The sequence below is a fragment of the Carcharodon carcharias genome, chromosome 19 (genome assembly GCF_017639515.1).
Source record: "Carcharodon carcharias isolate sCarCar2 chromosome 19, sCarCar2.pri, whole genome shotgun sequence".
In the NCBI taxonomy this organism is placed as follows: Eukaryota; Metazoa; Chordata; class Chondrichthyes; order Lamniformes; family Lamnidae; genus Carcharodon; species Carcharodon carcharias.
This window is the reverse complement of record NC_054485.1, coordinates 81780321-81852409: the sequence shown is the minus strand read 5'-3', so window position 1 is coordinate 81852409 and position 72089 is coordinate 81780321. Positions and strand designations below refer to the sequence as shown.

The window sequence follows — 72089 nt, the reverse complement described above, 5'->3', positions numbered from 1 at the left end:
AAAAATTGGGACCGTCCTTCCGTCATTCCATATCTTAAATTGTCAGCGGCTGTATGCTTCTTTTCCCTCAGAAGATTGAGACAAAAAGCTTCATGTACAGCAATCAATCACCAAAGCTTAAAGTTCATCCTCTACTACCATGTTATTTATAATTAGTGCTTGTAATGGAAGAATGAGCCCAAAAATAGTCTTTTAACTCAAGCTGGTTTATTCTCAAGACAGCTCTTTAGTGCTACAAACATACTGCAGTCCCTTTCACACCAGACTGTTTCAGCTGTCCCTATTTACACAATTTTGATGGGAGAACCAATGTCCATCACCTGTTTTAACAAGCATTGTCTTAACAATGTAATTGCTGTACAACATAATTACTCTTATATTGACATAAATGAGCTCCGAGATTGCATGAGGGGAGATAGGATCTGTAAATACCTGAGTATTACACTGTACAGACATAGGCTAGTAGAAACATCCAATACTATATTGCAAAGACACAGACTTACAGAACCCCTAGCATGCAAAAATAGTCCTGTAAACCCTCAGCAAGGCACAGTAAGTACATAGTCCTGTACAACCCAAACACTGTATTGCAATATAATTTAGATACAGAGAAAGTATTTCCTCCTGTGGGGGATTCCAAAAGAATGGGGTCATAACCTTAATAACTAAACCCTGGCCATTCAGAGTGATGTTAGTAAACAACCCTTTCTTCAAAGGGGAGTGAAAATCTGCAACACTCTCCTCCAAAATCCTGGTGGCACTGAAGGTGAATAGAAAATGTTGAAACTGAAATTGATTCATTTTTACACTACAAGTATATTAAGTTAGATGGAGCCAATGCCAGTAAATGGAGTGAAGATACAGATCAGCCAGGGTTTAATTTTATAAAAAATATTTTGCAGGTGTGGGTATCGCTGGCTAGGCCAGCATTTATTGCCCCATCTCTAATTGCTCTTGAGATGGTGGTGCTGAGCTGCCTTCTTGAAGCACTGCAGTGGGTACACCCATTGTGCCATTGGGAAGGGAGTTCCAGTATTTTGACCCAACGACAGTGAAGGAACAGAAACATGGTTCCAAGTCAGAATGGTGCGCATCTTGGAGGGGAACCTCCAGGAATTGGAAGTTTATAATGGTCTGTGTCCTTACAGTCCTCGGCTGGCCGGTCTCCCAAATTCAGCCCTCTATAAATCTGAAATCAGGCTGAGTTCAGTGAGGATAGGGCACGTTCTGGCCCGCGGGCAATACTGGCTAACAGTTCCACGATTGGTCAGCCAAATTGATGCATAGGAATTATGTTACGTGATCCAGTTGAGATTGGATCCAGCAGGCCAAGATGTAAAATTAATAATCAATACAGAAACACAAGTGCACTGGCAGTCCACCATAGTTCTACTCTGGATGTGATTAACAGCTGCAATAACAGCAGAATGAACTGCTAGAGTCAAGTGTGATTCAAAAATCCCAGGAGAGAAATGGAAAGAAAGCAATCAAGTGTGAACTCATTGGTGTGTCAACAGTGAGGTGGTGAACAAGTGAATCACTTCTCATACTCAGAGCATTTAAATAGCCTCTCCCCAGTAAGAATGTGCCAATCGTGCATCAAATCATTTCAATATTTAATGTTGAATTTTTAACTGGTAGGAACACTGAGTAAATCTCTTTGCACATGTACAGCATCTGAAAAGAAATCACTCTCCGATGTGACTGTGCTGCTCTGCCTGTAAATGGGATGACCTCTTGAATTCCTTTCCACATTCAGCTGATGAGCCACATTTCTGCAGCATCAGTGTATCATGAGTTTACAGCTCAGACAGGGAACCCAAACACCATCAGAAACAGAAACTTGCACTTGTACAGCATCTTAACTCATCTTAACAAAAGTTAAAAAAAAATGTCCCAATGCCCTTCACAAGAGCATTAATACTCTCCATGTAAGATGGTTGCTTCCTGAAACAACTGTTTGTGTCTGCAATTTAGTCCCCAAAACATTGTTATAATTTCCAAAGCATAAAAATGGGAATGCACATCTTTTGCATAAGTCAGTAGCTCTGATAAATAGTCTGTTACATTGTGCCAAAACCTAATTGTTGTAAAACAACAGATTCTCTGCATCAGTCAAAGCTGTGCTTTGTCAGATTTGCTAGGAATATAATGGTAACAGGAATTGTCTGTGCACCCTCGTGTTTGCTACATCACGCGTTTATTTTCAGTAAACCTCTTGTGGCTAATTGTCTCCCAGGCAGATGAATTCCAATGATCTTATTCACTCGTATTTCCTCTCTCAGTTTTGTTTCTCCTGCTTCTTTGTTCAGCTGGTCATATTGTTATTTCTCTGTACATTTCTCACTTGTATTTTTCCTTTCCTATTTTCTTCAGTATAAGTTGTCAAATCTGTTTCCTGCCCTACTTTCAGTCTCTCCATCCCGAGCATTCTGACTTTGTTCCCAAAGTTAGTAAAGAATAAAGATGTGCCATGTAGCATTTATCTAACACTATTTCAGGTGGTGTGGGAAATTCGTAAGTAAAATACAATGTGTACAATGTTTAGCATCAGAAAATGAGGGGCTCGAGCTCCTATGTTTCAGGAGGTATTCCTTCATCTGGAGCCCCACTTGATACATCTAACCATTAAAATGGGTTCCAAGGGGGAAAAGTTTGTCTCCGAGACTAGGGATGGCCAAACAATGTACCAAAGGTAAGATTTAACTCATGGGTCATGGGCTCTAAATATATGAAGCACTATTTTGGCTGCTTCTCACCCCCTCAGCACAGCTCCTGGCCCCTCTTTGCCTTAGTAGTCCCCACACAATTGCTGCTTCCTGCATGCTGTTGCTGCTGTGTCAAGTGATTAAAGACAGCTCCTTACTGTGTGCAGGAATTCTTTCTCAGAGTTTGTAGTGATATTGTCACTTAAAGCACGTCGGCAAGAAGACAAAAAATGGTGGTGAAATTGAAGGGTCGAGCTATCGAGGCAATAATGATACAAGAGAGAAGAGAAGGAGGGAGAGAATGACGGTCTGACATTGGAGGGAGGTGGACTGAGTGTCAGTGTAAATTGCAGGGAGTGGGAGACTCACCAAATACTTACTTGTGCACTTAATTAATGCCTCTGGTCTTCAGCTCTTGGGTCTCGCTGTCTCCAGCTCCCTCTCTTAGACTACTCTTTTTTGTAAAAGGCCAGGATAGTACCTCCTCCTTCACAGCACTAAATTCCCTCACTTACCAAATTCCAGGATTTAAGCACTTGGTCTCGCTGCACTCAGTCTCCAGCAGCCTACTTTGTGCAACTTTCTTAAGGAAGTGGAGACACCCCACACATGCACTTTCCAGCAGGTTCATTGGATCTCTTCCCAATGGCAGCCTGAGTGAGGTGGAGGAACAGGAGGGGCCCAAATTTATCCCTGTCTGCAAATTCTCCCCTTCAAATACCCTGCAAAAAGAGATCACAAAAATCAACTCTGTAAATGGAGTAGGCCATTTAACCCCTCCAAACTATTCTACTATTGAATTATATCATGGCTCATTTGGATCTTAGTTTAAATGGCAGTTATACCAACAATTGCCATTAATATTGCACCTCAAAATATGAAAATGTTCTAAGGCAGTACGCAAGACTAAATCAGGACAAATACTGACACCAAGTAGTCCTTCAACATTCAAAATTGGATTTTATGAAGTTGAAAGATTATCAATAAAAGATGATTATGGAGAAGGAGCTTAGACTAATTGGAGAGCTGAACAAAAGCCGAATGGTCAGCTTCAGAGCAGTTTCATTATCGGATAGTTGTGAATGATGATACCCAGAGTGTGCTGCATGGTAGGCTATGACCTGTCTCCTTCAGAAGAGCCGCAGTCCCGTATAACCACCTGTTTGTGAGGAGCGTGCACAGTCCTGCTCCAGGAAAACGAGTGAGGGCTACATCGAGTGCTGGTCTCAGGCCCCGAATCAAGCTGCCAGGCCCAGGGGATGTACAACTAGGGCTCTAAGGAGGTCACCATTAAACCCATGAAGCCAAGCCTTCCCCACCCTCGTTTCCGCTTCCCGGCTTAGTCTCCGACTTGTCTGACTTGCAACAAAGGACCCACCCAGATTGCCCCGCATTTGGCCCTGGGCAGGATGCGTACTCTCAATGCATGGAGAAATTAGTACGTTGGATAGAGCAGATTCTGGAACACAAAGAATTGTGGGAACCACAACTGCTACTTCTGAGTGGCTGGCAGTAAGTGTTTTGCCATAGGCTTAACGGAGGGTCAGGGACCTAAAATGTTTGCTCTGTATTTCCACTGTATTTTTGTATTTGTTTCAGGTTTTCATCATATGCAACATCTTGTTTTTGTTTTATTGCATGTGTTTCTCAGAGAACTGAGTCGAGAAGCAGAAACGGAACATTTAAGTTTGCATCAGGGTGGGCGTTGTTTGAACAAGAACTGGTTTTCTGGCTATGTCTTTTTAGTTAGCTCCATTTGGGCATGACAAGTTATCAGATTTTTATCTGGTGACACTGAAGGAATGGTGATGCATTTTCAAGTCAGGATAGTGTGTGACTTGGAGGGAACTTGAAGGTGTTGGTGTTTCTACGCACCTTTTTCCCCTTGCTGTTTAGGAAGGTGGAGGTCATGGGTTTGGGAGGCTCTATCAAAATTCTGGTTGAGTTGCATTGTGCAGAATTACTCTGCCCCTTCCATCCCTGTGGGAGACAATATTTGTCAAAAACTGCACCTTGGACATTCTCACCATCAATACTAATGGAAACTGAACCAATCTCACAGCTGAGTGTCATCTTTGAATTATTGTTCTCTTCATCCTGTATTCAATGAAACTTGTAATACTGAACCTGAAATGCTCCTTCTGTTGCCAGGAATGTAGGTAGTGCTGGGCACAGAGAAAGTGGCAAACTCATCTCAGAGTGTGCATGCTGGGTTTTCCCTTCTGGGTTTTCTGATGCTCTGAGGCATATCTGAGAGTGTCACAGGAAACTTAGGAACAGGATGAGGCTACACAGCCCCTCAAGTCTGCTTCACCATTCAATTAGATCAGTGCTGATCTGGATCTTAAGTCAATTTCCCCACTTTTAATCCACATTCCTTGAAATACTTAACCTAACAAAAACCTATACATCTCAGCCATGAAAATTGCACTTGACCTCAACATCTGCAGTCTTTTGAGGGAGAGAGTTCCACATTTCTGCTATCCTTTGTGTGAAGAATTTCTTCCTGATTTCACTCGGAAATGTCCGAGCTCTAATTTTGAAATTATGCCCCCTTGTTCTTAATTCATCGACTAGTGAAACTAGTTTCTCTGTATCTACCCAATTGACAAATCAAACAGATTTTTGTAATTTCCCTTTAAATACTAGTACCAGCAGAACTCCTGTACTTGTTTATCACAAGGATTTCACAATTCACCTTTCATTTTCCATCATCAAATGATTGTGGCTATAATTCAGTTTAACTGGCTTTAGTGCTTAATTGAATTGTGGATGCTGATTTCTTGTTGCTGACTCTAGACTGGAAAGCTTTTTGAGATTGCTGAAGGAACTGCTGCAACTATCAACCAAGGGTTGAAGGTTAATCCACAGAAGACAGACCTGTAGGATAACACAACTTATCTGGGAGTAAGCATTAGCCAGGCTGGTATGGGAGCATTGTTAAAAATAAAAACTGGACAAGAGTTGACCCCTATCTGTAACATTAGTTCAAGCAGAATGATCACTTTTGGCTTCAGTTGTTTGTTACTGGAATTTTACCAAGGATGTTGCCATATTAAGTGTGCCCTTCTTTCCTTTGAAAGAATGCTGAGTGGAAATAGACATCAGTCTGGGACAGTTACGGTCAAACTGCTAAAGGACACTTCAAAGAAAGTTCCTGTCTGAGCACAAAAAGCTGATCGGTATCAATGCAAAATAACTATTGGGCCTAAGCGGTTTATGAAACCAGGACATAGCAGTTTCCAATGGCCAACAGACAGAAAAGGAGAGAAATGAAAAAAGAAACAACTCAGAGTGTTCTCGACAGGAAATAGATCCCAGGAGCAGTTTGGTCATCTCCCATTCTCACAAAACCATATATATATATTGATGTAAGATTTGAAAGACCTGCTATAACATTTGTCCTGAGTACCAGGCACCTGCCCCCAGGTTCTGTCATCCCATGTATGAGGGCCCCAAGTTAGGATAAGAGGGAATTATCTGTAAATTAGAGAAAGAGCGAGATGGACAATGACCAACATACCCCAAGACCCCAGCGTTGGGATGTATTTGGAAATCACAGCGAGCAACTCCTGCCCGCACATGCGCGGTTCTCCCCAGCAGAGATGTCATCGGAACGCCCCTGTTAACCCGGTCTAGCTGTCCAACCAGTTTGCGCAGGTGTGGAGTGACTTCAGGCGTGCGGACGCTTGTGGCAACCACGCACTTGTATTTGCGTGGTGACGTCACCCCATTCAGAACATTGTTCCCGTGTGTTGCTTTTTGAATTCTCTCTGACGAGTGCTTCTGATATCTTTACAGCTGTAGGAGCTTCCAAAATTTGATAGTGAAATAGATTCAGAGGTCAGTATTTTTGAGCGTTCGTCTACAATTTAGAACTTTTAGTACTGTGCTACATTATCTGAGAAGTTTCATGGCTGGGGGCTGCTATGCTCCTTTGTTATTATGAATCCATGTCCATCCGTTGTTATGTTTCATCTCTGTCCTCCCTGATCGCCCCTCCAGCATTGTCTAAACTCCTCCGCTCCTAATGATGGGTGTATTTTAGCTATATTTCATATTTTATTGTTACTTTTGCCAACCATGACTAAATCAGGTTTCTACTGCTGCCCATCTCTAACCATGCGCTGCTGGCTTACCAGATTCATCTCCATACAGTATCTTTCATAGTCAGGGACAGTTTTTCCGGCGTAAGTCCACTTCTCTCCGGTTCTGTGCTTACATGCACCATTTTATTACAACGTAATTCATTCTGCATATCGTGAATCATTCTGTGTGGCCCATCGAGTCTGCATCGACACGTGAGAAACACTTGACCTACATACCTAATCCCATTTACCTGCACTTGGCCCATAGCCTTCAATGTTATGATGTGCCAAGTGCTCATCCAGGTACTTTTTAAAGGATGTGAGGCATCCTGCCTTCACCACCCTCCCAGGCAGCACATCCTAGACCGTCACCACCCTCTGGGTAAAGATGTTTTTCTTCACATACCCCCCCCCAACAAACCTGCCCCTGACCTTGAACTTCTGTCCCCTCGTGACTGATCCTTCAACTAAGGGGAACAGCTGCTCCCTATCTACATTGTCCATGCCCCTCATAATCTTGTACATCTCGATCAGGTCACCACTCAGTCTTCTCTGCTCCAATGAAAACAACCCAAGTCTATCCGACCTCTCTCCATAACATAAATGTTTCACAAAAGCAAAAAACTGCGGATGCTGGAAATCCAAAACAAAAATACCTGGAAAAACTCAGCAGGTCTGACAGCATCTGTGGAGAGGAGCACAGTTAACATTTTGAGTCCGAATGACCCTTCAACAGAGCTAAGTAAAAATAGAATAGAGGGGAAATACAAGCTAGTTTAAGGGGGGGAGGGACAAGCAGAGCTGGATAGAGGGCCAGTGATAGGTGGAGATAACCAAAAGATGTTACAGGAAAAAGGACAAAAAGGTGTTGAAGGTGGTGATTTCTGAGGAATGTGCTAATTAAGGGTAGAAAGCAAAACAAGCAAAGTACAGATAGCCCGAGTGGGGGTGGGGTGGGCTGAAGGAATCATAAAAGGCTAAAAGGTAGAGATAAAACTATGGATGGAAGTACATTTAAAAATACTGGAAGTAGGTGGGAAAAGAAAAATCTATATAAATTATTGGGAAAAAGGTTGGGGGTGGCGGTGGAATCGGAAAGGGGGTGGGAATGGAGGAGAGAGTTCATGATCTAAAATTGTTGAACTCAATGTTCAGTCCGGAAGGCTGTAAAGTGCCTAGTCGGAAGATGAGGTGCTGTTCCTCCAGTTTGCATTGAGCTTCACTGGAACAATGCAGCAAGCCAAGAACGGACCTGTGGGCATGAGAGCAGGTTGGAGTGTTGAAATAGCAAGTGACGGGGAGGTCTGGATAATGCTCGCGGACGGACCGAAGGTGTTCTGCAAAGCGGTCACCCAGTCTGCGTTTGGTCTCTCCAATATAGAGGAAACCGCGTTGGGAGCAACGAATGCAGTAGACTAAATTGAGGGAAGTGCAAGTGAAATGCTGCTTCACTTTTTCCGATTTCCCCCCCTTTTTTTCCCAATAACTTATATAGATTTTTCTTTTCCTACCTACTTCCATTATTTTTAAATGTATTTCCATCCATTGTTTTGTCTCTACCTTTTAGCCTTTTATGATTCCTTCAGCCCACCCCACCCCCACTAGGGCTATCTGTACCTTGCTTGTCTTGCTTTCTACCCTTAATTAGCACATTCCTCAGATAATATCACCACCTTCAACACCTCTTTGTCCTTTTGTCTGTGAGATCTTTTGGCTATCTCCACCTATCACTGGCCCTCTATCCAGCTCTGCTTGTCCCACCCCCCCTTAAATTAGCTTGTATTTCACCTCTATTCTACTTTTACTTAGTTCTGTTGAAGGGTCATTCGGACTCGAAACGTTAACTGTGCTCCTCTCCACAGATGCTGCCAGACCTGCTGACTTTTTCCAGGTATAAATGTTTCATCCCAGGCAACATCCTGGTGAATCTCCTCTGCACCCCCTCAAGTGCAATCACATCCTTCCTATAATGTGGCAACTAGAACTGCACACAGTACTCCAGCTGTGGTCTCACCAAGGTTCCATACAACAACATGACCTCCCTATTTTGTCACCTATGCCTCAATTGAGAAAGGCAAGTGTCCCATATGCCTTTTTCACCACCTCACTAACATGCCCCTCCACCTTCAGATACCTATGGGTACACACGCCAAGGTCCCTTTGTTCGTCAGAACTTCCTAGTGTCATGCCGTTCATTGAATACTTCCTTGCCAAAGTACTCCTTCCAAAGTGTATCACCTCACACTTTTTAGGGTTAAATTCTATCTGCCACTTATCTGTCCATTTGACCATCACATCTATATCTTCCTGTAGGCCAGGACATTCAACCTCACTGTTAACCACCCGGCCAATCTTTGTGTCATCCGCAAACTTACTAATCCTATCCCCTACATAGTCATATATGTTGTTTCTATTAATGACGAGTAACAGAGGATCCAGCACAGATCTCTATGGTACGCCACTGGATACAGGATTCCAGTCGCTAAAGCAGCCTTCTGTCATCAGCCTCTGTCTCCTACAACTAAGGCAATTTTGAATCCGCCTTATCGAATTACCATGTATCCCATGTGCATTTGCCTTCTTTATAAGTCTCCCATGTGGGACCTTGTCAAAGGTTTTGCTGAAATCCATATAAACTACATCAACTGCACTACCCTCTTCTACAATTCAATCAAATTTGTTGGGCATGACCTCCCTCTGACAAAGTCATGTTGACTATTCCTGATCAAACCTTGCCTCTCCAAGTGGAGGTAGATTCGCTCCTTCAGAATTTTCTCCAATAGTTTCCCTACCACTGACGTGAGACTCACTGGTCTGTAGTTCCCTGGCTTACCACTCCAACACTTCTTAAATAGCGGAACCACATTAGCTGCTCTCCAGTCCTCTGGCACCTCCCCCATGGCCAGAGAGGAATTAAAAATTTGGGTCAGAGCCCCTGCGATCCCCTCCCTTCCCTCCCTCAGCAGTCTGGGACAGAAATCATCTGGACCTGGAGATTTGTCCACTTTTAAGCCTGCCAGCACCTCCAATACCTTGTCACTCCCTATATGAATTTTCTCAAGAACTTTGCATCCCCTCTCCCCGAGTTCCATGCCATCGTCCTCATTCTCTTGGGTGAAGACGGACGTGAAGTATTTGTTCAACACTCTATTGATGTCCTCTGGCTCCACCCATAGATTGCCCCCTTGGTCCCTAATAGGCCCTTACTCTTTCCCTGGTTATCCTCTTCCCATTGAAATACTTGTAGAATATCTTGGGATTTTCCCTACCTTTACCACCCAGAGCTTTCTCATATCCCCTATTTGCTCTCCTAATTGCTCTCTTAAGCTCCACCCTGCACTTTCCAGTAATGCCTCCGCTGATTTGCTCCCCTTGTACCTGCTAAAAGCCTCTCTTTTCCTTCTCATCGTATCTTGAATATCTCTGGTCATCCATGGTTCCCTGGGCTCGTTACTCCTTCCTATCACCCTAAAGGGAACATGTTGAGCCTGTACACTCCCCATTTCCTTTTTGAACACCCCCTACTGCTCTTCTGTAGATTTCCCCACAGGTAGCTGTTCCCAGTCTATCTTGGCCAGATCCTGCCTTATTTTACTAAAATCCACTCTTCCCCCAGTCCAAAACATTTTTTGCAACTTGTCTATTTATTTGTCTATGACAAGCTTAAATTGTACCATGTTGTGGTCGCTTTCACTAAAATGCTCCCCCACTACCACCTCAGCCACTTGTCTGACTTCATTTGCCAGAGTTAGGTCCAGCACTGCACTGTCCCTTGTTGGACCCTCTACATATTGACCTAAAAAGTTCTCCTGTACAGATTTCAAGAAATCCACTCCATCCAAGCCCTTAACACTATGTCTATGCCAATTAATGTTGGGAAAGTTGAAATCACCTAGTATAATTACCCTATTATTGTTTTTACACACCTCCGCAAATTGTGCACTTATTTGCTCCTCAATTTCCCGCTGACTATTTGGGGGTCAATAATAAACACCTAACAATGTGGCTGCTCCTTTTTTATTCCTAATATCTACCCACAAAGCTTCATTCATGTCCCTCCAAAATATCATTGCTCTTTCCTGCAGTAACTGACCCCATAACTAATAATACAATGCAATAATCCTCCTCTTTTACCCCCTCCCCTGTCTCGCCTGAAGATTCTGTATCCCAGAATGTTGAAACGTTAACGCTGGTTTCCTTTCCAGATACTGCCTCACCTGCTGAGTATTAATAAAATTTTCTCTTTTCTTTCAGACTTCCAGCATCCACAGTATGTTTCTTTTGTTGCAGTTATTGCTCAAATAACCAAGTCTAGAAATACTGATGAACCAATTAAGAGCTGGTTTGATTCAGGATGGCCGTTGAATGCAGAAGTCGATTCATGGCTTTCTGTGTAGCTCTTCATTGTTTTATCAGTTTGAACTAGAAGAGAAGCTGTTGGGCCTAGCAATTTTTCAATATCAGGTTGTTAAGAAAGGTAGATTCTAGGCGAGATTAGGTTTCTGAACAGACTGTGCATTAAAAGACAAAAGCAGTGATCCTCGTACTGAGTCCTGGGGAACCCCACTGTATACCATCATCCAGTCTGATAAAACAACCACTCACCAATCCTCTGATTTCTGTAACTCCATTAATTGCATTTCCACCTTCTACTGTCCCTTCTATGGGCTTCAACTTTTCTGACAAGCCTTTTATATGGCACTTTATCAATCGCCTTACTCTCAACAACCCTCTCTGCTACCTCATCAAAAAACTCAATCAAATTATTTAAACATGATTTTCCCTAATAAATTCCTGTTTGCTTCCTTAATTAATCCACATTTGTCCATGTGACGGTTACATTTTGTTCCAGATTATCATTTCTAAGATTTCCACAGAGGTTAACTTGACTGGCCTGCGGTTTTCTGAGCTTGTCCTTACATACTTACAAGAGTTTAACATGTGCAATTCTCTAATCCTTCAGCACCACCCCTGTATCTGAGAAGGATTGAAAGATTATGCAACTGTAATTTGCACCCTTACTTCCCTCGGTATCCTCGGATGCGTCTGATTTGGTACTGGTAACTTATCAACTTTAAGGTATTGCCAGCTATTCTGATATCTCTTCCATGTCAATTTTTAACCCATTCAGTGTGTCAACTCTTTTGCTATGATTTTGGCAGCATCTTCATCCATAGTAAGGCCAGACACAAAGTACTGAATTAGTACTTTAGCCATGCCCTCTACCTCCATGCATAAACTCCTAAACACCCCTCCTTATCTCACCCTTTTACTATTCATATGCCTATATAAGACTTTTGGATTTCATTTCATGTTGGCCCTCCAATCTCTTGTCATACTCTCTCTTTGTGGCTCTTATTACATTTTTCACTTGCCCTATGAACTTTCAGCCTGATTCTCAGGTATATTATCCATCTGACATCTGTCAGATCCACTCTTTTTCTGCTTCATCTTATTCCCTATCTTTTTTGTCAACATTGGAGCTCAGAATTTGTTTGTCCAGCCTTTATCACTCATGGAAATGTACTTTAACTGTACCTGAATCTCCTCTTTAAAGGCTGCCCATTGTTCACCTACAGCTTTGTCTAACACTCTTTCATTCCAATTTAGTTGACCAAGCATGTTTTCACCCCATTGAAATTGCCCCTCTCTTGATTAATTAATTTTTGCTTTGGATTGCCCCATTTTGTTTTCTATAGTCAACCCAAACCTACCTATACAATGATAACTGGCACTTAAATGCTCCCCTACTGACTCTTGAACCACATGTCCCACTTGATTTCCCAGAGCCAGATCCAGCAATGGCGCCCGCCTTCCTAATTGGACTAGAGTTACACTGTTCCAGAAAATGTTCTTGAACACACTTCAGAAACTCTTTCCTTCCACTCTGCCCTATGCACGATCACTATCTTGGTCAATATCGCAATAATTAAAGTTCACAATATAACTGTGCCTTGCAAATTTGTTCCTCTATATCTTTCTGCTAGTTGGTGGCTTATAGAATAAACCCAGTAGTGTAATGGCACCACTTTAATTTCTTAGTTGTAAATAGATTCTGACCTTGATCCCCCTGGGACAACCTCTCTCCAGCAACTTACCACTTGCTGCACGTGAAAAGGATAGTACTAATTACCTGGAACTTGCTGCTATGAGGGTGGTGGAAATGAAGACATTTAGTGATTTCAAAAGGAAATTGGATAAGCACTTGAGGGAAATACATTTCCAGGGTCCTGGGGATAGAATGTGGCAATGATACCGACTACATTGCTCTACAGAGAACTGGCTTGGACTTGATGGACCGAAAGGCTGCCTTCTGTTCCGTTATTATTCTATGATTTCATGTATGCAAAGTGATTTATTTGATGTTCCCAGCAGTTAACACACCATCTTTGAAAGCTGAAAGAATTTGATGAATGATCACTCATTCTTACTGGAGAGAGATTGTTTAAATGTTCTGTGGATGAACATGGTATATTCGTCCAACCCACTTGCTGACACTACAAGTTGTTCACTTCTAACTTAGGAAGAAATAGGAGCAGAGACATTTTTACACATATTTAATAATTTGTTAGAAAAGGTTGTAGTGTCAGAGGACTAGCAGAAAGCTCGCATAATTTCTATATTTAAGACAGAGGACAGAATATGTAACAGGGAATTATAGTTCAGTCAGTTTAATATTGGTGGTGGGAAAATAATGGAATCCCTACTGAAAGAATACAAGAAATCTTGAAATAAAAAATATAATGAATACTCAGCATGGATTTCAAAACCTTGCTTGACCAACCCTATTGAATTATTTGAGGAAGTAACATAGAGTAGACAATGCAGTAGTTGTAATTTATCTGGAGTTTCAAAAGGCTTTCGTTAAGGTCCTCATAATAGACTAATCAATAAGGTCAGAGAATGTGCAGTCAGGGGACTTAACAGAAAGGCTTACTAGTTGGCTTCAAGACTGAGGACAGAAACTTGGAATAAAAGGTGGCAGATGATGGGATGTGATGTTCCAGGAGGATCAATACTGGGACCACTGCTGTTCACAATTTAGATTAACAATTTGGACTTTGGAATCAAAAGCGCAATTTCTAAATTTGAGGGTTATACCAGATTTGGGATCGGGTGTAGCGAAGATTGTCAGTCCTGTGTAGGATTGCAACAACTTAAGAGGAGGATATTAATAAGCTTGCAGAATGGGGAAATAATTCACAAATGAAGTTCAACATGGAGAAATATGAGGTAGTATATTTTGGTAGGAAGAATATGGATATCATTTATTACTTGGAAAGTGCATTAGGGTTAGGTGAGGTAAAGGAACATAAGGATCTTGGAATGCTTGTACATCAGTCACTAAAGGTTGCACCAGAGGTCAGCAGGGCCATAAGGTAAAAAAACAAACCAAGCACTAAGCTTTACTTCCAGGCAGACAGAATTGAACAGTAGGGAAGTTATACTAAACCTGGTGCAGAGAATATTTACATGCGTGATATTAGAAATGTACAATTACACATATTAGGAAAGGATGAGCAGGCTGAGAAGAAGAGGGACCATCTAGAGGGATTTAAAATTGTTAAATTTTTTGATAGAGTAGATACAGAGAGAATGTTTTCTCTTCTGATGTAGAGCTTAACCAGAGGCCATCAATATAAGAAATCCAATGGGGAAATCAGAAGAAACTTCTTCACTCAAGGTGTGCTAGGAATGTGGAACTCGCCACCAAAGGGAATGGTTAATTAATTCGGCCAGATGATATTTAGTGGAATCTGGACAAGCATTTGAGGGAGAAGGGAATAGAGGGTTGCAATGAAAGATTTCAATGAGGAAAGATGGGAAGAGGTTTAAACATAGAAAATAGGAGCAAGAGTAGGTCATTCGGCCCTCTAACCCGCTCTGCCGTTGCAAACATATGAAATAGGAGCAGAAGTAGACCATTCAGCCCATCGAGCTCTGCCATTCAATAAGATCATGACTAATCTGTTTGAATTACTAATTTAATTCCACACTCCCAACTGCCCCAGATAACCTTAGATTCTTGTTCGGCAAGGGAATCAATCTACCTGTCTTAAAAATATTAAATGACCCTGCTTCTACTGCCTTCTTAGGCAGACAGTTCCAAAGTCATATAACCCTCTGAGAGAAAAAAAAGTCTCACTTCAGTCCGAAAAGGATGGCCCCTAATTGTAAACCAGTGCCCCCTAGTTCTGGACTCACCCACAAGAGGAAGCATCATTTCTGCATCCACCTTGTCAAGACTGTCCAGGATCATATATATTTAAATCAAGCCACCTCTCACTCTTCTAAACTCCAGTGGGAACAAGTCCAGTCTATCTAACCTTACCTCGTAAGATAGCCCCTCATCCCAGGTATCGATCTAGTAAAACTTCTCTGAACCGCCTCTAATGCATTAGCATCCTTCGTTAAATAAGGAGACCAAAACTGCACACAGTATTTGAAATGTGGTCTCACCAATGCCCTGTATAACTGAAGCATAACATCCATTAATGTTAAATTCCGTTAGCCACCTTAATTACTTGTATGTGCATACTAACTTTTCTGACTCATGCACAAGAACACCTAGATCCCTCTGCACCTTGAAATTCTGCAGTCATTTTCCATTTAAGTAATACTCTGCTTTTTTATTGTTCTTGCCAAAGTGAACAACTTCACATTTTTCCACATTGTACTCCATCTGCCAGATTTTTGCCACTCACTCAACCTGTCTATTTCTGTCTGCAATCTCCTTATGTCCTCTTCACAACATACTTTCCTACCTATCTTTGTGTCAGCTGAAAATTTAGCTACCATGGCTTCACTGCTGTCATCTAAGTTATTGATATAAAATATAAGAAGTTAAGGCCTCAGTTGAAATCAAAAAATGACCCGTTTATGCATAGTCTCTGTTTTCTCCCAGCCAGCCAATCTTCCATGCATGCTAAATGTTATCCCCTACACCATGATTGGCAGGATGTAACAAGCGGAGTCCTACAGGGGTCTGTGCTAGAGCCTCACCTTCTTACAATTGATATCAATGATTTAGTTTCAGCAATAACATTTGATGTGGCACTTTATCGAATGCCTCTGGAAATCCAAGTACAGTACATCTACAAGCTCCCCTTTATCCACGTTGCAAGTTACTCCTCAAAGAACTCCAGTAAATTGTTTAAAACATGATTTCCCTTTCACAAAACCACACTGACTCTTCCCAATTACCTTGAATTTTTCAAGGCTATAATCTCCTTAATGATCGATTCCAGCACTTACCCCACACTTCATTGCAATATTTAAACCAGTTGGATTATGATAAACCTGTCCACACAGCAGCAAAGTCCTGATGGCAGCAACAGCCTGGAGTAACAGGTTGTTCACATCAGAACTGAGGGGCTACCGTACAGGTACATTACTTTAACATGCCAATGACTCAAGTACCTTTGACTGTACAACCACAAGTTGATGAATGATTTTATTTAATCCGCCATTTCCTTATTATCTACTATTAACTCCCCATTCTCACTCTCTGGAGGACCAACACTCACCTTTCCTACTCTTTTCCTTTTTAAATCCCTGAAGAAGCACTTGCTATCTAATTTTACATTTCTAGCTAGCTTCCTCTCATACTATCATTTATTTCTCCTGATTAACCTTTTAGTCATTCTCTACTGTTCTCTATATTCTGACCAATCGTCTGACCTGTCAATTATCTTTGCTGTTATGTGCTTTTTCCTTAAGTTTGATGCTTTCCTTAACATCTTTAGTTAACCAAGGCTGGTGGCTTCTCTCCTTATAACTTTTCTTTATAGAAGGAATATACTTATTCTGAGAATTCTGAAATATCTTCTGAAATGTCTCCCACTGCTCCTCTATTGATTAATTAATATTGATTATCCTCTAGCCTAGTTTCCCAGTTCACTTCAGATGGCTCTCATGTCCACATTGCCGCCCTTATTTAAGTTTAAAATACTGGTCTTGGACCCACACTTTTCTCTTTAAAACTAAATGTAAAATTCAATCATATTGCGTTTGCTACTACCTAGGGGTGCCTTTACTCTGATCCTGTCACAGCATCAAGTCTAATATAAGCTGCTCTCTCTCAAAGCCATACTCCCGCTCTCTCCCCGTACTCCTTGATGCCTTTAGAGCCTCGGAACCTATCTATTACCTTCTTAAGTATATTCACTGATGTGGCCTCCACAGCCTTCTATGGTAGAGAATTTCACAGGTTAACCACCCTCTAGTGAAGAAGTTTCTCCACATCTCAAAGTCCTAAATGGCCTACCCTGTACCCTGAGACTGTGACCCGTTGTTCCAGACCTCCCAGCCTGAGGAAACATGATCCTTGCACCCAGTCTGTCCAGCCATGTGAGAATGTCATATGTTTCAATGAGACCTCCTCTCATTCTGGTCTTGGGCTTAATTGTGTGGGCTATCATCTGCAGGGCTTCTCCCTGTGACAGACCCTGGTTAATGTCTGCCATCTGTAATAGGAGCAATGTGCAGCAGACCAGGAAACAAGAAGAGAGAATGCTGTGACGTTCTAACATGGCCTGACAGAGATGGCTTTTGTAACCTCCTTTTACAGTGTTCAACATTTCTGGTCAATATATGAAGTTCCCCCTTCCTCGTTCCCTGCTCCCTCTTTTCACCTCTTTATCTCTCTCCTTGCATTGAGTCCAGATTCTTGTGTAGGCTCAGAGGAGGTGGTGGATTCCCTCCTCTGAAGGACATTAATGAACAACTTGGATTTTTATGACATTCGGGCAGTTTTCATGCTCATTTTTTCCGGTTTCAGTCCCACACGTTACAGGAATCATTCAGCTCAATTTGACAACCAGTCTTTGTCTTTCTGCATTCTCCCTCACCTTCCCCTTTCCCTGTTTTGGATTAATTTTACAGGATATTTGAAGGAGATTTGCAGACATGGAGCTCCACCCAAACATTACTTTGGGATCTGATAGTCAACCCAGCAGGACCTGAATGTCATCAGTTTTTGAACATGGAAGCATAAAGCACCATTCACAGTGGAGAGAAATGGTACACATGTTCTGTGACTGAATGAGGCTTCAGCTGATCATCTGGCCTGTCGAGACACAAGTACAGTAACACTAGAGTTGGGGGGGGGAACTGTATAAATGTTGGGACTGTGGGAAGGGATTCAAGTACCTGTTTGAGTTGGGACTTAATGGTGCATGCACAGCAGAGAGAAGCCATTTGCCTGCTCTGAGTGCGAGGTGATTCATTCCTTCATCTATCCTGCTAACACAAGTTCAGGTAAAGAGAATTTAAATACTCAGACTGTGAATAAAGCTTTAAATATCTGAAGAGGCAGTCTCACTACTTTTACAGCAATCAGCTACTGTCACTGGAAAAAGTGGGTCAGCATTATCACCCCACCAGTGGGTTCATATTGGGGAGATGCTATTCATCTGCTCTAAGTGTGGGAAGGGATTCACAGATTCATCCCACCTTCTGATACATGAACAAGATCACACTGAGGAGGGACCCTTCATTTGCCCTGTATGTGCAAAGTGCTTTAAGAGTTCTGAGGAACTGGTGGTCCATCAACATGTTCACACGGGGGAGAGACCGCTCACCTGTTGTGTGTGTGGGAAGGGATTCTCTTGCGCATCCCACCTCACAAGGCACCAACTTATTCATACCAATGAGACACCTTTTTCATGCTCTGACTGTGATAAGAGCTTTAAAAGCAGAAATGAGCTTCTAACACACCAGCATAATCACACTGAGGAGAGACCGTTCACCTGCTCTGTGTGTGGGAGGGGATTCTATCGTTCATCCCACTTGCTAACGCACCAGCTAGTTCACACTGGCGAGAAGCCATTCACCTGCCCCGCGTGTGGGAAGGGATTCACTCAGTCATGCAACCTGCAGAGACACCAGCTTGTTCACAATGACAAGAGACCTTTTAAATGTCCAGACTGTGAGAAGAGATTTAAATGCAAAAGGGATCTGCTGACATGCCAGCGAGGTCACACTGGGGAGAGGCCGTTCACCTGCTGTGTGTGTGGTAAAGGATTCACTCAATCATCCCACCTGCTGAGGCACCAGCGAGTTCACACTGGGGAGAGACGATTCACCTGCTCTGACTGTGGGAAGGGATTTACTCAGTCATCCCACCTACTGACACACCAGCGAGTTCACACTGGGGAGAGGCCGTTTACTTGCTCTGAATGTGGGAAGAGATTCACTCAGTCATCCCACCTACTGACACACCAGCGAGTTCATATGCGACAGCAGGATGTGCAGTCTGCTGTTTTTGCTGGTGTTAATCATACCCAGGATTGAATTGCTTTCATTCTGACAGTTGGAGTTTGTTCCTGCTGATATTAATAACCCCAATAACTGCAATGTCATTCAGTATTCTGGATAAGTGTGAAATAAATTTTGTTTTAAACACATTCTTGTAGATTTTTTCTTGTCTGGAGCTCAGAAAGGGGGAACATCATATGGCACGAACAGAACTTCAACCAGGGTACTGTCTAGGAGCATGACCATCCACATCTTGTCCCTGTTGAATAAAATCAAACACAGCGTTTACTCTCCATCTAGTTACCTGGCCTTTTCATTTTGTACAATTTACACTGATACACAGCCAATTTCAGATGTATTCCTCTCAATTTATCCAGAAAATCATATGCGCTTTTCTCATTGGCCTCCCAGCTGATCCTTTCCATTTTTTTTAACATTAACTGCTCAACGGGAAATGAAATAATGTAACAGGTGTTGGTTATCTGTGGTGGAGTTCATATGAGCAACAACCATTTTCTCTGCTATCGCGCAGGGAGGATGCTAGGGTTTTTGGGAGATTCTGATGAAATTGGACCTGAGCCTCGATGAGTAGCAATGTGGAGTGGGACCCCTATGGGATGCAAAATCCGAATCTGCTGACCTGTCATGAGATGAAATGGGCTGTGACCAGGGGAGTGAATCAGTGGCATGATTGTCATTAAATTACTAAGCAAGGCAGTGACTCGTGTCACTGACTTTGACCAGATCATCAGCTGCCTTTTCATGACATCTGTTTTCCAGCGTCAGTGCTTTAGTGTGATCAAAGCGTTCAACCAACCCACTAGACTTTGGATGGTTGGGGATGTGGGTATGTTGTTTGACAATAAGACAACATAACTGATGCTTTACATATGTGAAAAAAATATACTTATCAGTTGCTATTTTCAGAAAGCCCTACTTAATACACTGGTCGATTGATCTTTGCACAACGGGAAATGTGTGTAAGAAGTATCTGACTGGAATGCATTTTTCATGCACTTATTGTATTACTACAGCATTCTGACCGTGCCAAAAGAGTTGTAGAACTAACTGGATTGATGCTGAGAGCATGTTTCTCCTTGTGGGGGAATTGAAAACCAGGAGGTAAGGTTCAAAATAACGAGCCTCCCATTTACGTCAAAGATGAGGAGAAATTTATTTTCTCAAAAGATCTTCAGAACTCACTTCCACAGAGAGCAGTGGAGGCTGGCTCATTGAATATATTCAAGGCAGAGTTAGATAATTTTCTTTATCTACAAGGGAGTCAAGGGTTAGTGAGGTGGCAGGCAAGAAAGTGGAGTTAAGGCAACAATCAGGTCAGCCATGATTGTATTGAATGGAGCAAGTTTGAGGGGCCAAATGGCCTACTTCTCTTATGATCTTCCAAAAAGTCAGCACAGGCATGATGGGCTGAATTGCTTCCAACTGTACTGTATCATTTTATAAAACTGAATTTTTGTTACAGATATATGTAGAGAGAGAGAGAAAGAGAAGAACCAATGAGTGAAACCAATCCCAGCAAGAAATTGCACTTTCAGAGGAGGAAAGGGAGAGGAAACAGCCAGTGTAAAATTGGACACTGTTGGAGTTTGCACCTTCAGCAGAAGGGAAGTACTGTGTCATAATAACTTAATTCTGTATCAATCCCACCACACCAACTCCCTTGTACTTGCCTGGGAGTGTTTCATGTTACGGTAGCGACAAAACTATACTTTGTATCTTGCTCTCATCATACTTGCCTCAGTAGTGTTTGATGAGACAATGCAGAAGGAGATTATATAAGGTAGGAAAACTTCCTAACAAATGGAATTCTCTCACACACAAAAAAAAATCACTCCACTCAATAATTTTGCCTTGCCTGTGGTTTCTTCCCATTGTTCCACTGTATGGTGTTCCCTTGGATTAGATCTGTACTTGTACCTTTTGGCTTGGTCTTAGTTCACTAATGGACCTGTAGCATTAGGTTTTAGAAGGGCTAATGTGTGGAATTGTGTAAATAGCACCTCCCAAAATAATGAGATAAGAGAACATATGACTAGGATAGAGAGAATGTTAAAAGCAAAAAAACTGCGGATGCTGGAAATCCAAAACAAAAATAAAAATGCCTAGAAAACCTCAGCAGGTCTGACAGCATCTGCGGAGAGGAACACAGTTAACGTTTTGAGACCGTATGACTCTTAAAGTCATACGGACTCAACGTTAACTGTGTTCCTCTCCGCAGATGCGTCAGACCTACTGAGTTTTTCCATAGAGAGAATATGTCTTCAGCAGCAGTACATAGTTAGGTTGTATTGAAATATGAAATAAACCAATTGTTGTTTGAACTTACCAACATTTCAGTAATCATTCTGAAGCTAGGCTAACCAACATACAACCAACTGGTGGCAGTGATAATGGGCTGCAAAACAATGAACAAATTTAAAGATTAAATGTCAGACCTAAAAAAGTGGTGCCAAAGCTGTAGAACTCTAAGACACAATTGAAGATTTCTAAAGCTGTTTCAGAGACAAAATAGAGGCAGGAAACATTAAAAAAAATCATCTTTCTAAGCCATTTGGAGCTGCACCACAACATGTGGATATCTGTGAATAAAATCCCAATCCATCAATCATAGGCTTTCAGCCAGAGAACTAAGCAAAGATCATGGAACTGGTGAGCAACCCATAAAAATAGTAAAAAAAAAAACAATTTTAATGGCACAGTGGGTAGGCAATACTGAGGAAAACAGGTCCCTAGCAAGGGAGTTAGAGAAAACCTTGCAGTCCAGGTCTAAGGTCAGCAGCATTACACTTGGCAACCAACAGGCAGCACAAAATGAGTGAAAATATTATTGAAATAACAAAGCAAAGCAAACACCTTTGCAGTGTTCAAGAAATAAATAAATCTAGCTGAGAGACCCAGGGAGAGACAGTGACTGCAGCAGTTCTCGGTGAGAGACTGAACAGTATGGGAAAGCTTCAATTACTGGAAGAAAAATTTAAAACGTTGGGTAAACCAACTAAAAGCTTAGAAAAGCCATGGGTCCTTAATGTATGCTACTCGAGGGGTTTAGATGCATGGAAGGACCAAATCAAACTCCAAATTGGACAGCTTGGAAGAAAAAAAAATCTTGAGGTTCCTACATTGCATCAGGGTTGTACAGTAAGTCTGAAGCTGAACAGGTCAACATTACTTAACTCCTTGTTATTGCAAGGTAGCACTTTAATGAATCGTCTGAAAAAATTGAGGAAGTCTTCAAAACCTTTGATAACTTTTTCAAACTTAGGAGCACAAGGATTCTGGAAAGGGCCAAATTGAACTAGTGTTTAGAAACCAGATCAAGCAGTAAATGCTTTTATTAATGACCTTTACAGGCTGGTTGAAGGATCAAAGAATGGAGACTTAAAAACAAAACTAATATGAGGTCTCTTATAGTCAGTGTCACTCATGAATCCTTATGAAATTTATTGCAATCTAAGGAAAATCTCACTATGGAAAAAAGCAAGAGCTGGTGAGACAAACAGTACCATAAACTGAACAGGGCAATACTGAGAGGTGAAGAAAAACCTTGGGTAGGGAACGTCCAGTGACCATACAGTTCATTAAATGCAGGCATGTAAAAGAAGCATCAGAAAATAAGGTAAAATTTGGAGGGAAAGTGCAAGATGCCATAAAACCCAGTCAACACTGTGGTGAAAAAAAGTTTCGCAGCATGAACAGTATCCCGCAAACATTGCAGAATGTTTTCACTGCAGAGGAATTGGCCATTCTGGGAAGATGTGTTGATGTAAAACCTCCAACTTCACAGATTTCAAAGAAAAAGTCTTCTCGCAAATGGCTATTAATGAAGTTGAATAATTTCCACCAGAGGAGGTACAAAAATATTTCCTGGGTGAGATCAATGACTCAACCATGCATTCTGGAATGTAGATATAGATGTCAATGGGTGTATCACCAACTTTAAACCAGATACTGGAGTGAGTGTAACAGTTTTATCAGGCAGTGACTCATGGTTACCAATACATTGCCTGCAGAAAGCCAGTTATGCGGTCCAGAAGGGATCGAACTAAAAGTCAAGTTGCAGTCAACATTCTATTACAAGGGAAAGCAGACATTGAAAGCATTGTATGCTCTACATAATCAGGAATTCTCTCTTTTAAGTAGCAAAGCTTGTATAAACCTCAATCTTATCAGGAAAGTGGGAGAAGTCAGTCAGCAAGAATCCAGGTGTGACTTCAGAAAATACTTCCTGAAAGTATTCACCAACCTGGAAAGACTTAAAATATAGCAATACTTTGCAAAGAGATGCTAAACCTGCGTGTCATTTCACAACTAGGAAGATACCACACCCAGTAATGAAACAGCTCCAACTCAAGCTGGAAAAGATTACCTAGATGGGAGGCATCTCTCCTGTCACTAAACCTACAGAGTAGTGTTCCAGAATGGTTCCAGTTCCTAAAGCTAGAGGATCCCTTTGCAATTGTGTAGACTTAACTTAATAAGGCCATAGCGAGGGAAGTTCATCTGATGTCCTTGTTGGATGAAAGCTTATCAAAGGCAATGGTAACATTTTCAAAAAATTGGTTTCCAATAGCAGCTTTTGACAGATGCTTTTTGACAGAGGTCAAAATTACCAATGACCTTCATTATGCCATTTGGGAGATTTTGTTTTAATTGGTTACCCTTTGGCATAATGTCAGCACCAAAGTTTTTCCAAAGAACCATGTCTAACATTCTACAGGGCCCGAAAGAGTAATATGTCACATGGACGCTATGGTGAACCTGCCAAAGAAGATGACTTGAGGATTAAAATGGCTTTAAACTATCTGCAAGGTGAATTCCTGACACTTTAATGAAAAGTGTGAATTTTCAACGATGTCTCTTCATTTCCTAGGCTACATTGTTCATAGCAATGGCATAATGGCAGACCTGCAAAAATGAAGAGCCATTAGTGAATCCCCAATCCCTACTTCCATCCCAGCTAATCAACTATTCCTTGACATGGTTAATCCATGGAAAAATTCCTGCCTAACCTAGCACAAGACAGCTAGGAAAGAAAGCCCAAGCATGGTGTTGGGGTGCACACCAGGCACAGGCATTTCACCAAATTAAGGAAATGCTGCTTTCACTAGACATCTTAGTTCATTATGACACATTACTACTGACCACAGTTGCGGCCAACACCTTGTCTACAGGCCTGGGGGCAGTCCTTTTCCAAAAACAACCAGATGGGTGTCATAGACCGGTTCATTTTGCATCTCGGGCATTGTCTGAAACTAAGAGGAGGTACCTAGTCAAAGAGAAAAAGACCCTTGCAGTCACATGGCCTTGTGAAAATTTCTCTGGTTATATCATTGGCTTAAAAGCCACCATAGAGACAGACCACAAACCCCTAGTTTCCTTAGTTGATGAGAAATAACTTGCCAGAATTTCCCCAAGAATCCAGAAATTCCAGTTGAGATTAATACGCTTCACCTATGAAACAGTATATGTTCAGGGTAAGCTGAAAATGACAGTGGACAAATTATCCAGAACAACTATTGACCATCCTACACAACAGGATATGCACATCATTAATGAGATTGAATCATATTCTCAGTTAGTTGTAGTACAATTGCTGGTGAGCTCAAATAGGCTGCAAGAAATTTGTCACACCCGGAGGCAAGTTGGGGAGTGCATCCACATTCTCCAATACTGCATGCAAGGTTGGCCACAGCAGCATCCCAGTGGAATGACACTGAAAGCTTACTTTGAGCAAAGGAAGCACTTTACTATGATTGGTGATCTGTTGGGCATATGACGAGCGGCTTGTGACTCTGGTATTATTCTGGTTAGAGATCCTGGAAGTAATACACCAGAGCCTCCTAGGTATCATGAAATGCAGCGCATAGACTCAGTCTTCTGTGTGGTGGCTGGGAATGTCAAAATCTATAGAAGAAATTATTTCTCAGTGCCAGGTGTGTGCAGTGTGCAGGTCAGAACAAAGGGAACCCCTTATCTCAACTCAATGCCGATCATTGATTATTTCTCCAGGTGGATCTAGGTCAAACATCTATACACTATGACAATTGAGACAGTAATTTGGGCTTTAATGAAAATCCTAACAACATGGCATTTTGGACCACGTGCTCTCCAATGAAAGTCTACAATTGCCATTGACTGCTTCACACACTTTGCAAATAAATGGGTTTGTACATCTCACAAGTTCCCCAAGATATCCCTAATCCAATGGTGAAGCCAAAAGGGGTGATTGAACCATCAAAGCACTGCTAAAGAAGAACAAATATTATCCACCTGCACTCTCAAATTAGAGGTCTGCTCCACTGCAACGTGATTAAAAAAAAAATCATTCATGTGATATGGGAATCACTGGCTAGAACAGCATTTATTGCCTGTCCCTAATTGTGCTTAAGAAGACGGTCATGTGCTGCCTTCTTGAATCACTGTAGTTTATATGGCATAGGTACACCCACTGTGCTGTTTAGAAGGGAGAATCATGATTTTGACTCAGCAGCATTGAAGGAACAGCAATATATTTCCAAGTCAGGATAGTGTGTGGCTTGGAGGGGAACTTCCAGGTGGTGGTGCTCCCACACATCTGTTTCCTTTGTCCTTCTAGATGATAGCAGTCGTGGGTTTGGAAGAGTGGCACCATCAGAACTGTTGGTAGGCAGAAATCTCCCAATGCAGCTTCGCACGCTACCCATAAAATTACTTCAAGGGCTAGAAGTCCAGGATTATCAGAAAGTTCAAGAATGAATGTGGTCCTATTGAAAGCTATGGACTTACAACTGTAACCGGAAGTTCCTTACTAGGAACCTACCCAGGTTGATGGAAGGAAAAAAGTTATGGATACGGGACTAAGGGAAAATGGGGCATTGGTTTTGCCAGTGGATCAGGGGTATCATGGAGAACTTGTGAGACACAAAAACCCATTGTTATTTGCAAAGTGTGTGAAGTAGACAATAGAATTGTGGACTTTTATTGGAGACAACCCAGTGCAGAGAGATAACAATCAACAGAGATCTTATTTAGTACATATTTCAGAAGGTAATATACGTGGAAACTGGAGTAATCTTATTTCAACCCATCAAAGATGACAATCGGTCACAGATTTGGAAGAACTAGACGTTGTGTTAGAAAGTAATAAAGGGCCAGATACTGCAATTTCAATGAAGACCAGCCAAGTCAAATAATGAAGTTCAAAGAGAGAATACTGACCTTCCAAGACTGACAAGAACATAATCAGGGAGAGTTGTGAAACCTCCTGACAGATTGGATCTGTGATGTCAGAGACTTGGGGGAAGATGGGATAGTGTGTAAATATGAATGTAAAGAAAATGGTTGAAGACTCAGGGTAGGGAGATGTATTATTAGGGTTTGTAAGGGTTAATATGTGTGACTGTGTAAATAACACCTCCCATAATGATGAGGCAAGAGAACACTGCCATTCTGTTTTTCCTCCCAAAGTGGGTAACTTCATGCTTATCCACGTATTACTGCATCTGCTATGTATTTGCCCACTCACTCAACTCATCTAAGTCACCTTGAAACCTCTTAACATCCTCCTCACTACTCACATTCCCACCAAGTTTTGTGTCGTCAGAAAACTTGGAGATATTAAATTTGGTTCCCTCAGCCAAATTATTGATATTTCTTGTGAATAGCTGGGGCTCAAGCTCTGTATTTTGCAGTACCCAACTAGTCATTAATTACCCTTGAGAAGGTGGTGGCGAGCTGCCTTCTTGAACCACTGCAGCCCATGTGGTGTAGGTACACACAGAGTGTTGTTAGGAAGGGAGTTCCAGGATTTTGACCTAGCAACAGTGTAGGAACCACAATATAGATTTAAGTCAGGGTAGTGTGTGGCTTGGAGGGGAGCAGGTGGTGGTGTTCCCATACATCTGCTGCCTTTATCCTTCGAGGCAGTAGAGGTCCTGATTTGCAAGGTGTTGTCAAAGAAGCCTTGGTGAGTTGCTGCAGTGCATCTTGTATACTACAGACGTTGTGTGTTACTAGTGGAGGGAGTGAATGTTTAACATGGTGGATGGAGTGTCAAGCATGTGGGCTACTTTGTCCTTATCCAATTCTCTTTTAAATGTAACTATTAAATCTACCTCCACTACCCTTTCATACTGTGCATTCCAGAACACTGCAACTTTTTTTATAAATTTTCCTCTCATGTCACCTTTGGTTCTTTTGCAAATTACTTTAAATCTGTGCCCTCTGGACGCCAATCGTTTTGCTACCAGAAAGAGTATATCTGTATTAATAGTATCTCTAACAAAACCATTTCCTCTATTAAATATTTGCATTGCTTATGTGCCATAATGAAAAGCCCAGCTTCTCCAATCATTTCAAATAACTGAAGCCCCTTATCCCTAAGAGCCATTCTAGAAAATGACTTCTGAACTATTCCCAATGGTCAAACGTATTTTTTACAATACACTTCACTTCTCCTGTCACCTTAAGAATTTTGTGTAGATACACCAGTGTTCTATCTATTACTGCAAACCTTTTAAAATTGTATTATTTAGGCCATATTAATACTCCTTATTCTTTTGACTAAAATGTATAATTTCACATTTTACTGCAGTTAATTTCATCTGCCATATGATTGTCCAATTTGACCCAACTATGTCTGTTCCATTGAAATCTATCAAGATCCTCCTCACTGTTCACTACACTTCCAACTTCTGTATATTCCACCTCCACACCATTGCCTGATTCTGCTGCTGAAACCTGCACCTGCACCATTGTTACCTGTAGACTTGAATATTCCAATTTTCTCCCAGTCAGCTTCCCATCCTACACCTTCCACAAGCTTTACATCAGACATACATTTGAGGTCATCCAAAACTCTGCTGTCAGTATCCTGAATTTGCACCAAGCCCCATTCACCAGTCATCCCCATGTTTGCTAACCTACATTAGCTGTAGATTATTTTGGAGATCATACATACTGTTATGGATAGCAAGTTGGTTACAAAACAGAGAATGGTGATTGGGTGTTAAAAGTGGCAACTGGACCATGGTTGTTTACATATATTTAAAAAAAACAGACTTAGGAATAAGTTATATAAGTTAAAAAAAATTTTGACGACATCAAATGGGTAAAACTGTTGATGAAATCCTGATGTCTAATATGCATGCATATGTCAGTAAAGCAAGGGGTTCTTGAAAACATTTAGCAAGTTCTTCATTATCGAGAGATGAAATGTCTGTTATGTACTTCCACCAGCAGTGAAATGGCTCCTGTGTACTCCTATGGCTATCTTAATGCATATTTTACCCTATTAATTTTAAACATGTTTATTTTAAACATGTTTATTTAATAAGTTAGCAACTGCTTAAAATGAAAAACCCAGGGCTGTTAAATCTCCATGGAATAATTCCTACAGACAATTTTAGACTGGAAATTTAAACCTGCCATTTCACTTTCATTTGGGAACAGTTTGCAGTCTGATACCAATGCCAGATCTGACATTTAGTTTCCAGCATTCACCGTTGTTCTTCCTGACTCTAAACATAGGATTTTTTATTCATCCATGGGGTGTGGGCTTTGCTAGCTGGGTCAGCATTTATTGCCCATCCCTAATTGCCCTTGAGAAGGTGGTGGTGAGCTGCCTGCTTGAACCACTGCAGTCCATATTGTGTAGGTAAACCCACAGTGCCGTCAGGATAGGAGTTGCAGGATTTTGACACAGCAACAGTGAAGGAATACCAATATATTGCCAAGTCAGGTGGGTGAGTTACTTGGAGGGGAACCTCCAGGTGGTGGTGTTCCCATCTATCTGTTGCCCTTGTCCTTCCAGGTGGTAATGGTTATGGGTTTGGAAGGTGCTGTCAAAGGAGCTTTGGTGAATTCCTGTATTGCATCTTGTTGATGGTACACACTGCTGCTTCTGTGCGTCAGTGGTGAAGGGAGTGAATGTTTCTGGATGTGGTGCCAATCAAGCAGGCTGCTTTGTCCTGAACAGTGTCCAGCTTCAGTGTTGTGGGAGCTGCACTCATCCAGGCAAGGGGGGAGTATTCCATCACACTCCTGACTTGTGTCTTGTAGATGGTGGACAGGCTTTTGGGAGTAAGGAGGTGAGTTACTCATCGCACGATTCCAAGCCTCTGACCTGCTTTTGTATGGCTAGACCAGTTCAGTTTCTGGTCAATGATAGCCCCCAGGATGTTGATAGTGGGGAATTCAATGATGGTAATGCCATTGAATGTCAAGGGTCGATGGTTGGATTCTCTCTTGTAGGAAATGTTCATTGCCTGACACTTGTGAGGTGCAAATGTTACTTGACACTTGTCAGTCGGAGCCTGGATATTGTCCAAGTCTTGCTGCATTTGGTCTTGGACTGCTTCAGTATCTGAGGAGTCATGAATGGTGTTGAATATTGTGCAATTGTCAGTGAACATCCCCACTTCTGACCTTATGATGGAAGAATGTAATTGATGAAGCAGCTGATGGTGGTAGGGCCAAGGACACTACCGTGAGGAACACCTGCACTGATATCCTGGAGCTGAGATGGCTGACCTCCAACAACCACAATCATCATTTGTGCTAGGTATGACTCCAACCAGTGCGGAGATTTTCCCCCTGATTCCCATTGACTCAGTTTTGCTAGGGCTTCTTGATGCCACACTCGGTCAAATGCTACCTTGATGTCAAGGGTAATTACTCTCACTTCATCTCGGGGGTTCAGCTCTCTTGTCCATGTTTGAACCAAGGCTGGAATGAGGTCAGGAGCTGAGTGGTCCTGGCAGAATCCAAACTGGGCATCAATGAGCAGGTTATTGCTAAGCGAGTGCTGCTTAATAGCAAGTTGATGACCCCTTCCATAGCTTTACTGATGATCGACAGTATGGTAATTAATTGGGCTGGATTTGTCCTTTTTTTGAATACAGGACATACATGGGAAATTTTCCACATAGCCGGGTAGATGCCAGTGTTGTAGCTGTACTGGAATAGCTTGGCTAGGGTCATCGCAGGTTCTGAAGCACAAGGCTTCAGTACTATTGCCGGAATATTATCAGAGCCCATTGTCTTTGCAGTATCTAGTGCCTTCAGCCGTTTCTTGATGTCATGTGGAGTGAATCGAACTGGCTGAAGACTGGCATCTGTGATGCTGGGGAGGAGGTCGAGATGGATTATCCACTCGATACTTCTGGCTGAAGATTGTTGCAAATTCTTCAGCCTTATCTTTTGCACTGCTGTGCTGGGCTCTTCCATCATTGAGGATGGAGATATTTGTGGAAACTCGTTCTCCAGTGAGTAATTGTCCACCACCAGTCATGACAGGATGTGGCATGACTGCAAGAGTTAAATCAGATCTGTTGGTTGTGGGATCACTTAGCTCTATCACTTGCTGCTTATGCTATTTGGCACACAGGTAGTCCGGTGTTATAGTTTCATCAGGTTGACACCTCATTTTTAATTATGCCTATTGCTGCTCCTGGTGTGCCCTCCTGCACTCTTCATTGAACCAGGTTGATCCCGTAGCTTGATGGTTATGGTAGAGTGGGGGATATGCTGGGCCATGAGGTTACTGGTTGGATTTGAGTGCAATTCTGCTGCTGCTGCTATCCCACAGTGCCTCATGGATGCCCAATTTGAGTTTCTAGATCTATTCAAAATCTATCCCATTTAGCATGGTGGTAGTATCACATAACATTTTGAAGGGTAAATGAAGGGTATCCTCAATGTGAAGGTGGGACTTTGTCTCCACAATACCTGTGTGGTGGTCACTCCTACTGATTCTTTCATGTACAGATACATCTGCGGCAGGCAGATTGGTTAGGATGAGGTCAAGTATGTTTTTCCCTCTTGTTGGTACCCTCACCACCTACCGCAGACCCAGTCTAGCAGCTATGTCATTTTGGACTTGGCCAGCTCAGTCAGTAGTGATGCTGCCCAGCGACTCTTGGTGATGGACATTGAAGTCTCTCACCCAGAGTACATTCTGTGCCCTTGCCAGCCTCAGTGCTTCTTTAAAGTGGTTCAGCATGGAGGAGCACTGACTCATCAGCTGAGGGAGGGTGGTATGTGGAATTCAGTAGGAGGTTTCCTTGTCCATGTTTGACCTGATGCCATGAGACTTCATGGGGTCCGGAGTCAATGTTGAGAACTCCCAGGGCATCTCCCTCCTGATTGTATACCACAGTGACACCACCCTGCCGTTGGGACAGGATATACCCAGGGATGGTGAAAATGGAGTGTGGGACATTATCTGTAAGGTATGAAACCGTGAGAATTACTATGTCAGGCTGTTGCTTCACTGGTCTGTGAGACAGCTCTCCCAATTATAGCACTAGCCCCCAGATGTTAGTAAGGAGGACTTTGCAGGGTTGACAGGCTGCGATTGGCCTTGTTGTTTCCGGTGCCTAGGTTGATGCCAGGTGGTCTTTCCGGTTTCATTCCTTCTTTGTGACTTTGTTGCAATTTGTTACAACTGAGTGACTTGCTAAGCCATTCAGAGGGTATTTAAGAGTCAACTACATTGCTGTGGGTCTGGAATCACATGTAGGCCAAAGGACATTAGTGAACCAGATTGTTTTTACAACAATCGACAATGTTTTCATGGTCATCATTAGACTTTTAAATCCAGATTTTTTACTGAATCAAATTCCACCATCTGCCATGGCGGGATTCGAACCTAGGTCCCCAGAGAATTACTCTGGATCTCTGGATTACTAGTCCAGCGACAATACTGGAGCCTTTTGTTCTGTGCTTAGGAAGTCTGAACAGCAATAATTTATATACATGCTTTTGGAACATAGGAACAAAGGAGCAGGAGGCTATTTGGCTCGTCAAACCTGCTCCACCATTCAATTAGATCATGACTGATCTTCTTTCTCAACACCACTTTCCTGTGCTATCCCCATATACCTTGATGTCATTAGTATTTAGAAATCTATCGATTTTTGTATTGAATGTGCTCAATAATTGAGCTTCCACAGCCTGCTGGAGTAGAGAATTCCAAAGATTCACCATCTTCTGAGTAAAGAAATTCCCCCTCATCTCAGTCCTAAATGGCCTTCACTTATTCTGAGACGGTGCTGTACTCACCAGCCAGGGGAAACATCCTATCTACAGCCATCCTGTGACACCCTGTAAGAATTTTGTAAGTTTCAAACAGATCACCTCTCATTCTTTGAAACTGTAGAGAATACAGGCCCAGTTTCTTCAGCCTTTCCTCGTAAAACAATCCTGCCATCCCAGGCATTAGTCTGGTGAACCTCTGTTGCACTCCTTCCATGGCAGTATATCCTTCCTTAGATAAGGAGACCAAAATTGTACACAATACTCAAGGCTCTATACAATTTCAGCAAGACATCATTACTCCTGTACTCGAATCCTGCTATAAAGGCCAACATACCGTTTGCCTTCCTAATTGCTTGCTGCACCTGTATGCTTGCTTTTAGTGACTCATGAACAAGAACACCCAGGGACCTTTGGACATCAACACTTCCCAAAATCTCGCATTTAGGAAATACTCTGCCTTTCTGTTTATTCTACCAAAGTGGATAACTTTACACTTCACATTGTATTTCATCTGTCGTGTTCTTGCGCATTCACATAGCCTGTCCAAGTCCCTGGAAGCTTCCTTGCAACCTCCTCACAACTTAGATTCTCAAATGGTTTTGTGTCATCAGCAAATATAGAAATATTATATTTGGTCCCCATATCCAGATCATTTATAAAGATTGTGAATAGCTGTGGCCTCAGCATTGATCCTTGTGGTACGCCATTAGTAACAACCCACCATCCTGAGAATTACACATTTATTCCTGCTATCTGCTTGTGAACCAATTCTCAACCATATTAATATATTAGCCCCAATCCCACATGCTCTAAATTTGTTTACTAATCTTTTTTGAGGGATCTTACCAAAAGCTTTCTGAAAATCCAAATACACCACATCCATTGGTTCTCCTTCATCTATGCTACAGGTAAAATCCTCAAAAAACTCCAACAGGTTTGTCAAATCTGATTTCATTTTCATAAATGCATGCTGACTCCATCTAACCATGTCATTATTTTCCAAAAATCTAGTTATCATATCCTTGATCATAGATTCGAGCATTTTCCCTACCACTGATGTCAAACTAACAGGTTTGTAGTTCTCCACATTGTTTCTCCCTCCTTAACTACTGGGGTTACATTTGTTACTTTACAGTCTGCAGGACTCTTTCCAGAACATATAGAATTTTGAAAGTTAACAACCAATGTATCTGCCATCTCTATGAGCACCTCCTTCAATACTCTGGGATGTAGCTCATCAGGGGATTTATCAACCTTCATTCCAATTAATTTTTCAAGTACTACCTCTTTATTTTTACTAATTTCTTTCACCCTTCCTCATTTCCACAAGCCCCTTGGTTCCCTAGTATATCTGGGAGATTCTCTGTATCTTCCTCCATGAGTAATTGTTTAGTTACTCTGCCATTTCCCTATCCTCCTTCATAAATTCACCTGTCTCTGATTGTAATGAACCTACATTTGTCTTTGCTAATCTTTTCCTTTTCACATACTTAAAGATCTTACAGCCTGCCTTTTTGTTTCTTGCTGGCTTGCAATCATACTCTCATTTCCCTTTTTGTCAGTTTCTTGGTCCTACTTTGCAAGATTCTAAACTGTGCCCAATCCTCATGCTTACCACCTTTTCTGGCAACATTATAAGCCACTTCCTTTGATCTAATGCAATCTTAAACTTATTTTGCCAGGTTGATTCACCTTTCCTGTTGGTTTTTTGTGTCTTAGAGGAATGTCTTACTTTAATGTATTAAAATGTTGAACGATCAAACAGAGTGGTGTGGCACATTTCTTACACCCCTCAAGATTAACCCACATGAGGTTAACCTGGACACAGTCTTTCAGGAACGCTGAGAGGGATGAATGACACTTTGTTTTATTTGTCTCCTTTCACTGACAGCAGTGTCCAGGTTAACATTCTGTTCTTGCTGTCTGATCCCCTCCCCAAACTGTCCCTTCTGAGCTCCGGCCAGGTAATGCTAAAGTCTCAGGTGAGAAAGGCAAGAATCTGCAACAATATGTTTAAAACAAAGCTTAGCTATTTGATATAGAGCTTTTATATTTAACTTCCCAGCAGTGACATGGGCGAATTACATCAGTGAAAAGAAACCCCCATGAACATGGTTCAGTCCTCGATTTGATTAAGAGAAATGGTAACAGCAGAATCCATTGCTTGCATTCACTTGTGAACTCGCTGGTGTCTCAGTACATTGGATAACTGAGTGAATCCTTTGCCACACTCAGTACAGATGAACGGCCGCTCCCCTGTGTGAACTCGCTGGTGTGTCAACAGATCCTTCTTGCTTTTAAATCCCTTCTCGCAGTCAGAACATTGAAAGGGTCTTTTATCAGTGTGGACAAGTAGGTGTTCATTGAGGTGCGATGACTGAATGAATCCCTTCCGACACACGGAGCAGGAGAATGGTCTCTCACCAGTGTGAACTCGCTGGTGTGTCAGCAGGTTGGATGAATCAGTGAATCCCTGCCCACACACGGAGCAGGTGAAGGGCCTCATCCCAGTGTGAGTGCATTGGTGTTTCAGAAGATCATGAGAGCTTTTAAAACTCTTCTCACAGTCAGAACATTGAAATGGTCTCTTATCAGTGTGAACTTGCTGATGCCTCAGCAGATGCGATGACTGAATGAATCCATTCCCACACAATGAGCAGGTGAATGGCCTCTCCCCAGTGTGAACTCGTTGGTGTGTCAGCAGGTGAGATGAACGTGTGAATCCCTTCCCACACTCAGTACAGGTGAATGGCCGCTCCCCAGTATGAGCTCTCTGGTGTGTTAACAGATGGGATGAACGGGTGAATCCCTTCCCACACACACAACAGGTAAATGGTCTCTCCCCAGTGTGAACTCGCTGATGTGTCAGCAAGCTGGACACTTGCCTGAACTTCTTACCACAGTGAGAGCAGCTGAATGGTTTATAACCAGTGTGAATATGCTGGTGCTCCCTCAGTGCATGTGGGCGTTTGAAGTTCTTGTTGCACACGGAGCACTTAAACTCTGCCTCATCAGTGTGAACTCGCTGGTGTCTCAGCAGAACAGAGAAAAGAGTGAATTCCTTTCCACACACAGAGCAGGTGAATGACTTCTCCCTGTTATGGATCACCTTATGTGTCAGCAGGGAAGACAAATTAGTGAATCCCTTCCCACACACAGAGCAAGTGAATGGCCTCTCTCCAGTATGAATACGTTGATGGATTTCCAGCTCTGACGGATAGTTGAATCCTTTCCCACATTCCTGACATTTCCATGGCTTCTTCCCTGTGTGACTGCGTTTGTGTCTTGAGAGGCCAGATGAATGTCTAAAGCCTCGTCCACACAAAGAACACATGAACGGTTTCTCTCCACTCTGAATGGTGCCTTTTCCTTCCATATTCAAAGCCTGGTGATATTCAGGTCTTTATGAATTGAATGACTGTCAGATCTTGATGTGATGTCTGGCTTCCCTTTCCTGTGTTCAAATCCTCCCCTTCTAACGTTCTGAAAAATGAATTTAAAACAAGAAATGTGAGAAAGAATACACAAAAACACAATGGCAGGTTGCGGTATTGAGTAATAGGTCTGGTCATTTGTGGGGCTGGCAACAGTCAAAGTTAACCCTGGAAGCTGCCAGATTGCAGTAAAGCCCCAACTGGTTTACTAATGTCCTTCAGGGAAGTGAATCTCAGCCTCTTCATGAGGAGAGAGAGAACAAAGATGAATGTTATACATCTGCATCACAACCAGAACATTGACACAATCCCCAAAATGTCTTGAAACTGGATGGACAAGGGCAGGAAGTGCATAAAAACACATCTAACTTTCCCTCCAAGTCATACGCCATCCTGCCTTGGGTGTATTATCACTGCTCCTTCATTCTGGATGAAAATCCTCAGGATTTTACCTACAGGCATTGTGGGATCACCTTCACCACATGGCAGTTCAAGAAGAATGTAATCACATTCTCAGAAGACAACTGGAGATGAGCTAAATAGAAGATGGCCTTGCAACTGATGCACAAACCACAAAAATGAAATGCCTCTTCAAAAATTCTTGATTTTAAAACAATGCTCCATTACATAAAGGAAGTGTCTATTTTGCAAACAAATAAAATAACATATGAATTTGCAACTGGAGTAGGCCGTTCGGCCCCTTGAACCTGTTCTGCCTTTTCAAAATATCATGGCTGACACGATTGTGGTCTCTACTTTCCTGTCTACCCCCTATATCCTTTGACTTCCTTGTCAGTCAAGAATCTATTTAGATCGGCTTTAAAAATATTTAATGACCCGATTTTCACTGCTGTCCGGGGAAGAGAGTTTCACAGATTAATGATACGCAAGAGAAAAATAAAATCTCATCTCCATCTGAAATGGGTGATGCCTTATTTTTAAACATGTCCCCTAGTTCTGGTCTCTCCTACAAGGGGAAACATCATCTTAGCATCCACCCTGTCAAGTCCCCTTGGGATCCTACATGTTTCAAGATCACCTCTCATTCTTCTAAACTCCAAAGGATATAGGCCCAAACTTTCCTCATAGGGTAATACCCCTTATCCCAAGTATCAGTCAAGTGTACCTTCTGTTCACTGCTTCTAATGTAATTATATCCTTTCTTAAATATGGAGAGTAGAACTGTGCACAGTGGAAGGCTGTGCCGCAGTGGTAATGAAGCCCATGGAAATGCATTGGGGACATGGTTTTGAATTTACATACAGTTAAGAAATCTGGAAGAAATAAAAAAGCTAGTCTTGGTAATATGACCATGAAACCATTGTAATAAAAACCCATCTGGTTGCCAAGGGTCCTTTAGGGAAGGAAATCTGCTGTCCTTACCTGGCTGGCCTACACGTGACTCCAGACCAGCAGCAATGTGGCTGTCTCTTACATGTCCCCTGAAATGGCCTAGCAAGTCACTCGGTTGTGTGAAAACCATTGGAAAGTCTACAAAAAGGAATGAAACTGGACAGACCACCGGACATCACCCTAGGCGCCGGAAACGACAACAGCAAACCCAGCCCTGCCGACCCTGCAAAGTCCTCCTTTCTAACATGGGGACACTTGTACCAAAATTGGAAGAGCTATCTCACAGACTAGTCAAGCAACAGTGTGACATTATACTCACAGAATCAAAACTTATAGACAACATCTCATACACCATCATTACCATTGCTGGCTATGTCCTGTCACACCGAAAGGACAGACTGACTGGAGCTCGTGGCACAATGGAATACTTCTGGGAGGGAGTTGCCCTTGGAGCTTTCAACATCGACTCTGGACTCCATAATGTCTCATAGCATCAGGCCAAACATGGGCATGGAAACCTGCTGCTGGTTACCATGTACCACCTCCCCCTCAGCTGATGAATCAGTACTCCACAAATTTGCAGGATGACACTATTACTGACTGAGCTGGTTGAGTCCTAAAGGACATAGCTCTTAGACTGGGTCTGCGACAGGTAGTGAGGAAACCAACAAGAGGGAAAAACCTACTTGACCTTGTCCTCACCAATCTACCTGTTGCAGATGCATCCGTCCATGACAGTATTGGTAGTTGTGAACACCACACAGTCCTTATAGAGACAAAGTCCCGGCTTCACATTGAGGGCACCCTCTATCATGTTGTGTGGCACTATCACTGTGCTAAATGGGATAGATTTCCAACAGATCTAGCAACTCAAAACTGGGCATCCTTGAGGCGCTGTGTGCCATCAGCAGCAGCAACAGAATTGTACACAACCAAAATCTGTAACCTCTTGGCCTGGCATATCCACCACTCCACCATAAACATCAAGCTGGGGGGTTAACCCTGGCTCAATGAAGATCTCAGGAGGGCATGCCAGGAGCCAGGCTAGACATACCTAAAAATGAGGTGTCAATCTAGTGAAGCTACAACACAGGATTACTTGCATGCCAAACAGCAAAGGCAGCAAGTGATGGTCAGAGCTGAGCGATCCCACAATCAACAAATCAATCTAAGCTCTGCAGTCCTGCCCCATCCAGTCATGAATGGTGGTGAACAATTAAACAACTAACAGGAGGATGGGGCTCCAAAAATATCCCATCCTTAACGATAGGGGAGTCCAGTACAAAAGTCAAGGCTGAAACATTTGCGAAAACCTTCAGCCAGAAGTGCCGAGTGGATGGTCCACCTCTGCCTCCGCCTGAGGTCCCCAGCATCACAGATGCCTGTCATCAGCCAGTTCGATTCAGTCCATGTGATTTTGAGAAATGGCTGATGGCGCTGGATACTGCAAAGGTTATGTGCCTTACAGATTTACAGGAATAGTTCTGAAGACTTGCACTTCAGAACTAGCTGCATCGTTAACTAAGCTGTTCCATGCAGCTGCAATGCTGGCATCCACCTGGCAATATTGAAAATTTCCCAGATATTGCCTATCCACAAAAAAAAAATACAACCCAGCCAAATACTGCTGGGTTGTGCAGGGAGACTTGCCAGGAGCCAGGCTAGGTATACCTAAAAATGAGGTGTCAGCCTAATGAATCTACAACACAGGATTACTGGCATGCCAAACAGCAAAAGCAGCATGTGATAGACAGAGCCGGGCGATACCACAATCAACAAATCAATCTAAGCTCTGCAGTCTTGCCCATCCATTCATGAATGTTGGTGGACAATTAAACAACTAACAGGAAGAGGGGGCTCCACAACTATCCCATCCTCAATGATGGGGGAGTCCAGTGCAAAACACAAGGCTGAAACATTTGCAAAAATCTTCAGCTAGAAGTGCCGAATGGATGATCTGCCTCTGCTTCCGCCTGAGGTCCCCAGCATCACAGATGCCAATCATGGCAGCAGATGCAATTTGGTGGCAGAAGTTCCTTGGAATTGAGGATGACATCCATCAGGCTTGGTGAGACTTCAGATGACTGAGGAGCTCAATTCTGGATCCACATGTTCTTCAGCCCCATCAGTCTATCCTCAATCATTAGCAAACAGGTGGAAAGCGTCATTGACAGTGTCATCAAATGACACTTGCTTAGCAATAACCTGCTCTCTGATGCTCAGCTTGGGTTCTGCCAGGGCCACTCAGCTCCTGACCTACTTACAGTCTTTGTTCAAACATAGATAAAAGAGCTGAACTCATGAGGTGAGAGTGAATGCCCTTGACATCAAGTCCACATTTGACTGAATGTGGCATCAAGAAGCCTTAGAAAAACTGGAGTCAATGGGGGTCGGGGGAATGGAGATCAATTCTCCATTGGTTGGAGTCATAGCTAGCACAATGGAAAATGATTGTGGTTGATGGAGGTCAAAGATCTCAGTCCGAGGACATCACTGTAGGAATTCCTCAGGGTAGTGACCTAGACCCAAACATCTTCAGCGGTTCATCAATGACCTCCCTTCTATCATAAGGTCAGAAGTGGGGATGTTCGCTGGTGATTGCACAATGTTCATCACCATTCACAGACCCTCAGAGACTGAAGCAGGCCCATATGGAGCAAATCCTGGACAACATTCAGGCTTGGGCTGGTAAGTGGCAAGTATGACTCATACCACAGAAGTGCCAGGTATTGGCTATCTCCAACAAGAGAGAATCCAACCATTTCCCCTTGACATTTAATGGCATTACCATCGCTGAACCCTCTTCACTATCAACATCCTGGGGGGGTTATTATTAATCAGAAACTGAACTGGGCCAGCCATATAAATACTGTGGCTACAAGAGCAGGTCAAAGGCTGGGAAATCTGCAGAGAGTAGCTCAATTCCTGATTCCCTTTAGCCTGTCCACCGTGTACAAGACATAAGTAATGAGGGGGATGGAATAATTTCCACTTGCTTGGATGAGTGCAGCTCCAGCAACACTCAAGAAGCTCAACACCATCCAGGAAAAAGCAACCCGCTTCATTGGCAACCCATCATTACCTTCAACATCCACTCACTCCACCACCGATTTAGGGACCACAGTGTGTACCATCTACAAGATGCAGTGCAGCAACTCAGCAAGGCTCCTTGATTAGCACCTTCCACACCTGCAACCACCTAGAAGGACAAGGGCAGCAGATGCTTGAGAATACCACCACCTGCAAGTTCTCCTCCAAGCCACACACCATTCTGATTGGAACTATACTGCCGTTCCTCCATTGTCACTGGTTCAGAATCCTGGAACTCCCAACCAGCAGCAGTGTGGGTGTGCCTGCGTCACATGGACTGCAGCAGTTTAAGAAGGTAGCTCTCCACCACCGTCTCGAGGACACTTAGGGATGGATAATAAATGCTGGACTAGCCAGCAATGTCCACATCCCGTTGAAGAATAAAAAAAAATGTGTTCTCACTCTGTACCACTGTAGCAAAACTTTCCTACTTTTAAATTCTTTTCCTCTTGCAATAAACAACCCATTTTCTACCTAATTCCTGAACGAAGTTTCCTAAAAATTAACGGAAATGTTGCAAATAGTCTCCAGGTCAGACAGCATATGTGGAGAGAGAAACATTTAAGGTCGCTACCCTTCCATCAGCCTGCAATCAAACATTTACCACATACTTAAACTAATGGCGAACAAAGTTCCCACAATTCCCTGCGCCCCAGAAATCCTTTTGCCACCGCGCTCATTTCTCCCAGGCACAGAATACGCATGCTCCCCAGAGCCAGCCGCGGGGTATTCTGGGTGGCTCCTTTGTTTCCAGACGGACTAGGCGGAAACGCGAGAAGAAAGCTAGAAACGGCGTAGGAAGAGTAGGACAGTACACCATCGGTTTATTGGTGCCCTTAGGGCCCTCGCAGCACGTCCACCTGAACTGGCTGCTCTGATTAGGGGCTAAAATTCGCATTCGGTATTCCTGAGGTCGCACTCACCCTTGCAAATCTTCCTGGTGCCGTATCACGCATGCTCAGCCAGGCGACCCTTTCCCGGGGCGTGGCTACCTACGCTTGCGCGTTACGGCCCGTTTGGTGGAGCAAGGTCATATTTTGTCGCAGAGATAAAAACAAAAAACTGCGGATGCTGGAAATCCAAAGCAAAAACAGAATTACCTGGAAAAACTCAGCAGGTCTGGCAGCATCGGCGGAGAAGAAAAGAGTTGACGTTTCGAGTCTTCATGACCCTTCAACAGAACTGAACCCTTCTGTTGAAGGGTCATGAGGACTCGAAACGTCAACTCTTTTCTTCTCCGCCGATGCTGCCAGACCTGCTGAGTTTTTCCAGGTAATTCTGTTTTTGTTTTTTCATATTTTGTCGCGCCGCGTATTCTGGGAAGATCATGCTCCTTTCATATACTGTAATAAGGCTGAGCTGACGGAAGCCAAGTTCATGCGCCGTACTCATGAAATAAAAAAATAAATATTATCTATTCGGCACTGAACTCGTCTAAATTAAGCATATTAATGCAAGGAGTCTGACGAATAAGGCAGATGAGTTGAGGGCACAAATTAACACACGGAAGTATTGCTGCCACAGAGACATGGCTGAGAGAGGGGCCGGATTGGAAGCTCAATATTCCAGGATATAGGGTCCTCAGGTGAGACAGGGAAGGAAGTAAAAGGGGATGGGGCATCAATATTGATCAAGGAATCGATTACAGCAGTAAGGAGGGATGACATCTTAGAAGGCTTTTCAAATGAATCTTTGAAGATCTTAAGATCAAAAAAAGAATAACCACATTCCTGGGCGTGTACTATAGGCCTCCAAACAGTCAGAGAGAAATAGGAAAGCAGATATGTAGACAAATTGCAGAGAAGGGGAAAAATAATAGGGTAGTAATAGTGGGAGATTGCAACTTCCCCAACATTAACTGTGTTAGTCATAGTGTGATTGGTTTAGAGGGAGTGGAATTCTTAAAATGCATCCAGGAGAGCTTTTTAAGCCAGGACAAAGAATTCCTAAAAGAGAGGGGGTGGTCCAGGACTTAATTTTAGGGAATGAAGCCGGGCAAGTGGTAGAGGTATCAGTGAGGGAGCATTTTGCAGATAGTGATCATGACTCCATAAGATTCAAGGAATCCTTTTATGGAAAAGGACAAGGATGGGCCAGAAATCAGAGTTCTAAATTGGGGGAAGGCCGATTTTAATAAGATCATGTATGATTTGGCCAGAGTGGACTGGGAGCAGCTGCTTTTCGGTAATCTGCTTCAGAGCAGTGGGACTCATTCAAGAAGGAAACAGGGAGAGTACAAGACCAATATATTCCAGTAAAAATAAAGGGTGGGACCAACATATCCAGGGAACTCTGGGTGTTGAGGGGTATACAGGATTGGAAAAAAAGAAAAAAAAGGAGGCTTGTGGTGGATACTGAGGCTCAAAACAGCTGAAGCCCTAGAAGAGTATAGAATGTGTAGTGGGGAACAGAAAAAGGAAATTAGGAGTGCAAAAATGGGGTATGAAAATGCATTGTCAGGTAAAATAAAGGAAATCCAAAGTTATTTTACAAGAACATTAAGAGTAAGAGGACAACTAGGGAAAAGGTAGGGCCCATTAAGGACCATAGTGGTAATTTGTGTGTGGAGCCAGAAGGCGTAGGTAAGGTTCTAAATGAATACTTGGTGTCGGTGTTCACAAATCAGCGGGATAACTTGGGTATGGAAATCAGGCAGGAGGACTGTGATTATAATGAAGGAAATTAGCATAGAAAAGGAGAGGGTTTTAAGTGGTCTGGCAGACTTAAAAGTAGATAAATCCCCAGGCCCAGATGAAATGTATCCCAGGCTGTTGAGTGAGGCAAGGGAGGAGATAGCAGGGGCACTGGCAATAATTTTCAATACCTCTCTGGCCACAGGAGAGGTGCCAGAGGGCTGGAGGACAGCCAATGTGGTACTGTTATTCAAGAAGGGAGGAAGGGATAAACCAGGGAACTACAGGTCAGTCAGTCCGACCTCAGTGGTGGGGAAACTATTGGAAGCAATTCTGAGGGGCAGAATTAATCTGCACTTGGAGAGGCGGGGATTAATCAAGGACAGCCAGCATGCTTCTGTTCAGGGGAGGTCATGTCTGACCAATTTGATTGAATTTTTTGAAGAAGTGACCAGCTGTGTAGATGAGGGTAATGCATTTGATGTAGTTTACTTGGGCTTCAACAAGGCTTTTGATAAGGCCCCACAGGGAAGACTGATAACGAAGATAAGAGCCCATGGGACCCAAAGGAATTTGGCAAATTGTGTCCAGAATTGGCTGAGTGGCAGGAAGCAGAGGGTGATGGTCGAGGGATGTTTTTGTGACCGGGTGCCTCTGTCCAGTGGGGTTCCATAGGGATTGGCGTTGGAAGCCTTGCTGTTTGTGGTACATATAAACTATTTAGATTTGAATGTAGGAGGGTTGATCAGCAAGTTTGTGGATGGCATGAAAATTAGTGGGGTGGTAAATAGTGAGGAGGATAGCCTTAGATCACAGGAGGATATAGATGGGCTGGTCAGATGTGCTGATCAGTGGCAAATGGAAATTAATTTGGATAAGTGTGAGGTGATGCACTTAGGCAGGACAAACAAGCCACAATAAATGGTAGGACCCTGGGAAGTACCAAGGATGAGAGTGACTTTGATCTGCAAATCCAGCAGTCCTTAAAGGTAGCGAGACAGGTAGATAAGGTGGTTATGAAGGCATATGGGATACTTGCCTTTATTAGCCTTGGCAAAGAATATAAGAGCCGGGAGATTATGCTGGAACTGTATAAAATGCTGGATAAGCTACAGCTAGATTATTGCTTGCCATTCTGGAATCTGCATTATAGGAAGGATGTAACTGCAATAGAATGAGTGCAAAGAAGATTTACCAGGATGTTGTCTGTGCTGGAGAGTTTTAGTTATGAGTAGAGACTGGATAGACTGGGGTTACTTTCACTGGAGCAGTGGAGATTGAGGGGGGACATGATTAAGGTGTGTAAAATTATGAGGGGCATAGAGAGAGTAGACAGGAAGGAACATTTGCCCTTGGTGGAGGGATCAATGACAAGGGGAAATAGATGTAAAGTAAGGGGCAGGAGGTTTAGAGGGGTTGTGAGGAAGAACTTTTTCATTCAGATGGTGGTGGAAATCTGGAACTCACCTCCTGAAAGAGTAATAGAGGCAGAAACTCTCATAACATTTCAGAAGTATTTGGTTGTGTACTTGCGCTGTCATGGCATACAAGGCTCTGGGCCTAGTGCTGGAAAATGGGATTAGAATAGTTAGGTACTTGTTTGCCTGGCGCAGACATGATGAGCCAAATGGCCTTTTTATGTGCTGTAGACCTCTATGACTCTATGTTTAATCCAACCATTCATTTTATTTGATTCTAAATAATGTGTTTCTTTATTTGAACCATGTTCCTCTAATTGCATTCCCAACTCAGATTTAAGGACCCATTTATTTTTTTATGTGAATTCCCTCAACTTTCGAGAATGGTAACTGATTGTCCTGCAAACTAACATGAAGCAAACACAGAGGCGAAATGCCAAAATGAACACTATGTTCTGCAACCAGTCCAGATTTTCTGAGTGGTGGAACCTGAGTCAGCCTATTGGTTGAGTCAATGTGAACCCCTGTTAAGCAATTTATTTTTAAAGCTTAATAGTGATTCTTTTGTCGAAAAAATATATTAATACTTGCCAGTATTTTGTTATCCCAGCGTTTCCATTGTGAATTTGCCTTGTTGCCAGTTTTTGACTGATTTAGTCTGTTGAAACTCACAGTCAATTTTCACACATACAGATTGATCACATGGATCTGATATTGGACAAGACGTGATACGTGAAGAAGTGAACACAGTTAGAGTCAGTGCCCTCTGATGATGACAGGAGGCAATAGTGAGAGTGGAACTGAAGCCAGCGAGAATTGTTACCTCCAGGGTAGAGACAAAAGCTGACAAAGCAAAATATTTTGGAGATGCTGTGAAAGGTTTTGAGTTCAGCTCAGGGAGGAAGGAGAATGCACTGGACAAAGATCTACAGCTTTGGTGAAAAAGAAAGGGAAGCAGTTGCTTGTTAAAAAATAATTTGCATATTGCTGAAAAGAGAGACATGTTGCCAAAACTGTTCATATTGTACTCATCACAACAAGCGCGAGAATGCCAATTCCTAATGATTACAATTTATACTAAAGGAGGAGAGGGAGCTGATTGGTAGGCAAGTCAACTCTGATTGGCCAATGCCTTTGCCATGGATAAAGCAATGGGGAACTATTGGCTGCCAGGTCCCTGGGCAATTCAAAAAAAGGTGATCACTTAAATGTATTTATTTTGCTTGCAGAGAGTAGGTTCCTGTGTTGTATATTGCTTCTTGCAAGCATAAATGAGGCACATTGAGTATCAAGAGACTAAATCAATTTCAAACTGACAACAAGGCAAACTCAGAGTGGGAACTTTGGGATAACAAAAAAAACACATTATGAGCTGGAATGAGTTTCTTAAATTAGTTGTTAGTGTGACTATCAGTTCACTCCGGATTCTGCAGCAAGAGCTGCCCTATTGCAGAATCACATTTAACGGTGCACATGTTCTTTTGGATTTTGCAAGTCCTGGCTGGTTGAGTACACTATGTACTCTGCAAATTACTAACAATAGAAAGAACCTGCTGTTTCATTCAATCAGTCAATTATTGGGACATGTTGCCTACGTACCTGGCATTGAACAATTACTAACATTCATGTTTGTTGTTGCTCAAATTGTGTGGGAGGCAGGGCGTCTTTTACAACTGATGGCAGCATGTTGTTAATGGAAAATAGCACTTGTGCAGCCACTGCAGAGTAGCAACATGAAACGACTTGCTTAACCTGTTGTTCAGTGTGTTCAGGCACTTTGGCTTTCCAGGGTAATTAGAGGTAGATTGGGCACTTTCAGGTTCAAAAGTGGCAGCATTTGGCCCATTTGCGTGTTTGCACAATGCCGAATGATCTGGTCAGGGCAGCTATTGTGCCCCAGAATAGCTCTGATGAATTCTATTGCCGGGTGAAGCTTGCAAGGTGAGCAACCAGCTTGTGCTTGCAAAACCCAAAATAAAATGAAATTAGGAAGCAGATGCTGAGCAATCCTAAATGCACTAATAGCTACACTAACAATCAATTTAAGGTTATCAGTCCAGCTCATAACGTGCTTCTTTTATTCTTGCTGGCTCCATATATATTCATATATCAGCACCCTGGCCTCTGCAAACAAAAGGAATATATTCAACTTTCCGAATTTCTGAATTATCTGGAGACTTTGAGAGCAACTGTCCCCTGTTGCTTTCTACATTTCATTGCCTCAGCAAGTCAGGATGGTCTTGCCAAATAATCAGCATTCATTTCCCCTGTAGTATAAACTGTCATGATCATTTGAAATTTGACATTTTTGTGTTCATCCCAATGAATGCAAAATGAAAAGCTTCAGCAACACATCTCTTTTTAGAGCAATATTCAAGAGAGGGAAGAATGTTCCATCAAAGCTCGCATTGTCTGCTCTGAAAATAGTTTACAATGGCACACCTTTACCTTCTCAAAGGCAATTAGGAATGACCAGCAAATGCCTCACCTCTCTGGACAGAATAAATATTAACAAAATTACATCAATAACTTTTGTAAACTAATTTTGCTTCTAGCAAAAATAAATGAGGCACAGAATGATCTAGAATGATTTTCTTAAATTAGTTGATAGTGTAACCATTATTCCACTCAGGAATGTTCCAGGACAAAACATCCCACTTGATTGCCACCCCATCTACAAACATTCATTCCCTTCACGGACATACAGTGGCAGCAGTGTGTACCATCTGCAAGATGCACTGCAGGAACTCAACAAACCTCCGTCGACAACATCTTCGAAGCACACGACCACTAAAATCTAGAAGGACAAGGGCAGCAAACACATGGGAACAACATCATCTCGAATTTCCTCTCCAAACCACACAACATTCTGACTTAGAAATATATTGCAGTTCTTTCACTGTCACTGGGTCAAAAGCTTGGAATTCCCTTCCGAACACCACATGGACCTACACCACATGGACTGCAGTGGTTCAAGAAGGCAGCTCACCACTGCCTTTTCAGGGGCAATGGGAAATAAATACTGGCCTAGCCGGCTAAGCCCACATCCATGAATGAATAAAATAATAACATAAGGGAAGATTTATAGATGGAAAACCCAATCCGAACATTAGTTCAAGATCTGACAGAGACACCCGATTAATGAGGAGCTGAATAACATCAACATTTGAATATGGAATGTGATGGAGAAATGCTCGCTTGTCTTATTTGTAGGAAGAGATTTTAGGCATCAGTGTGACAGGAAATGCACTAAGAAATACATAAATCAGTGAGAAATGTTCCCATGCGCTGAGTATGGAAAGGGCTTTACAGAGCCTGAAAAAGATTGCATCACTCATAGTGTGGAGAAACTGTGCTTGTGTTATATGTACAGATGAGGCCTCAATTGATTGTTCAACCTGGAGACACTCAAGGGCACCTATTACATGGAGAAACTCTGGAAATGCGAGGTCAATGGAAAGGGATTCAATTATCCATCCAGGCTCAAAACCCATCGATTCAATCTCACTGGGGAGAGGTGATTCACCAACTCTGTATCTGGAAATAAATGTAGAGAATTATCAAAAATCCATGTACAAGTAAGAGCTCACAATGGGAAGAGGTCACTCAGCTGTTCCACGTGTGAAAAGGCAAATCAGTTATCCATCCTGCTGGAACACCAATAGGTTCACAATGATAAGCAACCTTTTAAATGTTGTGAATGTGAGGAGAGTTTTAAAAGCAGAAGTGCAGTGCTGACATACGAACATGCTCACACTGCGAGGAGACCATTCATCTGCTCTGTGGCTTTGGAGGGATTCTTTCATTCATCCAACGCTGACACACCAGCGAGTTCACACTGACGCAAAGCCATTCACTTACTCAACCTGTGTGAAGGGATTCACTCAGCTACAACACCTGCTGAGACACCAACGAGCCCATGTGTGACAGCAGCGTTTGGATTATGCTGTTAATAGCATTTCTTGTTCATTTGTACCCCCATAATTGTGCTGGCCTTTAATATCTGGTATCTGCCACATAAATCAGTGTTATTGGAAATACAAGGTGTTGTGTTCTTTATTTCTCCAAGAAAAGATCAGATTAATTAAAGACTGCTCCATTTTTTGGCCTTTTTCTCCTTTCTAATTCTAGGTTATTTGCATTCTCATAACTTTGCTTATAGTCATAGACAAGTCCCCGGACCTTCCAGAATGCGTCTCATAGCCCTGGTATCCAGGAAACACATCATTAACACACCAAGGATCACCACAAAGGTTTTTAAATCACTTTCCACTCCTAAAGGTATCGTGTGTCCAACAACATCTCTCTCAACTTCAATGTTTGAAGAGAAGATCATCACTCATGCAAACCTGGTTTACGTTTCAATTTGATTACTTCTTTCAGCATCACTGGAGGCATTCCATGTGTGCCTCCTGACTTCCCAACTTGAAATACTGCCAGGCTAATAGCCTTTATAATATCAAGTCTTCCTCAATTTGTAACCCACGATTTTCTCAATTGCTGTCTTAATCATGATGGCTTTGGCAGTATTGTCTTCTTTAGTGATGACAGATGCAAATTATTCAAATTGTAACTCAACCTGCCCCCTGCACATATGCCTAACAATTTATTTTTCTCTTATTCTGCAAGTTTTGTTCTAAATAGATATTCTACCTTGTATAATTGACAGAAGTTAATATTTCTGCAGGCATCTTTGCTCTTATACAGTAAATTATTCAATTTAATGTCCAGATTGCAGCTTCCCTTGCCCTTTGACATGTGTTCACATGTCAATTGAACAGCACAAGTTAGGTGCCAATTGATTAAATTGCATTTTTGCTCTGTGAAACTCCTTAATTTACTTGTTTTGATGAGAAACTGGAGCTATTAGATGCTTAGTTACATTCTTCAGTTGGCTTCTGAATTTACTTCATGACGCGGCATAAACTAACATGCTGGCGCATGATACCCAGGTATGTCAAAGATGGTGAGAGAGTCCATGTAATTTGTTTCAAAAAGTGAACAAGTACAAATTGTTTGTGTCAGAAAAATATGAAAATTGCCACCCGTAAAATATAATGTTACTCTCTTGGCAAGCAGAAATGTGGTGATTCTCTTCATTTTGTTTTTATCTCTGAATAATCGTGATTCTCAACATTGTTGTTTCCATCGAGTCAGCTCCTTATTAACCATCGCAATGTCCTGGTAGCCAGAGCATTGAGAAATGAAACCAACTCAAATGGGGAACATTGTCTTAAAATGGTCCCCAAGCACAAGAATGCATCTCATATGGTTCCAAAAAGAAGCTTGGATGCACATAACAGGACAATGCGACGTTGACAGTTATCTTCTGATGTTTACACTTAAAGTAGTTTAGAACATTTTGTAAAGCACTTGATGGACACACCACTGCATCACACAGCTGCAGTTTTGTCGATACAATATTCAGTTCCCAATCTTTGGCACCAAACAGTGACAAATCGATTTGAGGTGAAAACCACGGTTAGCAGACAGAGCCAGCATTGGAAAGAAAAGAAAATGTGCCAGACTTACAATTCCCAATTGTAATTAACAATTACGAATAACAGCACAGTTCAGAAATAAGGCAAAATATTCATCTTTAATACCTGAAATAATTACTTGAAGTGTCAGGCCATTAAATCACCTGCTGTAACAGGTCATGCACCTAAAGAGCCACCAATTTCTATAGGAGAGAATATCGATTGCCATGAAATGAACTGCTAGGAAAGAAAAACAAATTCACCAATAATTACAATCAGTATAGATGTCACATATTCTCTGCTTTGGAATTCTGGTGATATGTGATACTTCTCTCCAGGTCTGACTGAATTATGAAATGCTTAGAGCACCGAAGGAGGCGATTCGTCCCATCGACCCGGCGTTACCTCTCTTCAAGAGCATTTTCGCTTCTTCCACTCCTATATCTGTACTCAAACCATCACTTTTTAAAATGAAGTACATTGTTGAACAACGGTTTTGCCTGCCAATCTTTAATTCTGATTTTCTTCGGCCAGTTATGTATTCAAGCTTCTGAAGTTTGTCCTCTTCCAATTAAGTATTTTTATTCTAGAATGTTCTTGTGCTTTTGCTTAGTTAACTCAAACTTTATTGTATAATGTTCACTGTTCAATAAAAATAACCCCGTTTACGTTTGATCTACTTAATTAAGTTCTTTCGTCAGCATATATTCCAGTAATGTAGCCCATGAGGCTGCTGAAGTAATAGGGAGAAACGTGGATATCGGATATGGCAGAAGCGTTCAACAAGTATTTTGCACCTGTCTTCACTGCAAAATACTTGGCAAACTTCCCTTACACTTGAAAATCAAGAGCTGAAACAGAAGGAGGAAGCTAAAATAATCAGCATCACAAGGGAAAAGATATTAGGAAAGTTATAAAGACTGACAAGTCCCCAGGACCTGATCGCCTGCATCCTATGGTCTTAAAATAAATGGCTGAGATAGTAGATGGAAAATTCCTTAGTTTCTGCAAGGGCCTAGCGGGTTGGATAATAACAAATGGGACATCGTCATTCGAGAAGAGAAGGGGACAGAAAACAGGCCAGTTTCCCTAACAACCGTTATAGGGAAAGTACTAGAATCCATGATAAAATAATTTATAGCAGGATACTTGGATCATCATAATGTGATCAGGTAGAGTCAGCATGATTTTGTGAAAGGGAAATTGTGGTTAAGTAATCTATTAGAGTTATTTGAGGAAGCAACAAGCAAGGTGGATAAAGGGGATCCTGTAGGTGTGTGGTGTACTTGGATTTGATAAGTCACTTGATAAGATGCCACCTCAAAGGTTGCTATTCAAAATAAGAGCTCATGATGTAGCAGTTAACATGCTAGCATGGATAAAGTGTTCATTAGCTAACAAGAAACAAAGAGAAGGGATAACTTGGTCATTTTCAGTTTGGCAAACAGCAAATAGTGGAGTACAAAGGAATCAGTGCTGGTGCCTCAAATATTTATGATAAATTTGAATGATTTGGCTGATAGGACTGAATGTATGGTAGCAGGATTTGCTGACGACACCCAGAGAGGTAGGAAAATGAATTGTCAAGAGTGGAAGAGTCTACAATGGGATATAGATAATTTGTGAGTGGGCAAAAATGTGGGCAGACTTTTTTTTATTCATTTATGGGATGCGGGTGTCGCTGGCTAGGCCAGCATTTATTGCCCATCTCTAATTGCCCTTGAGAAGGTGGTCCTGGGATGCCTTCTTGAACCATTGCAGCTCCTATGGTGTAGGTATGCCTACAGTGATTTTAGGAAGGGAGATCCAGTACCTTCACACTATGTGGGAAAATGTGAACTTGCCCACTTTGGTCGGAAGAACAGAAAAATAGTATATTATTGAAATGGAGAGAGCCTGCACAACACAGTTTTACAAAGGGAATTGGGCGTACTAGTACCTGAATCTCTCTCTCACTCTCTCACACGCACACACACACAGACACTCAAGATTTGCTGGCATAACAAGTGATTAGGAAGGCAAACAGAATTATGGCATTTATTACAAAGTGAATGAAACTTAAAGAAGGATGTATTGCTGCAGCTGGACAGGGCCTTTCAGAGACCGTTTTTGCAGTTCTGTGTGTGGCTTTGGTCTCCAACTTTGAGAAGGGCTTTAATTGCACTGGAAGCAGTTCACAGAAGGTTCACTCAACTCATTGCCAGGATAAAATGAATTACCTTAAGAAGAAAGGTTGCAAAAGGTTGGCCTTTACTTACTGGAGTTCAGACGAATGAGGGGTGATTGTATTGCAAATGCATAAGAGACTGAGGGACTTAACAAGGAGGATGTCTCCCTTTATGGGTGGGGGGGGGCGGCGGTAGGGGAGAACTATAGCAGGTTCAAAGTATGGGGCTGTCCATTTAAGACAGAGATGGAGAGATATTTTTCTCTATCAGAGGGCCGCCAGTTTGTGAAATTCCCTTCGCCAGAAAGCATTGGATGTAAAAGCAAAGAACTACAGATGGTGGAAATCCAAACCAAAAAGAAAAACAGAAATACCTGGAAAAACTCAGCAGGTCTGGCAGCATCAGTGGAGAAGAGAACAGATGACGTTTCGAGTCCTCATGACCCTTCAACAGAACTAAGTAAAAATAGGAAAGGGGTGAAATATAAGATGGTTTTGGGGTGGAGGGGGGGATGTGGTGGAGTGTTGGGACAAGAAGATCTTGGTAAAGAGCCAGTGATTGATGGAGATAACTAAAAGATGTCACAGACAAAAGGACAAAGAGGTGTTGAGGTGGTGCTATTATCTAAAGGAATGTGCTAATCAAGGGTAGAAAGCAGGACAAACAAGGTACGGATAACTCTAGTGGGGGTGGGGTGGGGGGAAGGAATACTAGAAAGGCTAAAAGATAGAGATAAAACAATGGGTGGAAATACATTTAAAAATAATGGAAATAGGTGGGAAAAGAAAAATCCATATAAATTATTGGAAAAAACAAAAATGAGGGGGAAGAAACGGAAAGGGGGTGGGGATGGAGGAGAGATTTCATGATCTAAAATTGTTGAATTCAATATTCAGTCCGGAAGGCTGTAAAGTGCCTAGTCGGAAGATAAGCTGCTGTTCCTTCAGTTTGTATTAAGCTTCACTGGAGCAATGCAGCAAGCCAAGGACAGATATGTGGGCAAGAGAGCAGGGTGGAGTGTTGAAATGGCCAGCGACAGGTAATGCTTGAGGACAGACCGAAGGTGCTCTGCAAAGCGGTCACCCAGTCTGCGTTTGGTCTCTCCAATGGTGAGGAAACTGCATTGGGAGCAAGGAATGCAGTAGACTAAGTTGAGGGAAGTGCAAGTGAAATGCTGCTTCACTTGAAAGGAGTGTTTGGGCCCTTGGACGGTGAGGAGAGGGAAAGTGAAGGGGCAGGTATTGCACCTTCTGGGGTTGCATGGGAAGGTGCTGTGGGAGGGGACTGAGGAGTAAGGGGTGATGGAGGAGTGGACCAGGGTGTCACGGAGGGAACGATCCCTATGGAATGCCACTGGTGATGTGATGGGAAGATGTGTTTGGTGGTGGCATCATGCTGGAGTTGGCGGAAATGTTGGATGATCCTTTGAATGTGAAGGCTGGTGGGGTAATAAATGAGGACAAGGGGGAACCTATCATGTTTCTGGGAGGGGGGAGAAGGTGTGAGGGCGGATGCATGGGAGGTGGGCTGGACACAGTTGAGGGCCCTGTAAACCACCATGGGTGGAAAACCTTGGTTAAGGAAGAAGGAGGACATGTCAGAGGAACTGTTTTTGAAAGTGGCAACATCAGAACAGATGCGACGGAGGCGAAGGAACTGAGAGAATGGGATGGGGTCCTTACAGGAAGCGGGGTGTGAGGAGCTGTAGTCGAGGTAGCTGTAGGTGTTGGTAGGCTTATAATGGATATTGGTGGACAGTCTATCACCAGAAATTGAGACAGAGCAATCAAGGAATGGAAGGGAAGTGTCAGAGATGGACCATGTGAAAATGATGGAAGTGTGGAAATTGGAAGCAAAATTAATAAATTTTTCCAGGTCATGATGAGAGTATGAAGCAGCACCGAAGTAATCATCGATGTACCAGAGAAAGAGTTGTGGGAGGGGGGCCGAATTAGGACTGGAAGAAGGAATGTTCCACATACCCCATAAAGAGACAGGCATCGCTGGGGCCCATGTGGGTACCCATAGCTACACCTTTTATTTGGAGGAAGTGAGAGGAGTTAAAGGAGAAATTGTTCATTGTGAGAACAAGTTCATCCAGACGGAGGAGCGTAGTGGTGGCTGGGGATTGTTTGGGCCTCTGTTCGAGGAAGAAGTGGAGAGCCACCAGACCATCCCGGTGGGGGATGGAGGTGTAGAGGGATTGGACGTCCATGGTAAAGAGGAGGCGGTTGGGGCCAGGGAATTGGTAATTGTTGATGTGACGTAGGGTGTCAGAGGAATCACGGATGTAGATGGGAGGGGACTGGACAAGCGGAGAGAGAAGGGAGTCAAGATAGTGAGAAATGAGTTCCGTGGGGCAGGAACAGGCTGGCATGATCGGTCTGCTGGGACAGTCCTGTTTGTGAATTTTAGGTAGCAGATAGAAGCAGGCCGTCTGAGGTTGGGCGACTATTGGGTTGGAAGCTGTGGAAGGAAGATCTCCAGAGGAGATGAAGTCAGTGACAGTCCTGGAAACAATGGCTTGATGTTCAGTGGTGGGGTCATGGTCCAGGGAGAGGAAGGAGGAAGTGTCTGTGAGTTGACGTGAAGCCTCTGCGAGGTAAAGGTCAGTGAGCCAGAAAACAACAGCACCACCCTTATCAGCGGGTTTGATGACAATGTTAAGGTTGGACCTGAGAGAACGGAGTGCTTTAAGTTCAGAGAGAGACAGGTGAGAATGGGTGAGAGGAGCAGAGAAACTGAATCGACTAATGTCACGCCAACAGTCCTCAATGAAAAGATCAAGAGAAGGTAAGAATCCAGAGGGAGGGGTCCAGGTGGATGGAGAATATTGGAGGTGGGTAAAAGGATCCATTGAACAGGGAAGCATTGGAGGTTTGGCTATTGAATTTAATCAAGTCTGAGTTAGATAGATTCTTGTTAGACAAGGGAGCTAAGGGTCAGTGGAGTTGGGGCCACAATTATATCAGCCATGATCTTAACCAATTAAGGAGCAGCCTCGAAGGGCCGAATGGCCGATTCTTGTTTCTAAATCTGAAGTTCCAATGCCTCCTCCCTCCTTAGGCCGATGAGCACAGATCACAAAATTTCTTGTGAACTGTTGCACTCACTGCCCTTCACGTTTTAACAATTATAATCTTTGTAAGGGGAATTGAAATCCTCCGGTTTTATTAGTTCTTGCACCTCCCTGCAGTGTCATTGTTAATTGGTATCGCCATATTTTTTTCTTTCTTTGGTGGCTTATGAAACACAGGGATCAATGTAATGGCTCCCTTCTAAAGCGTCTACCACCGAGAAGTACAAAGCGAATTGTTATATGTGAATACCACCACCTATGAATTCCCCTCAAGCCACACACCATCCTGAATTGGAACTATATCGCCATTGCTTCACTTTGGCTGGATCAAAATAGAGGGACGCTCTCCTTAACAGCATTATGGATGCATATGCCTCAGATGGACTGCAAATGTTCAAACTGGCTGCTCACGACCACTTTCTCAAGGATAATTAAGGTTGGGCAACAAATGCTCACATTTGATGAACAAACTATTTTTGTTTTGTAAAACTTCTATTTCTTAATTCCAATCAAATTGATTTTGTTCTTGACCCATTAGAGGCATTCTCCGTCTGCAATGCTGGAATATTCTCCTTCAGCAAAACTGTCAACAGTTGTGTTTCCTTTCCTTTGCGAGTTTCCTGGGGGAGGCGTTGACATTGTGGCAAAGTTGCTGTGCTAGTAATCCAGAGACCCAGATTTGAATGCATTAAAAATCTGGAATTAATGATGACCATGAAACATGATAAATTCTAAATGTGACTCTTAGCTGGCCGAGCAAGTTGTATCAAACCACTACAAATCCTGAAAAAAGGAATGAAACTGGACGGACCACCCATCATGGACCCAGGCACCGGAAAATTCAGCCCTGTCGACCCTGCAAAATCCTCCTTACTAACACCTAGGAGCTATTGCCAAAAGTAGAAGAACTGTCTCACAGACTGGTCATACTCATGGAGCATGGAATCAAATCTTATAGATAATGGCCCAGACACCACTATTACCACCTCTGATTACCACACAGTGCCCTCCCTCAGCTGATGATTCAGTGTTTCTCCATGCTGAACACCACTTGGAGGAATGACTGAGGATGGCAAGGGCGCAGGATGAACTCCGGTTGGGGGAATTCAATGTCCATCACCAAGGGTGGCTCGGTATCATCAGTGCTGCCAGAGCTGGCTGAGTCCTAAAGGACATAAGTGTGAGACTGGGCCTGTGGCAGGTGGTGAGGAACCAACAAGAGGGAAAAACATACTTGACCTCATCCTCAGCAACTACAGATGCATCTCTCCATGAGTGTCGGTTCCTGCACACCATTAACACACATCAGGAATGTGATGGAATACTCCCAAACTGTCTGGATGAGTGCAACTCATACAACACTTGGGAAGCTTGACAGTATCGAGGACAAGCACCCTGCCTGATTGGCACCACATCTGCAAACATTCACTGCCTCCACCACAGATGCACAGTGGCAGCAGTGTGTACCATCTACAAGATCCACTCTAGGAATTCACCAAGGCTCCATCGTCAGCACCTTTCAAACCCACGACCACTACCACCTGGAAGGACAAGGACAGCAGATAGATGGGAACACTAGGACTTGGAAGTTCCCCTCCAAGTCACCCAGCGCCTTAGCTTGGAAATATATCACCCTTCCTTTATTGTCGCTGGGTCAAAACCCTGGAACTCACTCTGTAACAGCACTGTGGGAGTACCTACACCACACGGAGTGCGGTGATTCAAGAAGGCAGCTCACCACCAACTTCCCAAAGGTAACTACGAATGGAGAATAAATTCTGGTCCAATCAACGAAGCCCACATCCCGTGAGTGAATAAAAAATAAATCTTCTTGAACATCTTCATTCCATACAGTTTTTCAGGCAGGGATCACGTTCTGTACGTTTGCACACGTGCGCTCTAAACCTAATGTAGAACCTCTTGCACACCGTCTTCATCTCGTCGCAGCTAATTCCCTATTAATTCTTACACTTGTTCTACCTGGTTCTTCAAATCGTCTATGCGTTTTTTTTTATGTCTTCCCAACACGACATCATCGTGTCTTCGGCTCTGCCAAATTAGTCTGAGCAACAGTACCAATCGCAAGCCTCCTAGCGAGAAAATTACCCCCAGATCTGTTGAAGACCATCCTATCCAGTCTGTACAGATCCCACCTCTTCCTGATTTAGCTCCAATGGCCCAGGCAGTAAAGTCCTCTAATCTGCACAGACTCTCCCGTCACACATTTATCTGATCTACCCTCCTAATCATGTAATGACAGGTGTATGGCATTGGTAACAACCCCAGATTATTACCTACAATGTCCTGCTTAATATTATTATTTTTATTAGCTACCTAAAATTAGCCTGGATAATTTCCTCCCTCTTGCTAACTATGTTATCAACGCCGTCGTGGAATAGGAGCCCTTCACTCTGCACCCTCAGAATGCTCCATTCGGATCATTTTGGTTAAAAGCAAAATACTGTGGATGCTGGAAACCTGAAACAAAAATAGAAAATGGTGAAAAAACTCAGCAGGTCTAACAGCACCAGTGCAGAGGAAAAAAAAAAGTTAACGGTTCGCGCATAAGGGCTCTTTTTTTCTCCTCACAGATGTTGTCAGGCCTGCTGAGTTTTTCCAGCATTTTCTGAGCTCTTTAAGCTTGTTCACTTTGACACCAGTGAGAGAAGCACGTCTGAAGCTGTAGAAACAGCTGCACAAAAGGAGCAAGTGGCAGAAGAAAGTAAAGCATAAAACACGGACAGGAAAGAAACGGGAACTAACACAATTTTGCGGGTACAAGCGTCGGAATGGCAAATAGTCAAGATGCAGCGAACCTCTTCGAATGGATTACATAGCGGCAAACGTATAGCCCCAACTGTTGGCATGGGTGGGGATTGAAATCACGGTTGCTGGTTTATAAAACTAACTTGCCTTCGCTGGTTGCTGGTTTATAAAACTAACTTGACCACCATCAAATATGATACATGCAGAGCTGAAGAATCGACTAAAGTACAGCACTCCATTAATGGTAACAAAGGCAGATAGAAGGGGAGTGGACGAGAGGGAAACTTATTGACAAAAGGGATGATGCTGAAAGGCAAAAACCGGATAGTAAGCAGAGAGCGTAGCAAACAATGGTATTGACATGAATTCGAATGACATTGTACACCATTCAGTGAAACCTAACGTGCAAGGACAGCGGCAATTTGGATGACAAATGTTGTATCAGCCTCTTTTACAAACAGGTTTAAATATATGAATGAGGAAGCCTTCCTGAAATCCTACATGGCTTTGATGAGAGCACAAATGAAGGACAGCGTTGTGATGATCTCCTCACCTCGAGGAGAAAATAGTTGCATCAGCGGCGGCGCAACAAAAGCTCACGAGAAACATTTGGCGGATGGCAGGCCTGTGCCACAAGGAGTTCAGGATAATGTGAGGTGAAGGGAAATTCTTTCATCCAGATGTTTGTGAATTCCTAAAATTTACTATCGCAGAGAGCTGTGAGCGCTCAGCGCTTGGGTCTATTCAAAACTGAGATCAATGTATTTTTGCACATTGAGGAGATCAAGAGGTATGGGAACAGCCCTGGCCCCATTCATCAGCGCCAGACAAAGGGAGTTCGAGGAGATACAGATATGAAGAGAGAGCGAAAAGAAACAGACACAAGAGAGGTAGATATGCAACGAGAGTAAGATACAGACTGCAAGGAAAAAAGATGCACGTCATAATTCCATCTGTTTTTAATTGCAAGTGACAGAAAAAAAGTTTCCGGGAAACAATGAGGCACTGGGAAAGGAAATCAAGAAGTGAAAACACAAATGAAACCAACATTTTAAGAACTGGATTAAATTTAATGCAAGGAGGCATGAAGTGATGCTCTTAGGGAAGACGAATGTGGAAAGTCAGTTCTTACGATCATTAACTGATTTTATTTTAAAGAAGAAATCCGAAATCCAGGTTGCTTGCTAAAAAAAAACGAACTCACAAGATTACAAGGATTAATGCAAGCTTTGCCATACAAGAGTCAAACAAAACAATTGGAAAATTAAAGGTTTAGGCAGCCGAAACCATTTTCAGGCCTGAAGATTTAGTTTTCAAATCTTTGTTTCAGTTTTTGTTTCCTTAGAAACTGGAAGTGTCAGTTTCCTTTCGTGTTTACTTTTCCTATTTTCCCTTTCTGTTTCTGTTTTCATTCAGGGTCTTCCTCAAAAATTCAACCTTTGACAGCACAGATTCAATCTATGAGCACACAATAAATGGGAAGTTTTGAAAAGTGTAGGTAAGCCGAGATATCTCGCTCTCATTATCCACAAAAATCATTATGAGATGGAAGATAATTTGGGTTACTTGGCCTTAGATATCGAGAAATAATATATATGATCAAATAAACCATTTTCAAATTTTACCATCTATTGTTCCTTCATTGTAACCTTGGGGTAAATTATAGGCATCACTCTTTAGCAAAAATGCAAAGGCACTAGAAGGGGCACAGACAAATTTTAATGGGATGGTGGATTACAGTTATGAGGGGGTGTTGGGACATTTAGAAATGTTCTTTCCGAAGCAGAGAAGAATAAGGAGATATGAAATAAAGGAGATTTTCCACATGATGCGAGGCTTGGGGAGAGCAAATGGAGTTGAGGGGGAGGGGTGTGGTATTCCCTCTTTTCAGTGGGTCAATAACCAGAGGTCATAAATCCAAAGCCATCAGCAAAAGCTATGGAGTAGGTAGCAGCAGGCTGCGATGGCTGAGTAGTTAAGATGTTGGACTTGCAATCTAATGGGGTCTCCCTGCGCAGATTCGAGCCCTACTTGCAGCAAATCTGTTGGCTATGTGATAGGATAATTCAAATGCTGAATTTGCTCCTTGTAGCAGGATTTTGGTCTGCACTGGACTGCTGCTTTGTGCTGCGGTAGAGTGCTTAAGTTGGAGTTTGGACTGAGCGAGTTCAATAAGGAGGGAACGAGGTGATCCTTTGAGTACCGTGAGTACAGCCAGGTAAGTATTCACTACTTATATCACTTATAGTTTTGAAGGACTTATTTTGTGGTTCATGGTTTGGAAGGGCTATATTCTACAACAACGAGGAGCAAGGAAGGAGCCCCCTAAAGAAATTGATGTTATTTAATATTAAGTATCTTCCAAAAGGTTTAGTTTATTTTAAATGGGTGCGTCATGGCAAAAGAGCACAAAGCCGCAGTGTGCTCCTCCTGCTCCATGTGGGATGCTGGGAACATTTCCAGTACCCGGGTCCAACATGCGTGCAGGAAGTGTCCCCAGCTGCATCTCCTGGAGGCCCTGGTTTTGGAGCTGGAGCAGCAGCTCGGGACTCTGTATAGCATTTGCGAAGTGGAGGGTATCATGGATAGCACACATAGAGAGGTGGTCACACTGCAGGCTAAGAGTCCAAAGGCACAGGCAGGAAGGGAGTGGGTGACCACCAGGCAGAGCAAGAGGACAAGGCTGGCAGTGCATGAATCTCCTGTGGCTGTTCCCTGGCAAAACAGAAATACCACTTTGGATACTACTGGGGGGATTGGCCTCTCAGGTGAAAGGAGCAACAGCTGAATTCTTTGCAGCACATTTGGCTCTGCTGCACAGGAGACGAGTAAAATGTGTGGGAATGCAATAGTAAAATGGAATTCAATTGTAAGGGGAATAGATAGGCGTTTCTGTGGCCACAAATGAGACTCCAGGATGGTATGTTGCCTCCCTTAAGCTAGGATCAATGATTTGTCAACGCGGTTACAGGACATTCTAAAGAGGGAGGGTGAACAGCCAGTGGTTGTGATAAACATTGGTACAAATGACATAGGTAAAGAAAAGGATGAGGTCCTAGAAGCAGAATATAGGGAATTAGGAAGTAAGTTGAAAAGTAAGGCCTCAAAGGTAGTGATCTCAGGATTACTAGCAGTGCCATGTAGTGTCAGAGTAGAAATAGCAAGATATATTGAATGAATACTTGTCTAAAGAAATGGTGTGATGGGGTATGTTTCAGATTCCTGGGACATTGGGATTGATTCTGGGGGAGGTGGGACCAGTGCAAACTGGATGTGTTACACCTGGGCGGGACCGGGACTGATGTCCTGTGGGGGAATATTTGTTAGAGTGGTTAGGGAGGGTTTAAACTAAAATGGCAGGGGGATAGGAACCTATGCAAAGAATCAGCAGAGAGGGAATCAAAGACAAAAACAAAAGACAGAAAGGGGAATAAGAAATATGATTGGCAGTGAACCCAAGGGTAAGTTTCAAACAGGGCCTCAGCAAAAAATAGTGGGAACCGGAAAAGTAATGTTAAAAAGACAAACCTTAAGGATTTGTGCCTTAATGCGAGGAGCTTTCACAATAAAGTGGATGAATTAACCGCAAATAGATGTAAACAGGTATAATATAGTCTAGATTAAGGAGACACGGCTGCAGGATGACGAGTGATGGGAACTGAACATCCAGGGGTATTCAGTGTTTAGGAAGGACAGGCAAAAAGGAAAAGGTGGTGGAGTTGCATTGCTGGTTAAAGAAGAAATTAACGCAATAGTGAGGAAAGATATGAGCTCCCATGATGTGGAATATGTATGGGTAGAGCTGAGAAACACTAAGGGACAAAAGAGGGGGTTGTTTATAGGTCCCCAAACTGTAGTGGTGATATTGGGAATAACAATGAACAGGAAATTAGAGCCACATGCAATAAAGGAACATCTGTAATTATGGGCAATTTTAAACCTGCATATAGATTGAGCAAATCAAATTAGTAACAATACTGTAGAGGAGGAATTCCTGGGTTGTATAGAGGATGGTTTCCTGAACCTATGCACTGAGGAACCAACTAAATAACAGGCCTTCCTAGACTGGGTATTGTTTAATGAGAAAGGAATAATTGGCAGTCTAGATGTGCGAGGCCCCGTGAGGATGAGCGAACATAATATGATTGAATTCTTCCTCAAGATGGAGAGTAATGTAGTTGATTCTGAGACTAGGGTCCTGAATCTTAAAAAAGGAAACTATGATGGTGTGAGGCACGAGTTCGCTATGATAGATTGAAAAATGTTGCTTAAAGGGATGACGGTGGATAGGCAATGACAAACATTCAAACAGCACATGGGTGAATTTCAACAATTGTTTCTTCCAGCCTGGCACAAAAGTAAAACAGGAAATGTGGCCAAACCATGGCTTACAAAGGAAATTTAATATAGTATTAGATCCAAGGAAGAGGCATACGAATTGTCCAGAAAAAAAACAAAAGACCAGAGGATTGGGAGCAGTTTAGAATTCAGCAAAGGAGGACCAAGTGATTGATTAAGAAGCGGAAAATAGATTACGAGAGTAAGCTTGCACAGAACATAAAAACTGACTGTAAAAGTTTCTATAGGTATGTTACGAGAAAAAGATGTGTAAATACAAAAGTACGTCCCTTAACTTCAGAAACAGGGGAATTTATAATGAGGAACAAAGAAATGGCTGACCAACTAAATACGTACTTGGTTCTGTCGTCACAAGTGAGGACACAAATAACATACCAGAAATGTTGGAGAACATGGGGTTTAGTAAGAGGGATGAACTGAACAAAATCTGCGTTGGTAGGGAAATGGTGTTGGGGAAATTGATGGCAGTGAACGCCGAAAAATCCCCTGGGCCTGATAATCTACATCCCAGAGAACTTAAGGAAGTGGCTCCAGAAATAGTGTATGCATTGGTGGACATCTTCTGAGATCCTATAGACTCTGGAACATTTCCTACAGATTGGAGGGTAGCGAATATAAGCCCACTATTTAAAAAGGGAAACAGGGAGAAAGCAGGGAATTATAAGCCTGTCCGCCTGACGTTGGTAGTGGGGAATATTCTAGCATCTATGATAAAAGATTTAATAGCTGAGCACTTAGAAAACAGTGGCAGAATCGAACAGAGTCAGCATGGATTTACGAAAGAGAAATCATGCTTGAGAAATCTACTGGAATTCTTCGAGGGTGTAACTAATAGAGTTGATGATGGGGACCCAGTGGTTATGGTTTATTTGGACTTTCAGAAGGCTTTCGACAAAGTCCCACTTAAGAGATTAGCATGTAAAATTAAAGTGCATGGGATTGAAGTTAGTGTACTGAGATGGATAGAAAACTGGTTGGCAGACAGGAAACAAAGAGTTGGAATAAATGGGTATTTTTCCAAATGGCAGGCAGTGATTAGAGTGGCACCGCAGGGATCGGTGCTGGGACCTCAGCTATTCACAATATATATTAATAATTTAGATGAGGAAACTAAATGTAATACCTCCAAAGTTGCAGATGACACAAAGCTGGGTTGGGGGGGCGGGTGGGGTTGGTTGGGGGGGAGGGGGGAGGACGGGTGGGGGGTTAGTGCTGGGGGCGGCGTCGAGCTGTGAGGAGGATGCGGAGATGCTTCAGTGTGATTTGGACAAGTTGACTGAGTGAGCAAATGAATGGCAGATGCAGTATAATGTGGATAGATGTGAGGTTATCCACTATGGTAACAAAAACAGGAAGGGAGATTATTATCTGAATGGCTATAAATTGAGAGAGGGGAATGTGCAACGAGGCCTGGATATTCTCGTACACCAGTTGCTGAAGGTAAGCATGCTGGTGCAGCAGGCTGTAAAGAAGGCAAATGGTATGTTGACCTTCATAGCGAGAGGATTCGAGTACAGGGGCAGGGATGTATTGCTGCAATTATGCAGGACCTTGGTGAGACCACACCTGTGCAGTTCTGGTTTCCTTATCTGAGGAAGGATGTACTTGCTATAGAGGGAGTGTGCAGAAGATTTACCAGACTGATTCCTGGGATGGCGGGACTGACATATGAGGATCAATTAATTCGGTTAGGCTTATTTTCGCTGGAGTTCAGAAGAATGAGGGGGGATCTCATAGAAACCTATAAAATTCTAACAGGGCCCGACATGGTAGATGCAGGATATTCCCGATGGTGGGGGAGTCCAGGACCGGTCCTCACTGTCTGAGGATACGGGGTAGACCATTTAGAACTGAGATGAGGAGAAAGTTCTTCACCCAGAGAGCGGTGAGCCTGTGGAATTCGCTACCACAGAAAGTAGTTGAGGCCAAAACATTGTACGTTTTCAAGAACGAGTTAGATATACCTCTTGGGACGAAAGGGATCAAAAGATACAGGGAACAAGTGGGAGCAGGCTATTGAGTTGAATCATTAGCCATGATCATAATGAATGGCGGAGTAGGCTCGAAGGGCCGAGTGGCCTACTCCTGCTCCTATTTTCTGTGTTTCTATTATTTTCACCCAGACTTCTTGGGACCCGGAATACTCCACCTGAAAAACTGATACCAGATGATTCCATAAATAAGTTTGAAAGACACATACAAGCACACATGAAGTGAAACAGAAGCAACGATGAACTCTGGAAACGCTCATCGGGCTTTGGCAGCATCTGTGGGGAGAGAAACAGAGCAATCGTTTGAGGCCTATAATCTTTTATCAATGACAGAGAGAGAGAGAGAGAGAGAGCCAGGAAAGGACATTATATCTAAGTTAGTTGATTTTGATTGTATTTCCAACAGTAATTTAGTGAATACATTCAATTGAATAAGTTTGCGAAAAAACCTCATCGTGTTGGAAGGTGAAGGCATGAAAAGTTCCAAAGGAATTTAGTCAAAATGTTAAATTAAAGTGGAAAAAATGAACCTGCACAGCGACCTCCAGGAAGGTCTACTGTATCGGCTCAGTCACTCGACCATGACAACCGCCGTGGCTGCACGGACATGTTAATCCATTGACATTACGCTGAATTTTTCCTGATAAACTTCTCAGTAAGGATGTAAATATCTGCATTCTTTAAATTCTATGTTCTTGCCAGCAAATTTTAAAAACATGATGTCAAACACGAATACAATTCACCATCTTAAAGTGATAAGCACGCCCCATCGGGGAATTGAACCCAAGTCTCCATGTAACAGGCATAGATACTAACCACTAGAAAATTACATGAATCAGAGTTCTTACAGTAAATGTTAGGCCGACAATGGCGCTGTAACCATATTTATATGTATATACCTCCCCCAGAAAGAGTATTAATGAAGGAGTAATGATACATCAGCTGGGGGGGGGGGGGGGGTTGGGGGGTGGGGGTGGGGGGTGGTGGGGCAGCTGTGCAGGGGGCGATATGTGATAATCAGCAGGAGGTTTCCTTGCCCATGTTTGGCCTGATGCCATGAGACTTCATGGGGTCCAGCTTCGATGCTAACGACCCCCAGGGCAACTCCCTGTATGGCACTTCTACTGCAGGGATGGTGATGGTGGTTTCTGAGATATTGTCTCTAAGGTATGTTTCTGTGAGAATGCCTCCCAATTTTGGCACTAGCCTCCAACGAGGACATGGAGGGTTTACAGGGCTGGGTTTGCTGTTCTAGTTTCCGATGCGTCGGTCGATGCCGGGTGGTTCTTCCGGCTCCATTCCTTCTCGCTTTTTTGAAAATTCAGCTTCGTGAAGGACACACGCCATTGGTCTGACAAACTTCCTGCATTGCGGCATCTGGTTCTCAGGATCACCCCTGCAATAAATCAACCCCGCCTTTTGCAACTTAAAGTTGCGATGAGAAGGCAATCTATACATTGGGCAGTGAGAGAACAAGAAGAGATCGTCCGGGATTTGAACCCTGGGCACTGAGAGAACAAGAAGAGCTCGTCTGGGATTTGAACTAGGGACCTCACGCAGCTTCGCACAATGGGGTAATCTCGAAGCGAGAATCATACCACTAAACCAACGAGCCGACCCTCACAGCGCAAATTATTGCTATCCAAAGTCGGCTAGAATCTTGTTCAGACCTGAACGAGAATGAGTTGACGAACAACATCCCTCCGAAAGCTTGAAACCAGTGTAATGTGATGGAGGACAATTTGAGTTCAGTATTAGTAGTGCAAATTCTTGAAATTAATGTTACGTCCGGAAGGGTATAAAAAGCCTCGGCGAAAGGTGAGACACTGTTTTTCGAACGCTTCCTCAGAGAACTGCTGGATGTGGAGGACTGGAACGTCAGCCTTGAAAGCCAGTTCGCCAGCCATTTCAAACACTTTGGCTCTGTGGGTTATGTTCCTCTGAATTTAACGCACAATCTTGGGCATCAATTCTCGCAGAAGAACTTTCTGCCGAGACCCCCTCCTCATAGGAAACTGCAACTGGAGCCCTAAGAACCAGACCATTTTAGACTTGTTGCCAGCATTTGATTTCAGTCCTGACCAGCGTTGCTCAGCCTTAATTCCCTTTGACCTGACTTTTCGAATGGTAGCAAAAGGCTCAAATTCTGCTTAAAATTCCTCTGGCATGTTAACACTACCATGATCATAAAGCGAGAGTCATTTTCCTAGGCCAACAATTCGACAACATGGAGGCAGATATTATATGGTTTGATTGCCATCGGAAGCTGATAAGCTAGTCCTTCAGTCCACTGCTAAAAAGACAGCGAGTGCTTTAAAACCTCAGCAGCGTTGGAAAAACCTGAAAACGCTAATAAAACTCTATTTGCATTGTAGAACGCATAAGAAACTTCTCAAATATACTTAGAAATCAAGAGGTGAAACGGAGGGAGGAGCTGAAAACAATCTGCATCGCCAGGAAAAATGTACCAGCAATATTATTAGAACTAAATACTAACAGGCCTCTTGGATCAGCTGGCCTGTATCTTATCGTCTTAAAATAAATGGCTGCAGATATTGTAATCTTCCTAAATTCCTTAGGTTCTGGAAATGTTCCAGTGCATTGGAAAATAGGGAAAGCAACACCTTTATTCAAGACAAGAGGGAGACAGAAAACAGGAAACTACAGCCAGTTCGCCTAACATCTGTCACAGGAAAATCGCTGGAATTCCTTATTAAGGGGGTTATAACAGGATACCTGAAAATCGTAATATGATCGGGCAATCAGAATGGTTTTGTGAAAGTGAAATTGTGTTCAGTTAATTTATTATAGTTCTTTGAGGAAGCAACAAGCACGATGGATAAAGGAGAGCCTGTGGGTCTGGTACACTTGGATTTGATAAGACATTTGATAAGGTACCACTTCAAAGGTTACAACGCAAAATAAGAGTTCATGGTTTAGGATTAATGTATATGGATTGGTCAGCTAACAGGAAGCAGAGGGACGGGGTTATTCCTTCGCTTCCAGTTTTGGCTATATGTAACCAGTGAGTGCCAGAGGGATCAGAACTGTGCCCTCAACTATTTACAGTCTATATGAGTGACTTTGTTGAAGGGATTGGATATCTGGTAGCTAATTTTACCGAGATCACCATGAGGTAGGAAAGTTATTGTTGCCAAATGGAGGTAAAACGGAGAAAAATAGTTATTCGGAAGGCAAACAGAATGTTGACGTTTAGTGCAAGGTGAATGACATTTCAAGGAAGGGAGATTTTGGTGCATCTGTACTGGGCTTTGGTGACACCATATTTGTATTTCTGTGTGCAGTTGGTCTCCTCACTTGAAACGGGATACAATTGCATTATAAGCAGTCCAGAGAACGTTCACTCAACTCGTTTCTGGGAAAAAAGACTTATCTCATGAAGAAAGCTTGAACAGGTCCCATCTTTATCCACTGGAGTTCAGCAGAATAAGGGGTGATGTTATTACAATCAATAAGATCCTCCTCCAGAAAACATTGGAGGATTGGTCATCGAATTTATTCAAAGCTGAGTTAGGTAGTTTCTTGCTGGACAAGGGGGACGGCGGTTATTAGGTGCAAGCAGGAAAGCGGAGTTGAGGGCATGATCTTATAGTAGGGCAGAACTCAGGGCCGAATACTTACTCCTGTTCCTAAGCCCTGTGTTCCGATGACGTCTTCCTCGTTGGGCAGAAAATGCAATGAACTGGAAAGTTTTTGTGAACACACATGTGAACAATAACGTAATTCCTCCACTACTCCTGGGTCAAAATTCGGAAACATCCTCTCGAACAGCATAATGGCTGTACGCATCTGAGATTGACTGCAACTGTTCAAAAATGCGGCTTAGCATCACGCTCCCATGGATAACTAAGGCTGGGCAACAAATGCCGACCTTGCCGGCGACCCCCACATATAATGAACTGAGTAATTTTTTTCAAGCTTTTCTTTCTTAACTCGATTCAAATGGACCCTGCCTTAACCTACCAATGTTATCCTCTGCATTACTGTAATGTTCTCCTTAATCGATAATGCCAACCCTAGTCCATTTTTTCCTATGCCATCTTTCTTGAATATCTTTTTTTCAGACAATGATCACGTTTCGTGCGTTTACACAAGTGCGCCGTAAGGCTGGTGTCGAACCTCTTGCACTCTCTGTTCATTATGTCGCACCGTACCCCTTACTACTTTTTACTGTTGTGCTCTCCGGACCTTCAAACCCATGTGCACTTTTTTTCGTCTCCTCAACGCAAGATCCTGGTGCCTATAGCTCTGCCAAATGAGTCTGAACAGCAGTACTACTCGCAAGCCTGCCAACCATTACATTTTTCATTGCTGTGGTGAGGTGCATCCCATCAGACAATACAGAGAGAAAAGGAGCAGGAACTAATTCAGGCATATTTCACTTTCTTAATGTTTCAAGGCTTAAAAAGAAAAATACGAGTGTAATGACAAATATGAAATCCGAAACAAACATCTTCGAGTAGAGGATGCAGCAGGTGGCACACACTGATTACTTTAAATTGATCAACACGTCCCAAGCACGGGAGGGGATCAAGCCCGAAATTTTTACTTTATGAGACCAACGGCTTCCCATTTGGCCACCCTGCCTTAGAGCCCAGCAGCGGCTGAATCGCGTAGACTACTTCATAAGATCAGTGGGTCACAAACAGAAAGCTGGAAAGGGCGAGAGAGAAAAGATGGTGATTTATTGACAAAAGGGATGGCGTTAACAGGCAAAGCTGGATAGTAAGGAGAGGGAATAACAAATGAAGGAGTTCAAATAAATTTGAATGTGATTGTACACATTCAGTGAAACTTAACATACAAGAGCAGATAAGGAAATGGAAGGCAAATGTTGTGTCAGCTTTTGTTGCAAGTAGGTTGGAATATATGTGTGAGCAAGTCTTGCTGCAATTATGTAGGTCTTTGATGGGAACACAATAAAGTACAGCGTTGTTATGATCTCCTTACCTGTAGAAGGAAATAATTGCATCAGAGATGGTGCAACGATTTCTCACAAGATTCATTTGGGGGATGTCAGTACGGTCCTGCAAGGAAGCATTAGGAAATATGAGCTTTATCGCTGGAGTTTCGCATAATGAGGCGAGAATATAAATTGTTTCATCAAAAGATTTGTGCAGCCTTAAAATCCTGCCTCGAAGAGAGCTGTGAGTGCTCAGGGTATAAGCATACATACAGTTCAGATCGGCAGGTTTTTCGACACTGTGGGGCATGGAATAAGGCTGGGCTCATTCAATGCGCCAAGCAAAGGGAGCTCCAGGAGATGGAAGTGTGGAGAGAGGAAAAAAAGCAACAGGCACCGAGAGAGGTTAGACAGGCAGGAAGGGTACAGGCTGCAAATAAAAGATAAGCGTCACAATTCGATCTCCTTTTCGTCGCAAGTGACAGAGAAAAATAATTTCCGAGAAACAAAAATCCACCGAGGAAGGAGTTCAGAAAGTGAGAGACATAAATAAAAACAGCATATTAAGAATTTGATCGAATTCATTGCGGGGAATTAGGGAGTGATGCACTTAGAGAGGGCGAATGTGGAAAGACAATTTTTAGAGACCAGTAACTGCTTTTCTTTGAGAAGAAATCCGAAAACCAATTTCGTTACTACAAAAATGAAGCCTTATGATTCCACGATTTATAAAATAATTCGTAAGAAACAAAACTCAAAAGCAACAATGCCAAAATTGGGTTACAGGGCGAAGGCAGGAGAACGCCACTAGGTAAATTGCTCATCCGGACAGCCAGTGCGGAGACGACGGGCCGAATGGCTCCTTCTGCTCTCTAACAATACTGTGATCCTACAATCGCTAACCCTCCTTTGTTTTCCTTCTTCAGTTTAATTGCCACTTTACTGCGGCGTTGCCTAGCGTAACAAACACTTTCCTGGTAGTTTTGTTCTGACACCATCGCTATTTCGGCTGCGCATGACACATTCGCACGTGGTGGTACATCTGTGCTTTGAAACCATTTACACGTGGCCGTCGGGCAGACAAGCATTGCGAAGCAGGGTAAGATTTCGGCAGGGCATGTTGTTAAGAAGCTCGAGATGCTCAGCGCTAACCGAAGGCCCAGATTTTCTTTACATAGTTTTCGACACTTTCTTCTAAGCATTTGGCCATTGAGGTGCGTGATCGATGGGCTTGCAAGCTGGGACAGCGCAGCCTTACCTGAAGTGTTCTGAATTCGCCTTTCCACTTGAAGTGTCCGAGCGAAATGACATGCACCTGAAAAGTCAACTTTGTTCAATCTCCACAGATGCTCCTTCATCTGCTGAGTCTTTGAGACATTTCAGTTCATGCTGTTGATGGCCAACATCCATAGAGTTTGGTGCTAGGATCAGAATTTAACTTATTGAGCAGCATGCTGACCCAGCGTTCAGTTCAACCCTAAATCTTCCTCTAGGCTCAGAACTAATCAAATTTGAAGTGAAACATTAAAATGCTGTTTGGAAATCGGGGAGTGACACTGTACAAAGCACTGACCCATGACAACAGCTATGAAACATGGTTGCATAACCCAAAATCCTGTGTAAGGAAGGGGTGAACGTTTGAAGAGACCCCTAAAAGACTAAATTGGAGCCTTGCAGGTTCGGTCCCTTCAAGTGACCATCCAATTTCCTTATCTTTGCTGTGATCTTCATTATCATGCTAAACATTTTAGGCACTTGCTACTATTTATTATTACGATAAAATGTCGGATATTTTAGCTTATTGCAGTGATCGTTGCGATTGGTTTGGAGTTGAGGATTTTACATCACACTGATTGTCACAAAAGGTGCTAATGGGTCCTCACTCGCTAAGAAAGTCAGCGATATGAGAATTTATGTATTGATGAAAGATTATCGACCGAAAATGTAAGCGTTTTCCCCTCTGCAGATGCTGTTTCAGCTGCATCCGACGGAAGTAATTTATGCTTTTGCGTTTGGCAGCAGGCACTCACAGCGTTTTGCTTTCCTATGGGACTTGAGCGTGCTTCGCCTTTTCAGGTGCAGCTGTAAAGGGCGAGCGGTTAAGCCGTTGGACTTGCAATCCAGTGGCGTTCCCCAAGCAGGTTCAAACTCGACTCGCAGCGGATCTGTTGAAAGGATAAGTACCTGGCTTGGTTCATTTGCTTCCTCTAACAGGATTTTGAGTAACTCGATGGGATTTCAGAGAAATTAGATGATTACTTAGAAATTTTCATTATTATCCGTTTTTAAATAGACCGCACTTTGGGTAACGGTATTAATCCAAAATAGAAAATGTTCGTCTAACTGGGAGCTTGAACAAATTCTAACTGCATTTTGTAAAATGTCTGCAAAGCTGCAGATCAGGAGGTTTCCAGAGGTGGAAAAACCATTGTAAACCCAAGCAGCTGTTTGGCAGCATCGGTCTCCATAACCAAAGTGCAGATGAATGAAAAGGCAATGGGGAGTTGTTGTTTTCAGCAGGAATGCTGTCAGAAGAAAAACAAGAATACTGCAGATTCAGGGAATCCGAAAGAGGAAAGAAAATTCTGCAAATACTCAGTAGGCCTGGCAGCCCTGTGGGGAGAGAAACCGTGTTAACTTTTCATTCAGTTTTATGACCTTCCATCTTTCCAATTGCATGTGATGCCTATCGACATCCTGGGTGTTACAATTCGCAAGAAACTGAACTAGACTGTGGCTAAAGAACACATCAGAGTCTCGGAATTCTACCGCAAGTAACTCACCTTCTGACTCACGAAGCTTGTCCACCATCTGCAAGGCACAAATCAGGAGTCTGATGGAATACTCCTCAATTGCCTGGGTGAGTGTAGCTCCAACAACACACAAGAAGCTTGGCACCATCCGAAACTGAACAGCCAGCTTGATTGGCAACCCTTCCACAAATATTCAGTCCCTCCACCACGGACAAACAGTGGCAGTACTGTGTACCATTTACAAGATGCATTGCATGGGCTCACCAAGAGGTGAGCTTAGGCGGCACTTTTTAAACGCACGACCACTACCATCTAAAAGGAAAAGGGCAGCAGGTACATGGGAACAATGCCGCCTGGAAGTTCCCCTTGAAGTCACTCACTATCCAACTTGGAAATGTGCCCCTTATTTCACAGTTGTTGGGTCAAAACCCTGCAACTCCCTTCCTAACAGCACTGTGGATGTACTACATGACAGGGACTGCAGCGGTTCAAGGCGGCAGCTCACCACCCACATTCTCCAGGTCAATTTGGAATGGGCAATAAATGCTG

General features: G+C 42.8%; 1 protein-coding gene and 1 pseudogene across 3 annotated transcripts; both read right to left on the bottom strand.

The window, feature by feature from the left end:
* Positions 1 to 16095: 16095 nt before the first annotated feature.
* Positions 16096 to 16366, bottom strand: LOC121292050 (annotated as a pseudogene).
* A 17774-nt stretch (positions 16367 to 34140) lies between these two features.
* LOC121291846 (zinc finger protein 229-like) lies at positions 34141 to 40948 on the bottom strand. Of its 3 annotated transcripts, none has more exons than XM_041213451.1 (2): positions 40893 to 40948; positions 34141 to 35575 (listed from the first exon to the last, which is right to left on the bottom strand). In XM_041213451.1, the coding sequence occupies exon 2, from the start codon at positions 35466 to 35468 to the stop codon at positions 34263 to 34265; it is 1206 nt and encodes a 401-aa protein (XP_041069385.1). In that variant the 5' UTR covers positions 35469 to 35575; positions 40893 to 40948; the 3' UTR covers positions 34141 to 34262. The 3 variants fall into 3 exon arrangements, with proteins under 3 accessions (XP_041069385.1, XP_041069386.1, XP_041069384.1); XM_041213452.1 differs by lacking the exon at positions 40893 to 40948 and adding an exon at positions 39962 to 39990; XM_041213450.1 differs by lacking the exon at positions 40893 to 40948 and adding an exon at positions 36910 to 36960.
* Between the last annotated feature and the right edge of the window lie 31141 nt (positions 40949 to 72089).

Coding starts and splice junctions, on each gene's coding strand:
- LOC121291846 (XM_041213451.1), bottom strand. CDS start 35,468: ATGGAAGGAAAAGGCACCATTCAGAGTGGAGAGAAACCGTTCATGTGT.